This window comes from Manihot esculenta, chromosome 3 (assembly GCF_001659605.2).
Source record: "Manihot esculenta cultivar AM560-2 chromosome 3, M.esculenta_v8, whole genome shotgun sequence".
NCBI classification, from domain to species: domain Eukaryota; kingdom Viridiplantae; phylum Streptophyta; class Magnoliopsida; order Malpighiales; family Euphorbiaceae; genus Manihot; species Manihot esculenta.
The window spans coordinates 3,145,864-3,206,811 of NC_035163.2; the positions used below are offsets into that span (position 1 = coordinate 3,145,864).

General features: G+C 32.9%; 6 protein-coding genes across 14 annotated transcripts; 3 read left to right on the forward strand and 3 right to left on the reverse strand.

Moving 5' to 3' along the window:
- Positions 1-670: 670 nt before the first annotated feature.
- On the reverse strand, positions 671-1,364 carry LOC110610678. Its single transcript, XM_021750717.2, has one exon. It carries the CDS (start codon positions 1,253-1,255, stop codon positions 794-796), a length of 462 nt encoding a protein of 153 aa, XP_021606409.1. The 5' UTR covers positions 1,256-1,364; the 3' UTR covers positions 671-793.
- A 1,642-nt stretch (positions 1,365-3,006) lies between these two features.
- On the reverse strand, positions 3,007-14,167 carry LOC110611767 (diacylglycerol O-acyltransferase 1). 3 transcript variants are annotated; one of them, XM_021752229.2, is made up of 16 exons: positions 13,316-14,162; positions 12,803-12,883; positions 12,506-12,579; positions 12,301-12,376; positions 12,092-12,159; positions 11,347-11,470; positions 10,546-10,644; positions 9,933-10,034; positions 9,686-9,822; positions 9,059-9,140; positions 8,922-8,942; positions 5,449-5,511; positions 5,110-5,157; positions 3,889-3,951; positions 3,568-3,621; positions 3,007-3,358 (listed from the first exon to the last, which is right to left on the reverse strand). In XM_021752229.2, exons 1-16 carry the CDS (start codon positions 13,700-13,702, stop codon positions 3,248-3,250), a joined length of 1,590 nt encoding a protein of 529 aa, XP_021607921.1. In that variant the 5' UTR covers positions 13,703-14,162; the 3' UTR covers positions 3,007-3,247. The 3 variants fall into 3 exon arrangements, with proteins under 3 accessions (XP_021607921.1, XP_021607922.1, XP_021607923.1); XM_021752230.2 differs by lacking the exon at positions 8,922-8,942 and having other exon boundaries at positions 13,316-14,163; XM_021752231.2 differs by lacking the exons at positions 3,007-3,358; positions 3,568-3,621; positions 3,889-3,951; positions 5,110-5,157; positions 5,449-5,511 and adding an exon at positions 5,518-5,690 and having other exon boundaries at positions 13,316-14,167.
- Positions 14,168-16,674: 2,507 nt separating this feature from the next.
- LOC110611033 lies at positions 16,675-26,530 on the reverse strand. Its single transcript, XM_043954760.1, has 21 exons — positions 26,202-26,530; positions 26,042-26,073; positions 25,862-25,951; positions 25,695-25,771; positions 25,455-25,500; positions 24,777-24,837; positions 24,624-24,677; positions 24,391-24,471; positions 23,724-23,763; positions 23,228-23,337; positions 22,820-22,930; positions 22,541-22,657; positions 21,057-21,140; positions 20,948-21,003; positions 20,540-20,662; positions 18,988-19,049; positions 18,728-18,797; positions 18,488-18,594; positions 17,734-18,164; positions 16,775-17,523; positions 16,675-16,708 (listed from the first exon to the last, which is right to left on the reverse strand). Exons 1-20 carry the CDS (start codon positions 26,394-26,396, stop codon positions 16,888-16,890), a joined length of 2,583 nt encoding a protein of 860 aa, XP_043810695.1. The 5' UTR covers positions 26,397-26,530; the 3' UTR covers positions 16,675-16,708; positions 16,775-16,887.
- A 2,866-nt stretch (positions 26,531-29,396) lies between these two features.
- On the forward strand, positions 29,397-34,219 carry LOC110610533 (disease resistance protein RPS2). 3 transcript variants are annotated; one of them, XM_043954561.1, is made up of 3 exons: positions 29,397-29,669; positions 29,750-32,444; positions 32,656-34,219. In XM_043954561.1, the coding sequence occupies exons 1-2, from the start codon at positions 29,519-29,521 to the stop codon at positions 32,416-32,418; spliced, it is 2,820 nt and encodes a 939-aa protein (XP_043810496.1). In that variant the 5' UTR covers positions 29,397-29,518; the 3' UTR covers positions 32,419-32,444; positions 32,656-34,219. The 3 variants fall into 3 exon arrangements, with proteins under 3 accessions (XP_043810496.1, XP_043810494.1, XP_043810495.1); XM_043954559.1 differs by having other exon boundaries at positions 29,398-29,669; positions 32,660-34,217; XM_043954560.1 differs by having other exon boundaries at positions 29,398-29,669; positions 29,750-34,219.
- A 5,649-nt stretch (positions 34,220-39,868) lies between these two features.
- LOC110611788 (U-box domain-containing protein 34) lies at positions 39,869-44,693 on the forward strand. Of its 3 annotated transcripts, XM_021752268.2 has the most exons (10): positions 39,869-40,171; positions 40,413-40,534; positions 40,637-40,752; positions 41,202-41,323; positions 41,397-41,587; positions 41,665-41,766; positions 42,097-42,525; positions 43,356-43,602; positions 43,696-44,105; positions 44,215-44,693. In XM_021752268.2, exons 1-10 carry the CDS (start codon positions 40,015-40,017, stop codon positions 44,407-44,409), a joined length of 2,091 nt encoding a protein of 696 aa, XP_021607960.1. In that variant the 5' UTR covers positions 39,869-40,014; the 3' UTR covers positions 44,410-44,693. The 3 variants fall into 3 exon arrangements, with proteins under 3 accessions (XP_021607960.1, XP_021607959.1, XP_043810548.1); XM_021752267.2 differs by having other exon boundaries at positions 43,356-44,105; XM_043954613.1 differs by lacking the exons at positions 39,869-40,171; positions 40,413-40,534 and having other exon boundaries at positions 40,637-40,703; positions 41,202-41,587; positions 43,356-44,105.
- A 417-nt stretch (positions 44,694-45,110) lies between these two features.
- LOC110612111 (serine/threonine-protein kinase 38) lies at positions 45,111-60,095 on the forward strand. 3 transcript variants are annotated; one of them, XR_002487428.2, is made up of 13 exons: positions 45,115-45,921; positions 47,101-47,275; positions 48,772-48,855; positions 49,497-49,738; positions 49,890-50,130; positions 50,646-50,725; positions 51,388-51,472; positions 56,513-56,644; positions 56,729-56,842; positions 57,607-57,651; positions 58,560-58,638; positions 59,273-59,401; positions 59,486-59,581. XR_002487428.2 is itself a non-coding variant. In XM_021752786.2 (13 exons), the coding sequence occupies exons 1-13, from the start codon at positions 45,734-45,736 to the stop codon at positions 59,572-59,574; spliced, it is 1,608 nt and encodes a 535-aa protein (XP_021608478.1). In that variant the 5' UTR covers positions 45,119-45,733; the 3' UTR covers positions 59,575-60,095. The 3 variants fall into 3 exon arrangements, 2 of the variants coding, with proteins under 2 accessions (XP_043810549.1, XP_021608478.1); XM_021752786.2 differs by having other exon boundaries at positions 45,119-45,921; positions 59,348-59,401; positions 59,486-60,095; XM_043954614.1 differs by lacking the exon at positions 59,273-59,401 and having other exon boundaries at positions 45,111-45,921; positions 59,486-60,095.
- The last annotated feature ends 853 nt before the right edge of the window (positions 60,096-60,948 follow it).

Sequence of the window (60,948 nt, forward strand, 5' to 3'; positions counted from 1 at the left end):
TATGAATTGTTGGACGCTGTCCACATCAGTGGCAGGAATTTGATAGCTAATATATATTAACTTGCTCAAAACTACAAAATAATTTAAATTAAACATTTTGAGTCTGAGTGTAAAATGGGTTCAGAAGTTATGGGTAAGTTTGAGCCGGGTTATTACGGTTATCATTGTGGTAACTACTTTGATCATGTAGGCCGCAGCCTCTGCGTTGGTTTTGAAAAGATCCCCTCAATCTCTCTCTCTCTTTCTCTCTCTTTTTGGGTAAGCACCGTGTCTTCTCTAATTACATATACAATCCATGCATGCTTCCGCCTGAATCCCAGGAAACTATTATGAAGATGAACCGAGGATGTCAATTGCCTTTGTTAACAAGCTACAAGCCAATAGGTTTTTTGCGAGATGTTAACTGCATGATGAAGACACCAAGACAGGCAGGCATTTTAATTTAATTGATTTCAATCATAAGCATACTAGTGATTGAGAAACCTGAAGAAGGTTAACAAAATTATAGTTCTTAAGCTCAAATTCCAAACCACCAACCTCCATGATAGAAGTATAGTAATCCAGGATTCTAATAACATTCCTATCAGAATCTAATGGTCCCAGCACCCACTAACACAATCACAGTAAAATCAATAAGCATATTGGAGTCCCCAAACGAATGCACAGAGGATAACAAAGAATTATTCATTATCACGAAGAAATTTCAAAACTTTCATACAGTACACAACTTAGAAGTCACAAAAAAGAACATAAAAGATAAGATAACAACAGAATTAAGGTGAAGAGTCAGCAGTCACCACCATCCATGAACAACTTTAGTGTACCTGTCCTTGAGCCACCTGAAACTCTTTTTGAAAGAGCCTTTAACTTTCCCTTCTACACTGTAAACCTTATAGCTAGCGACTCGCTTCTTTCGTTGCAGCTCCGGATCATTGAAACTCCAGCTCTTAGAAACAGACCCATTTGCAGACTTGCCCTTTTTGAACCGAACATCGTTGTTGCCGACCTGGGTTTGGGCTTGCGATTGTGTTGGGTAGACGGAGGATGCATAGGAGGCGCTATAACATCTGAGATCTTGCATGTTACTGACACCGGACGATGAAATGGGACCCATATCTCCGGCACCATAATAGCTCTGTATTTGCATTCTTCCATCGCCGTATGACCTGGATCGGAGATCTTCCATCGCAGATTGAGGTCCCGGAGGTCGCTTTTTCTCGCTGTGGTGTTCCAATCTGTGTATAGTGGAGCTCATAGGTTGCTTTCAAAGGGCCGTTAATTATAAGGCGCAGACGACGGAAACAGCTGGCGTCGGTGGCGCTTCATAAGAAAAAAGTGTTTTGAGTTGCTCATAATAATTTACTAGAAGCTTTAAAACCAAGTTGAATATATAAATAAATATTTTTTATTATTTTATAGGCAAAAGAGTTGCTTAAAGCTTCATCTAATAATCTAATATTTGAATAACTCTCCCACGTTTTCCTTATTCCAAACAAAGTAAAAAAATTGAAAGGAAAAATAAAAAAAATTATATTGTTCCATCAATTATTCACTTTAAAATTATAATTTAATTTATATTAAAATAATATTTTTTAATATTATATCATCAATGAATAGTAATAACCTACTTATTCTATGAAATATACTTTACTTTTCCAAAAAAAAAAAGAAAAATATTCTAATTATAGCGAAAACTTGTAGACTTTTGCATGAAATAAGTTGTTGACAAGAAAGAAATTTAAAGAGATTAGAACACAATTGTACATGAATTGTATTTTTCTTCTTTGAAATGAAATTTTTTATAAATTAAAAAAAATAAATTCTTAAAAATATTGAGCATTAATAAAAAAAATAATTAAATTAATATTTTAAAAATTATTTATTCCAAGCATTACAGATTTGTTCTCTCCGGCAAACTAACTCCATAACCACTTGTTTTAATTTTGTTGCATACTGCAGTTCATAGTATGTTACATTACAGATTATATTAGTTACAATATTAAATAGAATACTTAATACTGTCCTATAATTTTTATTATTTTAAAATTATAATCATTTTTTATATTATAATAATAATATATAAATCAACTATTATAACTCTATTTAATTTTATTTTATTTTAAAAAAATTAATATAATAAAATTTAATATTTTTAAAATAGATATAGTTAAAAAATTATTTTTTTAATATATATGAAAAGAATTAAATGGATAACAGAATGAGTATTAATTTAAGTCTCTAGACTAACTAACCTCTCATTCTTAATTATTTATAACTTTTCATGTTATAGATCAATGATTAATATGTGATGATTAGAGGTCCCGCAGATCTTCATCATAAAGGACATTTATTTTATATCATGGGTTGTACTAAATATTTATAATTCTTAAAATGCTTCGTTTTGTCACATTAGAGTTTGTAATATTTCATACATGTGCACACATTCTTATTTAAATATATTATATGTTGAATATATAATTTACTCCTATATTTTATCACAAAAAAATTACTTTACCTTTCAAGTTTAGTTTTATACTATTTACACATTCTATTTTTAAATCATGAAATAGTTTAATTTTCGTAATTGGCACATTAGAATATGTATAGTCATATTAAAGAAATTAAATTATTCAATATTTAAAATTGAAAAGCGATGAAGATAGAAATGAAATTGAACAGATAAAATAAGAGAAAATTATGGATTGAGTTACATTCATTATATATAAGATACAAAAAAAAAGTGCGACAAGTTGCATAGATTCACGTGTGGCACTGCGGCTGGAATTGGATTATATTCATTATCAGAAATGGGACTTTGAGAAAACAGATCTACACATATTCCACACAATTTTAGTATATTACTGAAATTAAACTTAACCTAAAATATATAAGTTTAGCAACAATTTAATTTAAAAGATATAACCACAACTGACTTAGAAACTCATTTATAAACAATTTACTTCTTGTTATTAAAAAAACACATGTATTCCAGAAAAGAACGCATCATACACACATGGACACATACAATTTTCCACTAATAGTTACAACAGTGTCAGAAACTACAAAAGGGCAACGACTCCCTCAGTGATTATACTCTCAAAATTTGCTTACACATTAATGGTATCAACAGTTAACCTAATCTCGATGTATCGTGATGACATCAGTATGGTAAAATTTAATGCACAACATGTAAAAAGTAACCCATTTCCGGGGAATTCTATATCCAAGATTGACACTATTCCAAGTTTCATATTGATTCAGTGCTTCCTTTCCGATTCATCAGGTCATGGTAATACAGTAGTACACACATAGGTTGGCCAAGAATGCAGAACATAATCCAGAAGATCATATTTCCCACCTGTCATAAATGAAAAACTCACATGAAGTAATACCCATCTGGGACTTGACAGGTTTTAGATTTTGTAGTTCTGGAATGGCGACATCTTGAATCCAGCTTTGTGTAATTCATTATGTTACTTTAGGTCTTACATGTTCTTTGATTCAAATTTGTCAAAGATCAATAAGCTAAACTAAGCTGGGAAATAAAAAGTGAAAGAATAGACATACCATTGGACTCCTCAACTTGTCTTGGAGATAACTTGTTATCACAACCAAAGGAATCTGGTTAAAGCAGGGAAAAACAAATTTCAATCACATGTCCTGCATAATTTGATCTACTTTAGAGCAAATTTATTATTATTATTATTATTATTTTCCACATCCATCAGGAGGCCCATTGGAAGCCTGGGCTATATGGCAAGACACAGCCCATTCCAGTCCTGTAAGAAGTCTCCACCCCAGTTTAATCTTTGAGTTTTTGGGATATTTATATGCCAAATCCCAAGTTCAATAGTAACATAAACTTCTATTAGCACTCGACTTTGTTACCTGAAACATTATTCCGATAAAAGCCCAGAGCTTGAACATGTGACACGGAACAGCAATGCACAACTGTTAAATGATACCGCGCACCAGTGTGAACATATGTTTTAAATCAAGGAAGTTAAAAAGCATAATGCTATGATGCAGATACAAGCGGGTAACTAAAAAAGAAAATTTTATTAGTCAATTGAACAATAAGTTGTAAACTATACACTTGATGAAATTGTTTGACTTCGAAAACTCAGCATGACAGTTCAGGTATGGGTTGAACCCATTCATCTTAATCAAGTGTTAATGCAATGCAATTGGGAACATTTTACAAATGCCTTTTTCCCCAGTTGGCTTGTCTTCGAGCATATTAAGCATGAGATTGTTCAGAGATTCAGTACGAATCAGAACTTGAACGTCAACTGCAGTAGAAGTAGTGAAAAAAAAACAACTCTTCCCTCCCTCACAAGGCTAAAGAATCTAAAGTTAGAAAAACAAAGATGGTTTTCAATTGAAACTGATTGCAGAGATCCTCATGCTGTCCAATCAACATTCTCCCAACATGTGGCACATGTCACTATCAGATGCAAGAATTAACAAGATAGTACAGTTGATATCTAATAATATTTTTAACAAGTTTCTTTTTTATTTCAAGTATCTTTTTTCTTTTTATCTTCTGCTTTCTTCCCTTTCACTTATTAATAGGGCATTAAACCCTGCAAAACTGCCAGCTATTCTACAATTCTGGAGTTCATCATCAGGTTTCTCTCTCCTTTCTTTATAATGTTCATCAATCCACTCTATGGATAAGGGTATTGGTGGTTGATGACTTCAACCATTAATAACTCAGAGACACTAGTTAATGACTCTACTGCTGCTGGGGGAAGGTTGCTTACACTTTCATGCATAATTATAATCCTTATGCAACTTCGAATCATGTCTTGCTCAAAATCATGCTTCTTCTTATTAAAATGGACTCGATAAGTTCAAATATGACATCACTCCAGAACCTGACAACCTAGAAGTGGCAACACCTATAAATGTAACGTAATGTCTCATCTCACAGGAAGCAGGTGCATCAGAGAAAAAGTTTCATTCTTATGAAGCAACAGCGTAAACATAAAATTATGAAATAAAAACATGAGATGCCTATAGCCTTGATGCAAACATAGAGAATTTCTACAACATCAAAAATTGGAGAATAGAAAACTGCAAAATAGATATCACTCCCCCCAATACCTCATGAAATACAGCTGAAACAAAGAAGGCAATAATTAAGGCTATCCCCTGCATCATTGCAAAAAGATGGAACAATTGTCAGCAACAACCAATATGAAAGTACAAATGGCAATCAGCATAAGTTGAGATGAGAAAGAATTACCACAGAATTAATAGATATTCCAACTAAGATAACCAACTAAGTATCATGTCTTCTACAGCCTATGTTTCTATGTAGATTATAGAAAGGAAAAATATGAAACAATGACAAATGCAGAGACAATAATACACCATAAGGAAACATCTGTTTACATCAAATATACAGCATTTACAGTAAGCTAAGGTGAGAAGCTGAGTTACCTTTGGTACATTATGCCGTAAGCATGGAAAGTATACATGGCGAACCATCCACTTATGAACAGGCTGCAATAATTAGGATTCCATGAGTAATATGATTGACCAACTCTGCCGTTTGTGTATGTGTTTGTATCACTGTTCATGTGCAAGTATGGATACACAGATCACAGATTGTGCATGTGCATGCTCCTTTCTGAAACAGGAGCATAATTATTCGGATACATTGTGTTGTCAACCAAAAGGCGCTGCGTTTTTGTTGGAGGAAATTTAGTGTCATGAAGAAGAAAGAAGCAAAGTGTGATTTCTCATTCAATATCTGAATTAGAATATCAAGGTGTGGCACAATCTTTATGTGAAGTAATTTGAACACATCAAGTATTAGATGACATCGGCCTTAAAGTCTTGTCACCTGCTAAACTGTGGTGTGGTAATCAAATTACTCCTTATATTGCTTCAAATACAGTGTTTCATGAGCTATTGGCATCAATTGCCACTTCTCATGTTAAGAGACTTAATAGCAAATTATGTCAACAATACATATCAGGATTGACAAACAATTAGGTGATATCTTCACAAAAGATCTGAATGAAGCTCAAGTTAACTATGCATGTAACAAGTGGGCATAATTAACATCTATACTCACAACTTGAAGAGAAGGATTATATGAAGTTAACTATGTGACCGAGTGTATGATTATGTAAATATTAGGTTGCATAATAATTATAGGGATACATTCTTATTTAGGATTCAAAATCATAAGACACTTGTATATTAATATTGTACCTCTCTTTCAGAAATATAGACAAAATATTCTCCACAACAGTATATAAAAGCACACTTGTAGGTAGGGGTGAGCAGTATTCGGTTTAAACCGAAATAACCGACCGAACTGATTAATTTTGAAAATTCGGTTCGGTTTTATTTTTTATTCGGTTCGGTTCGGGTTTAATTTTTTAAAAAATCGGTGATTTCGGTTCGGTTCGGTTTTGGATTCAAAAATTTCGATTAAACCGAACCGAACCGAAATCAGCAATACTACGTCGTTTTCAATAGTTCCTTTATTTGCCCTAGATCTAAAATTCATCTCCTCTCGTTCTCGTCTGCCACATCCCACACAAAGTCACGCTGTCCCCCTTCTCCAGATTCTACACCGCCTGTGCCTCCATCCATCCACCACTTCCAGCGGCGCTTTCACCGTCCAACCTCCACTCTCTTCCCGATCGAAATCGCTCAGGTCAGTGAGGACTCACTCACTCATCTACTCCTTCTATTTCTTCTATCTATGGAATTCAAAAGGCGACCCGCCACGCCGGGCTGTCCCTCTTCTCCAGATTCCACGCCGCCTGTGCCTCCATCCATCCACAACTTCCAGCGGCGCTTTCACCGTCCAACCTCCACTCTCTTCCCGATCGAAATCGCTCAGGTCAGTGAGGACTCACTCACTCACCTACTCCTTCTATTTCTTCTATCTACGGAATTCAAAAGGCGACCCGCCGCGCCGGGCTATAAGATAAGATACAGCTGTTGTACTACTTGACTGGTAAGAAAAAGCTTACGTAAGAACTGGAAGACTCTTGTATGTACGGTAATCCTCTCTTCTGCTCCTTGACTCATTCCTCCGTCGCTCTCTAGTCTCTCTCTCCGCGCAATCGTCGGCCGTAGCCTGTTGCTGCTGTCATGTGCTGTTGTGTGACTTGAACCGATCGAATCGAATCAGATTCGATCGGTTCGAAATCGAGATAACTAAACTTAAAAATCCCATTTCAAAAAAAAAAAAAAAAAAAGGTTAAAAATCGGTTTAACCGATTGAACCGACCGAATTGAACCGAATCAGATCGGTTCGGTTCGGTTCGGTTATCCCTTTTGTTCGGTTCGGTTCGGTTTTTATAAAGTAATTCAATTCGGTTTTCGGTTATTTCGGTTCGGTTCGGTTCGGTTTTGAACCGAACCGACCGAATGCTCACCCCTACTTGTAGGTGATATGTCACGAACAATTAACAGAAAGAGATAGAGGACTTGTAGCTCAAGTTAACATTACAAAGTTGACACCAATGTTATGAAAAAATTCATCAATTATGAAACTGGCATTTATTCTCTAACTCTCAAAGAACAGCATTCAACCAAAAGAGCAAAGGATTCTTTTTTGCCTTTTTGGTTAGACAGTCAGGCCATGTAACTAGGACAATATATCAAGCATATAACTTATAGGATACAAAAGCTCAAAACTTTACTTTACATAAAACCCAAAACTTTATATTATAGCCACAACTTTCAATTTTGGATGACAAATCATCCTTTAAATTTCCTTTCAAATTTATTGCAATTGTAGTCAATTTTTAGAACTATTTATCCAATTGGATATAAAAGTTGATATTTAATCATGGTTATAGCAAAAAATTCCTATTTTGTACCCAACCTTTTAAATTTATTGCAATTGTAGTCAATCCTTCAAATATTTTTTTGTCAATTGTAAATTTTATTATAACCCAACTCTTATTATCCTAATATCTAATTAAACTCTAAAATTCTCATTTTGAATGAATCCTAAATCTAGATAGTTTTAAATTAGAGATTTAGAGTTTAAATTATGCATTAGGATAAAATTAGAAGTAACTAAATAACATTTGATATGACATGTGCATTAATTTAAAAATAATCAAAATTATTTTAACGTTTGGCTACAATTGCAACAAAATTAAAAGATTGAGGTATAAAAGTGAAAATTTTGGTCATAGATGTGATTAAACGTAAAATTTTAAACTTTTATATCCAATTGGACAAATAATTTTAAAGATCGGCTACAATTGCAACAAATTTGAAAGTGGAGATTTTATCATCTAAAATTGAAAGTTTTGACTGTAATTGTGATTAATCGTAAAGCTTTGTCTTGTATGTCCAACTGACCTTTTTTTTTTATTTAAAGTTCTTTGTCAAAGTTCTAGAGTTCCTTCTTTTGCCCACATCTACCTCAGAATTAAGTCTATACAGGTTGCAAGGCAACACAACCAGCCTATTCAAACTTATATACCATACACATAAGATCAAAATTTACTCTCCCTCCCTCTCTCGCTTTACACTAATCAATTTTACTGCTATCTAAACAACTTCATCAGTTGATCATCCTAGAGTTCCAAAACCAAGAATGAAATAATTCTCCAACAAATAGTCATTGTTGGAATGTGAAGGTTCTCACATGAGCTGGGAATAAAAAGAATGGAAGCTATATTAACGGGGCAAAAACCAAACTAAAATGGCTTGAGCCATTTGTGGGATGGAAGCCTAATTTAAAGCCCAGCTCTAGCAAAACTGGCCTGTTATGTGGATCCATTCCCCGGGCCCACATAATCAACACGTCTGAACATAAAATTAATAAATGAGCTATATATAGGGCTACATTCCTACAACAGCACCACAAAAAAAAAGCCAAAGATAGGAATACTAGAAAATGTACTATGATTTCAGGTTAAAATAAGTACCATGTTCCACATTCTCCAGTACTGATGAAAGCCACAGATCCGATCAGGTACATGACAAAATTTGCAATTTGAAATAAGCAAGGGATTGTTCAAAGATTTACAAAAAGGGCACATCAACCGAATTAAAGAACTTTTACCTCATCGACCGTTCTTGCATTCCACCAATCTTTATAGAACTCCCGATCACCAAAGCAAAGGAGCTCAGCAAGTATATTTAACCTGTATTGCACATGTAAGCATAATGCACCTCAGGGTGCTCAAACATTGTGTCTTGGGTGAAAATCAAAGCTTGTACTACAGATGAGTTTAGTACTATAGTTATCTCTCTTCTCAACTCTCAAGAAACCAAGAATTTTCTCCAGATACCACAAATATATAAACTAGAATAGTTTTAATGGGATTTTCTGGAATGAGAGACAATATTCAAAGTAGTCAGGCATAAAAAATTTACAGGAGTAGTTTTGGGATAGAGGGTGGGTGAAGTACATTATACAAATAATGTGTAAAAATTATTCTGTCTAGTCATCCATCAATCATCTAACCAGAATGTATAGAACTAAACATAAGCCGAAGATATGACACTGCTTGATCTAAGCAACTTCACTACAATAATAAACCAGCACATAAGAGGTAAACGCAAATAAAGCTACTAGTCTACTATGATCTTCACGACAGTAGCAGAAACAATCATTAAAAACATCTCCAATGAAAGAGAAAAATATACTTTGTAACATCTGGAAGAAAAAATAAACAACTGGACTCACCATAGGTGAAAAAAACAGTAGAACATGCAAAGCCACACGTATAAATTTGGAACTGAAAGCTTCAAAACCCTCTCTATGGCATTTAACAGATCCCCCTTTAAAGGATGTTGTGAGTTCTGGACAATAGGATTGATATACTGCAGATTATGCCCACAACCATGTTAAGAATGTGTTGCTGATTTCCAAAAACAACAAAAACATGGAAAGCTTTAAAAATCAAGTTATTCTAACATAAAGTTATTCTTACTTGTTCTATTATAAATCCCATGAATCCTGTAAATATTATCAACTTGACAAATTGACGAACTACACAACCCTTTCGAACACATGCTGTGCGAGGATAAATTGGCTACAATGACAACCAATAAGGAAGGATTTAGATAATCTCATAACACAATCAGGATAACCAAAGCACACCATATGTTAGGGAACACCCAAGACATACTATCATCAGGCTACTAACACCACCCATGTATGCAGTTTGAGAGCAAGCTATCATACAAAGTTTGAAATGAAGTATAATACACTGAAAAAACTATAAAATTTTAGAAAATCATCGACAAATAAAAATTACTGTTAAAATTATTATTTTATTAAATATAAAATTAGATATTTATTAAAATATATTATTAAATATAATAAAAATTAAATTTTCTTAACAATAATTTTAAATTGCATAAAATTAAATTTTCTTTATAATAATTACTATTGTATTAGTTGCTAAAATACATTCTCTAAGCCTGAAATATAGTTGTGATATGCTCTTCCTCGGTGACGGACCCCAGTAATACCAAGATGAATTAATGAGCATTCATATATTTATGCTTAAAAAAGCTGCTGGAAGATATATCATCAGCTACCTGGTAACATAATGTGGGAGCTACCATGAAGTAAACCAAACTCTTGAAGCTAACATCACGACAATAATCTGCACTCAAAGTACTGGACAGTGCATCTCCCTGGTGCAAGCAGAACCATATTGAATGAGAAATGGCCCCTTTGTTCACAGCAGATGGCAAACTGATCCGAACTAAAGAAATTTCTTTTCCTTAGTTGAGTGGGGCAAGGCAAGGGAAAATAATAAACTATCTTTAGTTATAAATAAAAAGATTTGACAAAAGCTACGATGATATGAAACAATAAGAGGAAAACCTGTTGTGTGAATATTGCATGCACTTTTTGGCCCATATTTCTTAATTCACCGCTTTACAACCGATTAAATTTGGGTCAAGCCTAACTCACCCCAAAAGCTAACTCAAGGGGAGGAGTGCCCATTGCCCATATAAAGCCACATTATCACTTTTCACAACCGACGTGGGATACAACACACCCTCTCACGCCGAGAATTTTACTAGTGCGTGACATATTTAGCCTAGAATTTTACTAGTGCGTGACATATTTATAGGAGACCCAACATTGGATGGGAAGGCTCTGATACCATATTAAATTTGGATCAGGCCTAATTCACCCCAAAAGCTAGCTCAAGGGAGGAGTGCCTATGGCTCATATAAGGGGCACATTACCCCTTTCCACAACCGATGTGGAATTCAACACAACCAATAATAGGCAATGTGATATATTTTACATGTGAAATATAGTAAAGACAACAGAAATACCTCCAAGCATATATCAATGGATTTTACAATGAATCACATTATTACCTTATCAATTGAGTTGGCAACAGCTCTCATATCATGGTTCGTATGTGCATAAGATACCAATTTCAACCACTCAATACAAGCAAAGAGCATCAATGTGACACCAGATAAAACAGCAGATTCACAACTGCACAAATTAGTAAAAGAATAACTGAGAACATCTTTGATAATTGCTAAGCCAAGAATAATATGCCTACGATCAGAACTATAAATAAATACCCAGAATTTTTCTAGCATCCTTATTGATGTTAGGAACACAAACAAAACACACACACACACACAAAAAATATATATATATAGACAGAGCAGAAAAGAGATGCAAACACAGGGAGGCTTAATCCAATATTGAAAAGGAAAATTAATAAGCTTACAAATTTGCACAATTTGCATTGTTGGTGGGTGGATGGGTAAACCATAAATATTACCAAGACTTTTTTTCTCAATATGTGTTTCCAACAATATCTGTTTTAAACATAAATTTCTCATATATAAAACAATGTTTTTTTAATAAAAGTAAAACTATTTTATTACTACAAGTAAAATGTTCCAGCGCATCTAATCCTCAGTGGCAACCACATTGTGCAGCACAAATAAAATTGTGCAATTTTTATTTTCATAAAAAAGAAGAAGTTTAACTCTCTGGAAATATACATGCTGATTGCTGGCAATATTTTGAAATTTTATAAATAGACAGCTATAAATGGCAAAATTTTGCAGCAGAAGAAAAAAGAAAGAGAAGCAGAAAGACCTGAGAATGACAGAGACAGGGCATATAACTGCTGCAGAGGTGATGAGCACATGAAAGAAAACAACAATCTGCAGCATTCAACTTAAAATTAATTTCTTTCCAGTTCCAAATTACAATGTCCAACATACAATGTGCATTACTTTTTTGGAAAATTTTGAATATGGCTCTATTATAAGCAACAAACAAATACTGACACAGGAAACACTTACAGATTCAGATATATATTTTCTATACGCCAGCTTCTCCACCAGATAGGCAGCAAGAGAAAAGACTGGAAGAGTAAGACTGCAATAGATGACATAATTATTAGTAGCTCCATGTCAATTATTAAATGAACAAAGACCAACTCAAACAGCTTATGCACAAACCTCCTTTATCAAATTGAATTAATAAAAAGCTTTAAAGATAGCTTACCAAGACATAAGGAGTGGCCAATCTCGCAATGACCTTGAACTAAACCAAAATCCAGTCTTAATTAACCAACCATACTGCAAAAATAACAAATAAATAGGCCGCTTTCACATCATAAATTGTATGACGGAATTCCCTTAGATAACCAAGAATAGCACCTTGGACCTCGAAAAGCAAACAAGACCAAAAAAATACTTTTTTTTTTTGGTTTTTTTTTGGGGGGGGGAGCAAAGTACAAATGCAATTATGATCATCCCACTGAAGTTACAGAACTACAAAATGCAGATAGAAAAGGCAAACCTTCATTAGATTCTCAATAATAAGCCTGCTGTTAACAGCAACAAGCACTACTACACAGAGGTTGAAGAGACCTGCATGACTCTGACAAAAAATGTAAAAACTCATTAACAAAGCATTCAGCATCTATCATAAAACCACAATCTAAACATGAAAACGCTACTAAAGGTCATCGTATATGCCACCCCCAGCAGCTGTTTATTCAAACTTCAATTCCCAATACTAGCTCAAAATCAATAGAATGGTCCTGAAACTACAGTTGCTTAATAAAATAAAAATATTTTCCTTACTGTAGCAACCTGCTTAAACCAATCAACCTCAAGAGCTAAAATGTAATCCAAACAAATAACTCTCATTAAAAATAGAAAAAGGAAATATAAGCACCTGAACTTTTGCCAATTGCCGTGCAATTTTGGAAGGGAACAAGCTCAAATAGCTAGCAATTTACAGGCGTCTATGCATATAATTAATAATAAGCAATTACTAATTGAAAGCATTCATTTACACAGTCCTTACTTGTTTAAATATATTATCAGAGCTAAGCGGACTCTCCCTAAGCACCCGATGAGCTGGCACCGACGGCCTATACGTAAATTTAACATCCGATGCTCCACGCTTCTCAACCTTATCCTTGTCTTGGCCGGAATCTTTTCCATTACTTTTCAAAGTTCCCGATTCCGCCACAGGTCCCGGATCCATCGTCATCTTGCCATCAACATCAGATTCCAGCTTATCAATCTTCGACGACAATTCAGCGACAGGTCCAGCAGAGTTGGTGGAGCTCCGCCTCCGTCGAAGCGAGAGATCAGTATCCGAGGAGGAGTCAGAGACGCCATCACCGGCGGTAGAGGTAGTGGTCTCCATGGAGGCAGTAAGATTCTCCGGCGTATCGAGAACCGTCATCGGAAATAAAAATAACAGAAATGGAGAATTCTAGAAGGAGGGAGAACCAAACGAAGACGAGCACATAAAAAGCATGTGAATAATAATAAAGAAAGAGGCGTATTCTTATAGCAAGAAGAGCTTGTTCATGCAAAGAGGTGCCGGTGGACGATAAGCGTGGCGGTGAAAGAGACGAAAGGAACAGAGAAGATGAGGAGTTTTGCTTGGATTTGGATTTTTAAAAACATAAAAAGAACGAAGTAAACCATCTAGAGGATTGGTGATGAAGGCGTCATATTGTTTGGCATTTTCCAGTTGAACAGTCGGAATATGGAACTAATGTGGCGGTGATGACGGTGGACGTTATGGAAAAGCAGCGTGGTGTCAGAGTTTGGGAGACGAACTCAAATAAAAATAATAAAAAATTATTATTCGATGCGTTAATGGTTTAGCGCTTTTCTGGTGGCGAACAGACCACTGAGATTTTGAGATATTTTTATTTTTATTTTTTGTGTATTGATTAGTTAATAAAAATTATGGAGTTTTTCATATAATTTGTTATTGCAATAATTGGAAATGGGATGAGAATATTCCAACTGGTTTTCAATTGCGGCTGTTATGGCACATTATAATGTAATTAAATTTTACCAAACATAAATTAGAGTGTGCCAACTCTCATTCTAAATTAGGTGCAACCAAAAAATAGAAAATTATATTTAGTTTCCGTAGTATTATTAAATTAACTAGTTAATTTTTATATGAAAAAATAGATTTTATATATTTATTTTTAAATGTAAATGTTTAATTTTTATATTAATTTTGTAAATTTTTAAATATTTAATTTTATTGAAATTAATTAATACATTAATTTAGTTGAATATGTTAACTATTTACACTCTTTAATTCTTTTGTTAAAATAAGATTAGTTAACTTAGTTTTTATATTATTAATTTTTATAATTTTTAATTATTTGTGATATTTAATTTTTTGTAATGTTAATATTCATATTATTTAATTACTTAAATAAAAAAAAAAACGCAAGTAAAAAAGCAAAGGGTTATTTCGTTGAAGAATGTCAAAACGCATTCTTCTAACGTTAATTTGCTTTGACTCTATTTGTTATTAGACCGTTGAAGACCATGTTTGGATAAAGGAAAAATTGAAGGGAAGAAAATTAAATCGAGAAAAAACATTTGTTTTTTTTATTTGAGAAGTGAGGGAAAATAATTAAAGAAGGGGAATAAAATCTATTTTGCCTTTTATTTCCCTCCAAAATAGAGAGAAAATAAAAGGAAACTAAAATTTCAAATGAAAATTATATTTATATCTTTTAATTTCTTAACTTTATTTTGAAATAAATGATAAAATAATAATTTAAAAAAAAAAGATTATTTATATTCTTCTTAAATTTTTTATAATATAATAATATGTAATATTTTATATAAGAAAAAATGAATATAACCCTATGCATTTAGAGTTAATAGTATTCGATTTAAATTAAAAAAATTAATTAAATTGAATTAATTTAAAAATTAAATTAAATTTTTTATTTATTTTAGTTCGAATTGATTTTTAATTTTAAAATTTTCGATTATTTCAACTTAATTCGATTCTATTAATAAATAATTAAAAAAATTAAATCGAAATAATTAGTAATAATAATATGTTATTTTTAATAATATAAAGAAATTAAATTTAAGATTAAAATATTTTAATTAAATTTTAAAATATAAAAATAAAGTATAAAAAATAAAAAATTTATTAAAAATTGAAATCGATTAAATCGAATTAAATCGAATGAAATTCGACCGATTCAATTTGATTCTGACAAAAATTAATTTAATTTAATTTTTATAAATATTAAAATTTTAATTTTTCATATATTCAATTTAGTTTAATTTTAATCATCCCTATATGCATTAACACGTTAATGAAAAACTAATATATATATATATATATATATATATATATATATATATAAAAGTTGTTCAAAGTATTAAATTAGTTCTCAATTTTTAATTTACCTTTTATTACTTTTATTTTTAAAATTACTTTCACTTCCTTCAAATAAAGTTTTTTTATTTTTTATTTTTAAAAATCTGCTTGCTTGCCTGTTGAAGTAGCCATGGGCCATGCTCGCCGTCATGAAACTGTGTTCTGCTTAGTTAGGAAGAAATCCTTGTAATTGAAAAACTTCAATATATATACAAAAATATATATACATGCCATGCTTAAGTTGCCATGTATTCCAATTCCAGTGCAACTGAAAAGGACAAAAATGCCTAGGGATTTCATACCCCTTTTTCCATCTTATAAAACAAGGAACCAGAAGAGAAGCAAGCCTTTCTGATGCAGACACGGCCTCAAAATTTTTTAAAAAATTATTATTTAGTATATATATATATATAAAATAAAATTTATTAATTGATTGATTTATTTTAAAAATTATATTAAAATATTATTAATATTCTAAAAATTTTACTAATTAATTTTTTTATTAATTTTAATTATTAAATATTTTATTATTTAATATTTAAATTTTAAAAAATTTATTAATTTAATCTCTTGTATTTTAAAAAATATACTAACTAATTTCTATAGATATTTTAAATTTTTTAAAATGTTAAACTTATTAAAACAAAGAGAATAATTCATGAATTTTATATATTATAAAGCCTAAATAATAAATTTATCTTAAATTTAAGCCGATAATAAATTGATAATTTATTTTGCTAAATATATAAATACACTCTTATATTTTATATTTTGATTTCATTAAATCTATAATTACACATTTATATTTTATATTTTTATTTATTAGACATTTTATCTTTAATCGACACTTAAAATTTTACAAAAATATATTTTTAAATACAATTTAAAAATATAAATTTGATTAAATTATATTTAAAAGTAATAATTTTTTAAAATTTATGTATTTATTAGGTAATGACTAAAATACATGTGAGCCAAAATGCATTAAACCCGAGACATAAGTAAGAAGCTAAAGCATAAAAACCATCATAACTACCAGAACACATGCAACAAAAATCCACATTGCTATATGTAGCATCGCTGAATTGAAACATTTAAGAATTAAATATCACGCAGTCAAATTTTTCTAAAAGAAGATACTACACCTGTAAAGCAAGACTAGAAAACACAACAAATTCCAGGAATTCATCATAATGAAAGACAAAATCTCACTAGAGGAGATCGGCAACATTTGATGGCAGCTCCTCAATCACCACATTATAGAACCTCTGGATGTCAAACAGCATCCTTTCATCATCTCTAGTCACAAAATTGATTGCAACACCTTTCCTTCCAAACCGTCCACCACGGCCAATTCGATGGAGATAATTCTCTGGTTGTGTAGGGAGATCATAATTTATAACAAGGGAGACTTGTTGGACATCAATGCCACGAGCCAAAAGATCAGTGGTGATTAGAACACGAGATGATCCAGATCGAAATTCACGCATGATAATGTCTCTTGTGTTCTGGTCCATGTCACCATGCGTGGCAGAAACTGTGTGGTCTCGACTCCGCATCTTGTCTGTCAGCCAATCAACCTTGCGTCTAGTGTTCACAAAAATAACGCTTTGGGTAATGGCTAAGGTTTCATAAAGATCACATAGTGTCTCAAGCTTCCATTCCTCCTTCTCCACATTGACATGAAACTGTTTTATACCCTCCAAGGTGAGCTCATCACGCTTCACAAGAATTCTAACAGGTTTGTTCATAAACTTTCTTGTGATCTCTAGTGCCTCAGGTGGCATTGTGGCTGAAAATACACCAACTTGAATTTTTGATGGCAGAAGCTGGAAAATATCATAGATCTGATGGAAAAACAGAAAATATATATATATAAATATATATTAAAGTGGTTTGTTAAAATGCACATAAAAGAAGACCTAGAAGTAAATATATTCCACGCTATAAATTTATGCAATTGGTAAATTTTTTTGGAATACCAGTGCATTGAAAAATTAAATAGATATATTATATGCACAAGACAGAGATGACAAGCTAAGGAACAAAAGAATGACCTGATCCTTGAAACCGCGTGAAAGCATTTCATCAGCCTCGTCCAACACAAACATCTTGATACAATCAGGACGAAGTGACTGTCTTTGCAGCATATCAAATACACGACCAGGAGTGCCAACAACTACATGCACTCCACTTGACAGGATGCGTTGAGACTCACGAACAACGGTTCCACCAACACAAGCATGCACCTTGACACCAAGATAATCTCCAAGTGCTCGCATAACCTTCTCAATCTGTTGTGCAAGCTCCCGAGTGGGTGCCAGGACCAAGGCTTGGCATTCCACCAAACCATAATCTAGTTGTTGGAGAATACCAGAACAGAAAGTTGCAGTTTTCCCTGTTCCAGATTGAGCCTGTTGAATCACATCAAGTCCATTGCAGAAGGGAACAATTCCTCTCTGCTGAATTGCAGATGGCTTTTCAAACCCTATATATGCATAGAGTTTCAAGCTTCATCAATCACCTTCATTCAGTAGACAGAAGGCAACCACAAGAAACATGCAGCAGATATAGGATCATCTTAATTATTTACCAAAATTAAACTACAGAGAATTTTCAAAACAAAGAAAATCAAGCTGGTTGTGGAATCATGTCCATGTCTCCTTTTTTCCCCCACCTTCTTTATGATTCTTAAAAATTTGCCAAAGGACATGAAAGAAGTGCTAACCATGTAACAAGCATGAATACAAAAATCATCTAATGCTGCATTACAACACTTAAGAGAAAATAGAAGGGCATAATTATATTTACCGTATGCATAAATGCCCCTTAGGAGATTCTCTTGCAAACCCATAGAATCAAAACTATCATAAACTTCATCATATGATGTGAAAAAATCCTCTCCTTCAGTTGTGAGTCTGTGTCCATGAGGTTATCAAAACAAACAAAGCAAAAAAGAATGAAATTCTATGTATTCTACACTGAGTAGTACACCAAAAATTTGATAGAACAAGAAGCAGCTGCAACTTGCAAGGAACTAGAAGAACTTACAATTCATTCATTTTGGCATCATAGTGCTTCGCATCAAATTGGGATCCTTCTGGTGCAAGTCCGGCCATGACTGCAATAACAGTGGCACTTTAGTCATACTTGGGGGGGGGGGGGGGGGGGGGAAGAAAAGAAAACCGTTATAGCTTTCAAAAAGAAGAAAAAAAAAAGGTAGAATTTTTGTGTGTACACATGCCCCAGTTTAGCAATTCAATTTAGATGAATTTCTCAATTCTATAAGAAGAAGGAAACGCAAAATTTACAGCATATACTCACACCCATTTCAACGACAACTACGCCACTACCCACAAACAGAACAATTTTGCTAATCAAATACCAGAATAATAGTGGAGCACAATTGAAAAAGCAAATATAGACATAGTAGAACAAAGACCCAGTCTTTCCCCTAGAGGCTTAACTTCGAAACAATTTTTTCCCAAGATAAATTCGACGAAAATCCAAGAACGCATTGCACCTAATGCTAAATTAAACTAAAATTAACTGAGAAGGCCACATCCATCATACTACCTGATAACAAAAATTCAAAACCTCGCATCAATTACCTCCCAAAGTAACAAAGAGGTTAGCTAAGGAAAGAGGAAAAGAAAATCTTAAAAATCATAATTACAAAGCATATAAACTACACGAATCATAAAAGAAACTAAAAAGATTCAATTCAAAAGCGAGCGGTGAATCGAACATAAACGGAGAAGAGAGAGAGGGAAAAGAAACCTGATGATCGGCGATGAGAGTGAGATTGAAGGAGAGCTTGAGGTAGCTAGCTTTGCTTGCTTGTTTGGGGAGAGCAGATTATGGTTTCCCAAACTCCTCGAATCTAAACCGTGGAGTTAAGGAATTTGAGAGGTTTAACGACTGCAACCAACTGAAAGTGTAATGAAGAGGAGTGTCTCCTCAGGGTTAGATTTATATATAAACGATTTGTTTTATTTTTACTTCTCCCAGAGTCGTGAGGATTTTCTATTTTGACGTTAAAATTAATAAAAATATTAATTAGTAGATTTTTAATTCTTTATAAATATTTTAATATAAATCGAGAAGTCGACAAAATCCACCACCGAGCAAATATTCAATCCACTACAACCACCTTATAACAATCTCCGCCTGGCATTGAGAGCGAATCGTGTCAGGTTTCTTAGCAGATACGAAAAGGCGGCTCAATTCTCCTATTATAAATTTATTATTTAGTTTATAAAAAATTTATTAATTAATTGCTAAATTTTGAAAACATTTAATCGTGCGATATGAAAATTTTATCAAAAATTTTTTAATTTAAAGGCATTAAATGCCTCTAAAAAGTTTTAAAATCTACTAACTAATTAATACCTTCAATTTTATCCATTACATATTTTTCTCCAAGAACTAATCAATACCTTTAATTTTATCCATTACATATTTTTTTATTTAATTTGTATAATATGATAAATTCATTAAATAATATTTTAATTATATAAAAACATTTATTAATTAATTTTTATATTAAAAACATTTAAACTCTACAATACTTAATAGTTGAAATAAAAAAAATTAATTAATAAATTTAGTAAAATCTCAAAAATATTTTAATATATTAAAATATAAAAATTTAAAAACTCATTAAATAATATTTTAATTTTATGAAAATATTTACTAATTAATTTTTTTTCATATTAAAAGCATTTAAACTCTATATTACTTAATAGCTGAAATAAAAAAAAATAAATTCAATAAAATCTCAAAAATATTTAATTAAAAATTAAATTTTTTTATATCACATAAACTAAATAATAATTCTTCTTTATTATTATTGTTTTGAACACTGGACGTGGAGGGCAATTTTTAACATCTGTTTTTTCAGGCCTTAACGACACCGCAAGGCCCACAAGAGGTTCAAAAAGCTCTTCATTCATCAGACCATTATGAAGACGATAAGAAATAGATCTGACAAATGCATTTTCCGGAAAAACTCAAAAAACACAGATTACATGGATGCAGCAGCAAATGCTGCAGTATATAGTTTGAAATTTTTCAAGCATATGTGAACATGTCCTTGCACGCTACAAAAATGTTTAGGCGTCATATCTAAATTCCAGGAGGAAAAATACATAGTAAGTTGGTATATTTTGTTTCTAAATCATTTTACAATTGTAGCAGTTCATGCTCTATTTAAATATTGCACTTCAAGATAATGGGTTCATCAACACCAAGGATTTTCAGCAGCATCACCCGCAATTAACTATGCCTCTTCTCTTTCCAACGTTACCTTTGTGCTCATAACTAACCTGTTATTCCAATCATTCATCAGAACTACTGAAGAACAATGAACTATCTACACACATTTGCAGCGAAAAGTGCAGTAGTGGCTTCCGAACTGTGAAATGACATCTACAAGACCTCCATATCCTCCAACAGCAATCACCTGAACAAAGCAATGGGGTCAGAAGACTGATAAACACAGTGCATAAAAATATAACTGTTAAGAGAAGGGGAGAAGGGGGCGTGTTAGTACATTTCTAACAGACAATGTTGTACTCCAGAACTGGCCAAATGTAAATGAAGTTTAAGAAGTTTCCTAATAGAGCACAAACATGACAATTCTATCCTAGACATTCACTACAAATTTTGACCATTAAGTGTCCTTTCAGTTCAATCCTCTACTAGTGGTACTTCAAGTAAACCTCTTATTAGTAGTAGAATCAACCACACAGTTTACCTTTTCTATACCATTTCTGTGAACAAAAACAATCTGTACTGGTGTTTCACAACAGTGCAAATAATAGTCATCTTTAATTACTCCCATTCCCATCCCATCCCTCGAAAGCTCACAGGTTCAACTCTAGGTTCAGTGAACTGAGCAAAACCATCTTGGATAACCTTTCCATAAACAAGCTAAAATAACCACCGGTACTGAAACTGAAACCCACATCACCCTCACCACAACCTGCCCCCAAGAAAAGGCCAAAGAGTCAAAAAGAAAACCCTTCATGTTTCAGCTAATAGTCAACTTGGTCCCCAATGTTAAACTTGGGCCAATTAGGTATCTGAAGTATTACTTTCTGCATAAATCCAAATGCCAACAGAGTTACAAATCGCATTTGGTGACATGGAATTATGGGACCCAGAAATATAGATAGCAGGTGAAAATAGTAAAAACGACATATTGTTCACATTCAATAACTTCTCCAACCTCCCATTCCCATCTCCTCTTCCCAGACAAACCAAACACAACCCCATGAATCTCTGTGGAGCTCAAAAAGTCAATCATTTTCCTAAACAAAAAGGAATTAAAATCCTAACTTTTGCTCATGCTTTCCACTGCAAAAATCTTGGCAGGTAATAGGTTCTGCGCAAGCTAGACGTTGATGGTCCTGCATTTCAATAGTAGAGGTAAGCGGTGGTGCAGAGAGGTTTAAAGGATCTGGGGTCTGCTGAGGAAGTGGCTAAGAATTGAGACCAGAGAGTCCATAAACATGGGATCAAAGAAGTAAAACCCTAGCTCGGTTATGTCATATGAGATAGAAAGTAAAAATTTTGGACCTATTGCAATATCACAACATTTGGCTAAAAGTGAAAATTCTGTCAGAGCACGAGAAACCACTCAAAACCATCTCCCCATCTTTCCCTCACTCAAAGTGTGGCACACATGCAAATAAAACAAAGAAATGGAAAGGAGATAGGAGTTTGGGGGCTCAATTAACCCAGCTTCAACATCAAGTGCCAAATAAACTATTGGCCTAAACTTAAAGGGCCTTTAGCCCCTTTGCTATCCAAAAAGGCAATAAATTAATAACAGTAAAAGCAGAGTAGACAGAAATATACTCCAGATGAGTGTATAGAGACGGAAAACGATGACTGAGGAGCACATGGTATTTGTGAAAGAATTGCCCCATTTATGTCGAAACGGTTGAGTAGAGGCTGAGCTCCAACAGTTAAAATCTAGCATGGTGATACAATGAAAATAATATTGAGAAAAATATTTTGATATAAATAAAGAAAATGTGAAAAAAGTAATTGAGTCCTGTGCCTTGTAGAGAAAATGTAAACCTCAATCACAGACCTGCTCAAACTACATATTGCCAGGGAAAAAAAACCACTTACTTGGTTGTCATCAAATATCACATCCTGTATGGACGCACGAAAAGATGCCCTTGTAACACATTCAGAAGCCGGAAGATTCCAAACTGATAAATTCTGACCATTGCTAAAAGCCTATGAATATAAAACTTGGTTCAATAAGGCCAAACCATAAGAAATGCAACCACCAAAAGGAACTGCACCAGACAATTAAAATCTGAAATGATCCATTAATATATTAATTATTGAAATTTATTGCTCATGTTATTAATGTAGCTCTGGTGGTTCTAGGTAGAGAAGCATGCTTAACATGAACATTTGTCAGCAGTAGCACCACTTAAATCATTGTCATCCACAACTATAAACCACAAAATGTTAAAATAGTCACAGAAAAGGAAAATCCGAACACTACTTGACTGCATGAACTCTTACCAACCAGCTCTCACTTGCATCAAGAGCAACACAGCTAACAAATGAGGATCCTTTGAACTTCTTATCTTTCTCTGAATCGATTACTCGGATGCACTTCCCACTTTTGCAATCTAAGGGAAGCCACAAATACATGCACCAAGCACAACCACTGAGCAATCAGTTACTATATCTATAAACAGCACAAAAGTTACCACTACACCATTTGCAGTTGCATAGAGACATAATTCATAACAGGAGTATAACGTCAATAGAATAGCTAGAAATCAGTTCAGATTATCCAGTAGATATATATTTTCTTATACAGCAGTTATGCAGTGGCTTAACATGATCTAAAATCATCTGCTTTATAGACAAGTTAAAGCCATTAATCATTAAATGCACAACAATTAGTTCTAGAAAGATTCTTCATCTTTCACAAATAAAGTTCCACAAAGCATTGATGAAAAATGGCAGGAAACTTTGTGTCTATGCTTAATAATCAAGATCTGGATTTTACCCCAAATTCGTACAGTTCCATCTTCCGAACCGGTTATGATCTGAAATCCAAGAAGCCAAAAAGAGTCGGATAGAGTTTAGAAATCATTCATTGTATATCTAGTATTTACTGTCATGAATCCTCAATGGATGAGTTAAAAAACAACCAGTAAAAACAAATCCACACATACTGCAAAAAAAGAACTAGCATATCAAATCAATTAACAAATAGAATAAAGAGAAAGTAACTAGCATCTCAAATCTTCTTTCAAAAGTCTACTGAAGTCTTCTTCACCAAGGAGGCTAAGAGAGTGACATTCCCCATGAAATCCAGAACTCAGGTTCTACTTTAACCATTTAGTTATGTGATAATGGTTCAAGTATCTTGTCAGAATGAACCCAGGATGTTGAATTTAAGAAATAAGCACTGGCTATGAAATTTATTTTAAAGAAACTTGTAGATGAACTGTTGCTTTTTATAATTACATTAAGCATTCCTTTTTTTTTTAAGTTGATGTCAAAAGCTCCTCCTTAAAAATTTTCTCTTCTTTCTTTTTCCTGTTTCCTACTTATTCTATAGCTAGTTCCAAAATCATATGATGGTCATCAACGAATCTAAGTGTTGAACATAAAGACAATTAGGAAGCAAATCGACAATCAACAAGGGAAAAAAGGTAAAAGGCTTTGACCTGATTGGTAGAATTACGGGCAACTATACAATGCAAGTAGTCCAAGTGTCCCTTAAAAACCGTTTTGATCTTAGATGTCTCCTGAAAAGCTCCATAAATAACCATGCTGACATAAGTGCTGCTTTATGAATAAATCAAGAACATGTGAAGCTGCTAGGAGTGAATAAAACTGACAAACATTTCAATGGCAGAACTTAATAAAGTCTGATTCATTCACCTTGAACAATACATACCACATCCCAACAATATGCACAAGAATCACCAACAGCAGAGAATATGCATCCTCCCTAATGTACAAGGAAAGTGAAAATGTTGACTTTTGACTAGGTAAATTGACTAGCAAAAGATGGATATGTTTGTGGAAGGAGAGAGAGAAAATCTCAAACCTGTGTATCCACAGCAATGGCATTGTTTTCAGGGATTGGGGAAAGAGCACCCCAAGGACCTCTGAAAAATAACAATAAGAAAAGAATCCAATATCAGCAGATAAATGAAAACTAAAGAAACCCCTTCACATCCGTCATAATAATAAGCAGTACATACCAAAACTATTTAAGCAACTTAACACCAATAGTTAAGCTGACAGCAAACAAGCATGATGTATTATATTGTTCATGAAATCAAACATGCATTATCTATAGCATTGTCCGAAACCATGTTATATGTAGTGTTCAACTAATAGAGATTGCATTGGGCATTTGGTTCACAATTTTATCATGTGACATGCCTGTGATAACACGGCCACTGAAGCAAAATTGATATAAGGTATAACCTAATTGGGGAAGAAGCTCATTGTAGGCCAGCCTCTTTTGATGATTTAATATGTCATCCTAAAAAGCAGAACCAAAAATATATGATGATTTAGCATGTCTTCTTAAAAACTAGAACTAAAATATATATATATATATAAAAAAAAATCAAAGCTAGCCAGGTAGCGATGACCTGATTTCGTTGTTTATAAAAAAGAAAATAATGAAGGAGACAAGGAGTGAATAACATTAGGGAGTGAATGACTTAAGAAAAAGGTCAACAACAGGCATATTTTATGCGTTGTGATCACTCACTTATGCTGAGGATTCATCAAGTCAAATACTGGTCGTATGTGAATCCCTGGGAGGAAAAAAATAATGAGTTGAGCAAAATATTTCAGAATTCAATGCAAAAAGTAAGTTATGTGAATTTAAACTGAAAAAACGAAAAAGCAACAGTATGATTGAAACCACTCGTAATGCTCCGAATCCAATTTAATTACAGATTGAGTCTCAAAACTTTATTTGCACTGCAGTTACACCTTTTGGTATTACCTTTCAAAGAAACAGGTGCCTCTAATTGTGTAAATTCCCTCCATCTCCACCCCAGAATTCGACCATCATCCCCACAGCTGAAAAACAAAATGGAAAAAAAAAATGTCAGACACGCATATTGGTCAACATCCTGCCAAACATGCAAATGAGGAAGTACTAAATAGAACCTCAATAATAAAGCATCATCAGCTTCACCATAGAATTTGACATCATATGCTGGTCCATCATGCCCTTGAAGGAAGGCAGTAGGTTCAACCCTAATGAAGTATCAGTAAGTGAATGAGCACAATTGATACCATTCAATCAGATACTTGAAACATACAAGAAATCTCTCAATCCCTACTTACTGTTGAGCCTTCGCATTGCTAAAACCCAATGGCTGTTAAAAGAATAAAACAAATCAACCAAAACTACCAAGGTGAATCCAATTACATACTTGTTCAACGAATTTGATAAAACGAAAAGAGATTTGGAAACAGAAAGAGAAAATGGTGGAAGAGAAGGTACAAGCTTGGAGATGCAAGAGGAAATAGAGTAAGAAGCGATTGATCCGTCACTAGAGGCGACTACGACGGCGTCAGGGCTAGGGTTTGGAGAGGGAGCCCATGCGGTTCTAAAGACGGTTAGGGTTTGGATCTCTCGCTCCTTCAATATGCTCTCTCTATATGCATTCTCATCCCAGTTCGTTGCGTCTCCACACATTGTATGTTTACAGTCTGCTGTGTTTTGGTTGGGGTTTCTCTCTGGTTCCGTCCTCAGCGCCAGCTGCGAAGGAGAACCGAGGAGGACAGCGGGAAATTGGAAATACGGAACACGCGAACATTAACGACGTCGTGTCAGAAAGCGTACAACCCTTGAGGATAATTACTCTCTAATTTGTGCGTGAGTTGCTGTATTTTTTAAAACATGTTAACTATTTGGAATAAAATATTTTACAAATAATTTAATTTAATTTAATTTTTTAATTAATTTTTATGTAAAATGAAAAAAATTATTTTTTTAACTTATAAAAATTTGTATTTTAAAAAAAATAAAACCATACTTTAATCGTTTTAAATAAAATCACAAAGTCTACGTACATTAAATATTTTATTTTTTTGTATAATTAATTGGTCAATGTTATGATTAAATTATTAGTTTCCTATATATTTATATATATATAATAAATTAAATAGATTTCAAGATGGATAACTGCCGAGTCTTATTCATTTTAAGCCAAATTAAGTTCGAGAAAATAGAGTCAGTCCAGAGTCCATAAAGTCCTTTACGTCCATCTGTTCAGTATTTCAGATTTTGATCCAGTCACTCGGGACAGACCGAATCACATGTGTCGCCTGTGAACCCGAGTTTAATAGGAAAAAATCTAACCTAATAATGTGATGTTAATAATAATAGCAAATTCAATCACTTTACAATTTTGTCCGCATGCGCGCCGGAGAAATTAAATAATCGACTGGCATGAAAAGGAGATATGATATTTTTGTATATATGAATTTATGTATGAGTGGCATATAATAGATAGCTGTTGGACATCACTAGCATACAAAAATAAAAAAATAAAAGAATAAAATGAGAGAAACAGTTTTATCTCCACCTAAATTTACACATACCATAAAATTCTATTATTTAAATTTCAGAACATTAATAATTATCCCCTTAATTATATAATAATTAATAAGCGATAATTATTATTATATAAACCGTAAAGTATGAAGATGTATTTATTACGTATAAACATATAATTCAGTTTTTATTTTTTCTTTTTAAGTACATTTTTAATTTTTCATATTATTAATATTATTTAAAAAATAATACTAAATTTACTATATAAAGATAATTTTAATATATTATAATCTTTAATATTATCAACAGCATATAATTTCTTTGATATTTTAAAATAATAAAAATAATCATATAACTTAGTTTTTTTTTTGAAAAAATAAAATTATATTAAAGCCATTAAACTAAAAAGATAAAATTGTATTAAAGCCATTAAACTGGCAAGGCAGAGGTTATAAACAAGGGTTGATTATCCAAATGGTAATTTTCCTTCAAATCACCCAATCGTTTAATATATTTTTAATTTGATTAATCAAATTTAATTTATTTTTTAAAACTTTTGAAACTTTAATTTATTTTTATGAAATTTCTTTTTATATTTCACATTAACATAAATAAAAAAATATATTTTTCTCTTTTTTATCATTCATTTTCTATTTTTATTCTCACATTTCCCTAGTTTATTTTACTTTTCTTTTTTTGTATTTACTAACACAGTTTATTGGTTATTTATTATTTTATTTTAATAATTTAATTAATATTTTTATATTTTATTTTGAATCACACTAAAAAAGTTTATTAATAATAAAAATAATAATTAGCTACAACTTTATTTTAAATATTAATAAATAATTTTTAGATATTAATTTAAATAATTTTATTGATAAAATTTTAACATTTAAGTAACTTGTATTCTTCATATTATTTATTAATTTATTTTAAATATATAATGTTTTTATATTTAAAATGACATAAATTTTATTAAAAATAAACTATTTATTAATTATCATTTTATTTTAAAGATTAATGAATAATTTTTTAAATAGTTTTTTACATAATTTTATACATATTTACAATAAAATTAATTTTAGATAGTTATTATTTTATTCTTGTGGTATAAGATTTTAATATTTAAAATTTAAAAATATTTTAAAATAATAAATTATAAAGAAAAAATATAATATAATCTATATATTATATATATTCCTTTAATTTTACTATAATATATACCTTTAGTTTTATTAAAAAAAATATAATAAGTGATATTATATTTTTTTGTTAATTAAAGTATAATGGGTATTGATTTAAGAAAAAAAAAGAAATTATTCTATTTTTAATATTTGTGCACTTTTACTATGGATAATGGTAATAATTTTAGATAACTCTAAATTCCTCTATTTTCTTATAAATTGCAAAATAAAATTATATATTCTTAGGAAAGTGAGAAGAAGATAAAAGATAAAATATATAACTTTTTTTAAATAGAGACACGCATAAAAGCCGTCACTGCCCCCATTTCTCCTTTAATGCCTTTACCTTACTCTTGCTTGGCTTGCATCTCCGATAACATTGCTGGTTCTTTTTACTCGGGTCAGTTGCCATGGGTCAAGCTGCTGTCGGGTCCTAGGGTTTCTTTGTTTATGGGCTCAGGTCCTCTATGTTGGGTTAGGTGGATTGTACCGCTGGAGTTTTCTTTCTTTAAACCTGTATTATATTTTACTCTGTCTAAGGTACTGATTGTAATAGCTCTAGTTATAAAAGATGTATCAATGTAATTTTAGTCAAAAAGAAAATATTTTTATGATTAAAAAAATAAATTATTCTAAAAAATATATTTTTTTTTTAAAAAGAAGGAAGTTATTTTACACACTTTCATTATTTTTATTAAAATTTTTATATATAAATTTATTAATAAATTTTATTTTTTAAATTAAAATTAAATAAAAAATAAATTATACCGTTGATTTTATATAAAATATTTTTTTAAAAAAATATTTTTTAAATATAAATTATTTTCCACCAATAAATTTATAAAAAGAGTGTTAGAGAGAAATTTTTTAGGCTCATTTCAAGGGAGGAGAAATACAAATTCTCTTTCTTTTTTACTCTTTTTTTATCCAAACAAGAGAGTTTAAAAAATTTTATTTTCTTTTTCTTTCCTTTTCGCTCCAATTCCCCCAATCCAAACAAAGCATAAAAGAAAGAAGTTATCATGTTAGTTAAACACTGTCCAAAAATAAGGTTAGTCAAATTGGAAAAATTCCATGTTGGCGGCTTCTATGTTATCTCCACGAAGGAGAGTTGTTCAACAGTCAATTTCCATTACCATTGCATTCCTTCTCTCATCTGGGTGTGTCCACGAACTCAAGAAGCTCATCTCTTCATTTCACCACTCAGACTTGAGCAGCAAAGGAAGTAAGCAGCAATTCAGTTTCTGCTTCTTCTTTCTGGATCCTCTTTACTTTAGTAAACGATTTCTTCCATGGAACTTGTAGGTCCTGTTACTGATATAGTCTGTAAATATTGCGAAACTGTCATTACAAGAGTAAGCAATGTGGTCAATGTGAATCAAATGGTTAGCTCGCTTGCTAGTGCACTGAGGGAATTGAAGGACAAAAGGGATGATATAAAGAGACGGGTTGTTCTTGCTGAGTTGAACGGGTTGACCAGCACGAGCCAAGTCCAAGGATGGCTAGAAAGAGTAGAAGTTGTTGAAACTAAAGCAAGCTTGATCATAGAAAGCCTTGGGCAGAGAAATGGATGTTGCTTAGCACATGTTTGTTCAAAATACAAGCTGAGCAAGAAAGTTTCAAAATTGCAGAGAGAAACTAATGAACTTATAGACAGAGGATCTTTCGATGCTGATGTAGCAGATAGGTTGTTTCCTGAAGCAGTTCAAGAGATACCCAGTAGGCCTGCTGTTGGACTACGTCCGATGTTAGAGAGGATTCTGCAATTTCTTTCCGAGGATGAAGTTGGAATAGTTGGAATTTATGGAATGGGAGGCGTTGGGAAGACAACGCTCTTGAAGATTATTAACAATGAATTTCTTACCAAATCACACCATTATGATGTAGTCATATGGGTTGTGGTCTCAAGGGATTTTGCTGCTAATAAGATTCAACAGGCTATTGGCACCAGGTTAGGCTTGTCTTGGGAAGAATGTGAAAGCCAAGAACAGCGAGCATTAAAAATACATGGAGTTATGATAAAGAAAACAGTTCTCCTGTTATTGGATGATGTTTGGGAAGGAATTGATCTTCAGAAGATTGGAATTCCTCTTCCACAAAAGGAAAACAAAAGCAAGGTGATATTTACAGCACGCTCACTGGATGTCTGCAGCGACATGGATGCTCACCGAAAGCTGAAAGTGGAATTCTTGGGAGAGGAAGACTCATGGAAACTATTCTGTGACAAGGTTGGAGGAAGAGAGATTTTGGAGCTGAAACCTATTCGATATTATGCTGAAACCATTGTCAGAAAATGTGGAGGACTACCACTTGCCTTAATCACAATTGGGAGAGCCATGGCTAATAAAGAGACTGAAGAAGAATGGAAGCATGCAATAGAGGTACTAAGCAGATCTCCATCAGAGCTTAGAGGTATGGAGTATGTATTTACTCTTTTAAAATTCAGCTATGACAATTTGGAGACTGAGACATTGAGGTCATGCTTCTTATACTGTTCTTTGTACCCTGAAGACTACTCTATTGATAAAGAGCAGCTTATAGAATATTGGATAGGGGAAGGATTTATAGACAGCTGTCATGAGAGTAATGTCCATAACAAGGGCCACGCTATAATTGGATCTCTGAAAGTTGCATGCCTATTAGAAACTGGTGAAGAAAAAACCCAAGTAATGATGCATGATGTTGTCAGAAGTTTTGCTTTGTGGGTAGCAACTGAATGTGGATGCAACAAGGGTTTATTTCTAGTTGAGGCCAGTATGGGGCTCACTGCAGCACCCATAGCCGAAAAGTGGAAGGAAGCTCAAAGAATTTCATTGATGGACAATGGAATCACTACTCTAGCAGAGTTACCTGAATGCCCCAATTTAATAAGCTTGCTGCTCCAATATAACAGTGGCTTGAGCAGAATTCCAAATGCATTTTTCCAATTTATGCCTAATTTAAAAGTTCTAGATTTGTCATTAACCAGTCTTAGAGAGATTCCTGCATCTATCAATAGATTGGTTGAGTTGCAACATCTTGATTTATCAGGAACAAAGTTAACAGAATTGCCTGAAGAGCTAGGACATCTAGTGAAGTTGAAGCATTTGGATCTACAACGCACAAGTTCACTTAGGAAAATCCCACAAAAGGCGGTATCAGGCCTTCTTCAACTAAGAATCCTAAACTTTTATTACAGTTATGGAGGTTGGGAAGATCTCAATTGTGGGGGTGTCAATGAAGTTGGCATTGCAGACTTGGAATGCTTGAAGCACTTGACCACGCTCGGCATAACTGTTAAAGAATTGATGACCCTGAAGAGGCTTGATAATTTCAGTAGCCTACTGAAATGCATACAGTATTTGTACATTAAAGAGTGTAAAGACTTGTTTTATTTGCAAATATCATCACATTCCAATTTTGGCCGAAGATTGAGAAGGCTGAGCATCAATAACTGTTATGACCTCAAGTACTTGCAAGTTGATAAAGAGGCTGGAGACAATTGGCTTCCTTCCTTGGAAGTTCTTGCTTTGCATGGCCTTCCCAGCTTAACAGTAGTGTGGAAGAATCCTGTGACTCCAGAATGTCTGCAAAATCTTCAATCCGTAAATATATGGCATTGCAATATGTTGAAAAATGTTTCATGGGTTATAAACCTTCCAAAGCTAGAAGCTATTTACCTTATGTACTGCAAAGAGATTGAAGAAATGGTCGGCAGTGATCAAATGGAAGATTCAAAGGCATTTCCAAGTCTAAAAGCACTTTCTATACGAGACCTTCCTAAGCTGAAAATTATAACTCAGTGGGCAGTGGCTTTTCCTTCCCTGAAAAGTATTGCTGTGATCGATTGCCCGAGGCTGAGGAAGCTACCGATGAAAACTCGCAAGACCTTGACATTACCAACAGTGTATGGGAGCAAGGAATGGTGGGATGGACTTGAATGGGATGACTGCACCACTGGATCTGCTCTCCTTCCAAATTTTGTGTCAATCTGATGCATGCATAAAGGCGATTTTTAAAGGTATGTCTTGCTCTTTTGATCAATTCATCACTTTCTTTTAAAGAAAAGATTACTTTAACTCCCCTGGTATTTGATATGCTGTTGATTGAGTACAACTTTGTTAATTTCTACTTATTATTCATCCACTGTGGCTATAATCCTAATGAAGAACAAAGCCACTCTGAAAGAAAATTAACAATAATTTAACTATACTGCAATTGCCTTCTGGAAGACAGGCTTCCAACTCCAACTCAAGCAGCTCAAAGGGGAAGAATTATACAACATCGCATGAGTGCATGTAATACAAGTCTAAAAATAAGAGAGAAAGGTTCTTTGTTCTTTCTCTGAAATTCAATGGCCAATTTACAAATATTTTAGTGCATAGACATGTAAAGAGCAGATGTTATGACTTCAAGTATACTAAGGAACACTTAGTCATTAACTAGAGATTTCACCAGGAAGCTCACATTTGAGGAGGTACAGAACTGCATTAACCTGTATGTGACTGAGGAATCTTAACTGTAAGTTGGATTCAACTCTTCATAATGGTTTCTGTAACAGAGGTGACTCCATGTTTTTGCTAGCTTTCTGGAATGTACTTGTGTGTATACCAGAAGCAAAAATGGTAAAAGTAAGAAGTTTACTGCACCCTTAATTCTTAAGAAAAGGCTGCTTACTGACATGTAGCACGGCAATGTCCAATGAGCTTATGTTCTTCCCAACCCCTTCTGAATACTCAAAAAACACACCAAAACGCTGGAAGCATCACCTAGAATGTCATGTTTGGTATTTGGATGGGAAATATTCTGGTTTGAATTGGGTTCTTAAGTTGGAACATTTACAGCTATATGACCACCATATTCACCAAGAAAAAAAAACTAAGGTAAATATATAATTAGACCTTTGACCTTTACACAACAAGTCGGTTGGTAATCTAACCTTTTCGTCTTTAATCTTTGACACAAGTATAATTATTTAGCCATTGTGCACGGATATGAGTTGCACATACTCTAATTTTTCAAGGGTTAAAAAGTTATATTGTATAAAATTTAAAGGTTCTTAAATCCTTACGAATGATAGCCTTATTTGATTTTCTAATGATGATTTAAAGGTAAATTTGACAAAAAAAAAGTTTGGTATTTTCAGCCTCCTGCTCTATAACTAAGAGGCAAATTTGGACTTATATTTCTCCAAAAACATATTTCACCTCTTTGAGGCATCAGATGCATGTCCATGAGCCATAACTAATTGCCCCATTGCCTGAACCAAGAGAGACACTAAGTGAGAAGTTGAATAATAATCAAATAACGACAAAACCAACAGAATCATACTCATAGAAGAATTCCCTTTTCACTTAATATGATATTGACGATGAAAGAGACTGTGACCAATCCAGGATTCATGCATGGCTCTGCTAAGTAGCAATTACATTAATTTAATCAGATGTGATTGCCTTAAATCAAAGCATCAAATCTTTGACAAAAAGAAAACAAAAAAACATAACTATCCGCTGAAAATGGAGAATGTGGAAAAGGGTTGATGTCAGTCTTTGCCAAAAAAATTGTGAGCAATTTCAATGGTTCTTGGTACAGTTAATTGTTTAATTAACATTAAAGCATATATCCTTTGTGCCACTTTGTGCTTTGCTAAAATCTTTGTGGGGATTTATTTATATATTGTTGATTTAAGATTTGTCAAGCTTAGAGTGGTTCATTAGCATAAGTAGAAGAGAATGTTTCTTTTCTGTTATTCTTCTTTGGTTATTTTACTTAATAAATACACCCATTATTGAAGAACTTAGATTCCACTCAAGAGGGTTACATGCGGCACGTGTAACTCTGTTCGGGAATAGTTTTGAAAATATTGTTTGAATAAGTTAAAATACTAATATTTAAAAATTGAGATGGCATATTATAAAAATTATTTTTTTATAATATTTAATTAATTATTATAATAACAGTTTTTTATTATTAAAATAACTAATATTATTAAACATGACGATATATTTTTATTATAAAATAAGTTTTAATCATCTCACTAAACATATCGATCTCATCAATTATCTTCTTGAAAGACAAACTTGTATATATTTGTAGAGAGAGAGATTGTCTTTGACTTGGGCTGCATATCTAATTACTCAATTAAAGCTTTTAAAGTTTAATTCTCATATATATATATATTTATATAATTAATATATTAAAATAATAAAATTTATTTATTATTTTTTAAATATATTTATATTATTCTATTAAAAATTAGATGACATATATTATTATATTATTATTTAAATTAATTAATTTTATTTTTTAATGCATATATTAAATGGAGATATTTTTTAAAAATTAATGAATTAATTATTGTTTTAAAAAGTAAAATAATTCATAATATAGGACAAATTAAAAAACTATATCATGGGGCGGAGGAACTTCTTCGCATTAAACTACGCCAAGTGGGGCAACTAAAAAGATGAAACGATGAATAAGCATCCCTACATTCTCGGCAAAAGAGTTGGTGGTGACCAGTATTGAGTTTAAATCGAAAAAATCGATCGAATCGAATTGATTTAAAAATTTAGTTTGGTTTTTTTATATATTTTGATTCGGTTCGGTTTTTAATTTTAAAAATTTTGATTATTTCAATTCGGTTTAGTTTTGATAAAAAAATCAAAAAAACGAACCAAATCGATTAATGATAATAATACAACCAACTATTATTAAGAATTTCATCTTTGTATTTTAATTAAATTTTAAAATATTAAAAATAAAGTGTAAAAAATAAAAAAATTATTAAAAATCAAAATCGATCAAATCGAATCTAATCGAACCAAATCAGACCGATTTGATTCGATTCGATTTCTTATCATAATCGGTTCGGTTCGATTTTCATAAACATTAAAATTTCAATTTTCGATTTATTCAATTCGATTCGATTTTAAACCGAATCGATTGAATGTTCACCCTTATATATCACGCTCCTCTTATCTAAAAAAATAAAAATATTAAAATTTATTTAATTTAATATTTTTTTTAAGAGAAATTCAAAATTAAAAGTGTAAAATATGATATTTCTTAAATTTATGCACATATACTTGTCATTAGATTAAATTTGTGAGTGTTATATAATTTAATTGTTATATTAGCGAATAACATAACCTCTCGTTAATATATTTAAATATTTGATAAATTATATTTAATTATTATAATTAATATATAAAATAATAAATAAAAATATATATTTTATCAATTAAAATAATAATCTGATTAATTTTTTTACTCTAAAAATATGAAAAATAGGTGAAATCTCGAATTTAATTCAATTCAGTATTTTAACCATCTCATCCCACTTCTTGGAATAGCCCTAAGGTTTATAATCCTTTTAATAACATTTGATATTGGTAGGGTAATTACGAAAGAAAAGTGAATACGATTATACCAAAAATATTCTCATGAGAGATGCTGTATTAAATTAATCATAGTCCTTCTCACATTCTATAAAAGCCGCTTGCCACCATCCCATATCTAACACCATCGAAATAAGCTTTGTTTCCTACAACGGCAAGTTCGAAACAAATACAAAACAAGGTATGTTTATAGAAGTAGATGGGCGTTGAGATTAATTTTTGTTTTGTTGCAGCAAAATATCAAATACATGGTGACCATCATCAAGGGTTTCTGCAGCTAGCTTGCATGTATTAATTAATTTCTCAGGTTTGTAAGCAAGGTGACAGAAGAGAGTGAGCACTTATGGTTTTCGTGCATGGATCTTCATGCTTGAAGCTATGTGTGCTCACTCTCTATCTGTCATCCACCTCTCTCTCTCAGGAAATCTACTCATCATTTTTACTTATTGATTTCATTTCTATTGTAATCTTTTCATGAATATAGCTTTGTGTTCAGCATATATACATAGAGAGAGAGAGAGAGAGAGAGATTGTGGCTCACCTTCTAATGATGCAGCTATAGCTTCAGCCAACGTTTTGGTTATTGGTGAGTTTCCTTAACTCGATCGGATGTTATTCCAGCGTCTTAGCCCCTGCAGCTAGCTATGGAAAGAGCTTACCGGCCGCCGATGCTGCGAATCTGTGTAGCGAGTGTAGTATATACACAACCCCTCAGTTTTCGGCCAGGTTCGGAAATTTCCAGCGAGGTCTCTGGTTGGTGTTTCTCGACATGTGTTGGCTATAGTAATAATATGGCTCATCCTCCCTCGAGGGAAAACTCATTTTTGTCGTTGTTCTTATTCTAGAATTTAAGGGTTTGATTCGACTCTTCGATTTTCTGCTTTTACTTGAAACTTCTCTTAAGAAGAAATCTCAGCCAGACCCTTTTTGTTTTTTTCTTTTTACCTGCGAAGAAAATTGCTGCAAACTGCAGCAAAGAAAATTACAAGAAGACCATTAGACTTTCCAGCAATATGAGGATAATATTTCTCAAAAATATTAACGGAACGAATGACATTTAATACACAAGACTGTATCGTCTTAATAGTTGTCACTATTGTAATAATGTCCCAAAAGTAACAATGAGACTTTCTTGGTTGATTTATTGAAATTTGATGGGTTTGAGACAGGATTTTTGGATCAGGTTTGATGGCACGAAGAATTTAATGAGTTAGAGTTTAGTGGTTGAAAAATTAATAAAATTAATTATTGATTCGGATAAGTTAAAGTTTTGGAAGGTATTTCGGTGTGAGATTTTTGAAGAGGTTAGGTGATGCGAGCCAGAATTAGTTTAGGGGTATATAAACTCTGATGGTTTTGATATTTTCTATTTTACATTCTGTCAAATTGAATAGAGATATTTATTGACAAGCGTATCAAACGACTTATTAATAGTTGAGCATCTACTAATAAATACGTAATCGATTAGCTCATGTCTTATCTTTTTATTCGCATCATATCAATCTATCCCATGACATGACATTTATGATCTCGATAAAAATTAGAATAAAAGAGCCAACTATTATGATGAAAGTCCGTATTTATTCTCTAGTAGATTTAGGTCATACTCGACATATCCAGTTTCTACTTGGATCGATTTTCTTAAATGGCTAAGAATCGGGGTGTTCTGTTTGCCGAGAGTTTTATATTTCATATATTATGATTAATATAGTTATAATTTTATTTTATTTTTGAAATATAAAAGAATATGTTCACGTACAACTCAAATGATAAATTTAAAACCTAAATTCATGAGTATATATCAACAATAAAATCAACCAAACTAATTAATCAACAAGTAAATTATTTAGCATATAAATAAGAGGACAAGAGGAATGTTAATTACAGTCGTTTTTGCAAGTAATTTTTTAATTTTAGTGGTTAAAAAATATAATAAATAGTGATTAACTTAGGATGGAGAAAAAAATATTAATTAACAGAGTAAATATTTTTCGACTAAATAGGTATAAAAAATATTTTGTGTGGTATTAGCCTGGTGAAAAGTGCATCCTAGCAGCCTTGAGGTTTAAGGTTCGACTCTCCCCACCCCTATTTCAAAAAAAAAAAATTATTATGTAAAATAAACGAATGGATTTAAAATCAATCTGTAACTTAAATTTTTAAAAAGAAATTATAGTGATGGATTTTGTTATTAATTTTAGCATAATTTTTGAGATGTAAGATTATTTTCTTATTAAAAATATATTTTTTTCAATAATTATTAGAAATATATTACAATAAATGAAACAATGGCATTTCAAAAGAAATAAAAAAAGAGATAATGAAATGAAATGAGAAAATATTACATTAATAAAAATGGAAAATATATGGTAAAAAACAGAATAAATAAAATGACAAAAAAAGATAAGAAATGATGAGAAAAATAGAAAAAATAATAAGAGAAAATGTAAAATGAGAGGAAATAAAATAATAATGAGTAAAGAGAAGAAAATGAAAATAATTGAAAAGGACAAAAGAAGAGAAAACGGTAGAAAATGAAATAAATAAAAGAACAACTACTGAGTACAAAATGAGAAAAGGGAAAAATAATAGAAAAGTCAATAAAATAAAATAATAATAAGGCAAGAAATTAAAACAAACAAAAATAAAAAAAAAGAAAAAAATGAGGAAAAAAAAGAATAAGAAAAAAATGAGGAAACAAATAAAATGATAGAAAATGAAAAAAGAGAAAAAATAAATATTGAGAGAAAATAAAATGATAAAATGAAAGATATATATATGTAATTAATTTACTGATGGATTGTATATTTGTTGCTAAGTTTTAACGTGTTTGTTTTTTAAAAAATTATCAATAAATTTAAAAATTTATTGATAATAATAATAAAAATTAAGTTCATTGTGTGTATATACATTATCTTTTTAATTATTTTTATATTTTTATATTATTTAACTGTTTTTATAAATTATACCATTCATATAATTTAAATATAATTCTCTATTGTAACTATTAAATAGTTTTTAATAATATTATAAATTAATTATAAAATATTTTAACAATATAATTTAAATAAATTTAATTAGTTAATTATAGCTTAATCTACCTAAATAGGTTATATGTGTGTTTATGTATTTATTATTTTAATAATAAATATATTAATTACTTTATAATTTTTAATAATATGAGTGAATTATATGTTAGTAATCTAATATATCTTTAGATTTTAATTATATATATATATATAATAACTATGTATAAAATAATATAATATTTGAAAATTTTATATAATATATTATAGTATTAATATTATTATTATTTAAATATTAATATTATTATTTTTATTGTTATTTTGATATAAATTAAATACATAAAAAATTATAATTTTATTTAAAAAATCAAAAATTAAAATTAAAATTAAATTGAAATTACTTGAAACTATACTGAGATTTGATTTTAAGCATAGCTTATAAAAATTACAGAATCAGATATTTAATTTCAATTATAATTTTTAATAAAATCATATTAGAATCTAAGGTCGCGTTTATTCTTTTTTCTATGGGCCTTGCATTTGTCAAATTACTTGTTTAAGTCTTAAAATGTCTGTGTAGTTGGTAACTTGAATTAATGTATTAATCTAAGTTCGCATGCGGAAGTTAACTCATAAATTTAGTTTTGTGATAAATATATTTGAATAAATTTAAAAAATTTTATATTTTATTTTTTTAATTTTTAATTTTATTTAAAAAGAAAATTCAATTTAATCTCTAATTTTATTTTTTTTTTATAAAAAAAATCAATTTAACTTATAACAGAATTTCATAAAAATGAAACCAAGTATAAGGCTTAAGCTCGCAATGAAAAATTATAAGCTTTAGATTTTTAAATCTAAGTTAATATAATTAAAGTTTTAGATAGAGCGAAAATATAAGGATATAATTTAAAATTAAGTCGAGTTAAATAAATTAAAAGTTATAATGTAAAATAAATAAAAGGCAAAAGAATATATATGTAAATTTATATGGGCTTGGACCAGGAATTCACAGTTCCATGGAAGGGTGAGATTTTTCAATCAAAAACAAGTCAAAGTCGACTCCGAGTACGGCATTATCTGTGCAAGTTCTGCGCCCTTTTTGTTACCTCCGTAGACAAGGCGTATAAACGTCTCTCCCGGTGGAGGTGGATCTGCACCTGATATGACTTCAGTGGCGGTGGCCGTAAACGGCGGCGAAGGAGTCGGTGGAAGAGGAAGCCGACGAGCCGTTAAGTGGGCGGTCGAGAATTTGTTGCCACAGACCCAGCGGTTCATCTTAGTCCACGTCATTCCCGCCATCACTTTTATACCCACTCCATGTAACTCTCTCTCTCTGTGTTGGTGATTTGATTTATATTCCTTTTCTTTTTCTAATGTGGATGAAAGTCAACCAAGTCAAATGGAAGAAATGATGATATATTTTAGAACCAAAAGGATTAGCAGAAATGTTCAAAAAATAATGAAAATGGAGAGAATTATCAGAGTGATTTTAATTAACTAGGTTCCTACTGCATTTTAATGAATTGGGCTTGAATTTATTTTTTATTTCCTCCTTTAAAGCTGGAGATCGTATTCCCATTGAAGAACTGGACGAGAATGTGGTGGCACTGTACGTGCTGGAAGTGAAAGTGAAGTTTGAAGAAATCTTTATACCCTTTAAAAAGCTATGCAAGGCACAGAAGGTTTTTGGGTTTTAACTCCTTTTGGATTTCAAGCTAGAGTTCTATTAAATTTTTGAATTTTGTGATAAAGTTTGTAATTTTAGACCAATTATGTTTTTGTAGGTGGAAACTGTGGTGCTAATGGATGACAATCCCGCCTCTGCGATTTTAAATTATGTATCACAATCGGGTATTAATAGTTTAGTGTTGGGTTCTTGGTCTCCGAATTGTATAATTAGGTATATTTTTATTCGTACTTGTTTATCTCTTGGTAGTTTGTTAAATTATACGGTTGCTGTCTTATTGTTCATCTGGCTAAATCTGCAGTCAAAATAAGATTATATGACTTGTCCTTGAGTTCTCTGCTTCGGTATTTGTGTAATTATGCATCTTATAAATCCCATGAATCTAGGCTCTTTTAGTGCTGCTTGAAATGGTAATTTTGATAGTTCGTTGTTGTAGCTATTCATTGTGATCGTGGGAGTTCAAATACTTGCCTGTAATTGTTGCATGTGTAGAGTAGATCATCTATGTTTGCCTGCAACTCATCCTCGCTGCTGCCGGACGCCACTCTTCTTGTGGCCCTCTTCTCTGCAATTGTCTTTGTGGTTGATGATAATTGTTTCTGACCAAGGATATCAATGATTTGTTTCTGACATCTGCTAAATTTTGTTACATTTTTCTTTAGGAAGCTAAAGGGACCAGGGGTACCAACTACTGTGCTGAATGGTTCTCCAGAAATGTGCAACGTTCATGTTGTATCTAAACGCAAAATCATCACAAAGTCAACGTATTCCTCTTTCATTAGCGGTATGTTGGACATGCAATTTTACAGTAAAAAAGGTACTATATCTCATTGCTTCTTTTTGTTTTTCTTCTGCAGAGGCCAGCTCTAGGAACAGGATGTCTCATGAAAGAGATCATAAGAAAAGTTCCAGCAGCATCAATAATTTAGTGTCTGAACCAGAAATTTATTCTCCCTATGTGGAATCCAAAGTTCAGAAATCCTTTGGAGAATCATCACTGTCTCACCGTAGTGTCAAAGGCTCTGAAGCTTCAATGAAAACTGAATCGGTAAAATTGTTATCTTCACTTGTATACCACTAAGGTGTTTGAGAAAGCCTTGACACTCTCCCCCCGCAATTTTGCAGTCATATGTGCAGGCTGAAATAGAACAATTGCGGCTAGAATTACAAAATACCATTTCCTTGTATAAACGAGCCTGTGAAGAGCTGGTCCATACACAGAGCCAGGTGTTCCTCAATCACTACATTGCATTCTAGTCTTGTGTGTATATATATATATATATATATATATATATATATATTTTCATGGTGATTCAGTAGTGAAAATGCAAGGGGGGGGGGAGTGAAAATTAATGCTTTGAATTATCTGTCAAATTTGACAATGTTTAAGATTCAGAACTATAATAAATAGCATCAAATAGGCACTCTACATCTTGCACTAATTCAACTAAATATGTAAAATGAGCCAGGGAATGTATCATGTCTGGAATGCCATGTGGAGGAAAATTTTTCTATATTCTCGTAAACTTCCTCTTATTGTGTTGTTCTAATTTGTAGGTTGAGTTACTTTCTTCTGATATTGTTGAGGAAGCTGGAAGAGTGAATGCTGCCCTAGAAAGGGAAGAAGCATTGAGGAAAATTGCTGCTGAAGAGAAAGCAAAGTATTTGCAAGCCAAGACAGAGCTAGAGGAGGCAAAAGAATTGCTCGCTAATGAAGCTTATGAAAGGCAGATGGCTGAGCTCAGAGCCAATAAAGAGTCCTCTGAGAAACAGAGAATTGTTGATGCGCTTTTCATGAGTGATAGGAGGTACAAAAAGTACACTCAGGACGAAATAGAATTGGCAACAAATTTCTTCTCTCAGAGTAATGTGATTGGTGAAGGAGGGTATGGGAAAGTATATAAATGCATTCTTGATCATACCCCAGTAGCAGTTAAGGCTCTCAGGTCTGATGCAGTTACCAAGAAAGAGGAATTCTTAAGAGAGGTAAGTTACAGCATTTAGCCATCTCAAATTGCCATTTGTTGCTAACGGGGAAAACTGCTTTTTTTAAAAAAAAATTGTTGTAGAAGGTTGAAAGAATTCAAAATATTTAGTGAATTCATAATTATAAGTTGATTGCAAAATTTCAGTGTTCACAAAGAAGTGTGCTAATGATTTCTGATAGGTAGTTAACTTCCTAATATTAACTCCAGTAGCTAAGAAGAGATTCTTTTTAGTGAGAGTATCTTCTTAACACTGCTACCAGGACTCCCAAGTCCCAACCTATTGTTCCTGAGACGGCCACCATCTTGATATTAAACTCGGACTAGATCCAACCAGTTAATAGAAGAAAATCTTAATAAAATGGGATACTTTCATATAAAATTTAAATATTATTTAAATATATGTAAATATGACTAATAAACTCTTGAAGTTCAAATTTAAATAATTTAAACTTAGTTAATTGGATTTATTTATATTAAGAGGTCATATTTAATTAAATTATGTATTTGATTAAATTTTAATGACCTACTAATTGTACCACTCACGCACTGGTTGGACCATTGATCCATCAATTTTGATTCTTCCACTGGATCAATCTTCAAATCGAGTTTAATAATACTGGTTACCATGACTCTGACCAATTCTTTAAATTTTTTTTAATTATCTTATCATAATATTCTGGTTGGATATTCTCAAGTCATTTTGTTACTTCCATTACCATGGTATTCAAATTGATGGCAAACTGCAAATTGTTTGTGGTGTTGAAATAGTTTTTAAGTACTCCCAAATTTATTGCTCCAATCATGATATTCTCTGTTGACTCGCTGCAGGTTGAAGTTCTAAGCCAATTACACCATCCACACTTGGTTTTGCTGCTTGGAGCTTGTCCTGAGAGTGGTTGTCTGGTCTATGAATACTTGGAAAATGGAAGTCTGGAGGAGCATATCTTTCACCGAAATGAAAAATCACCTCTACCTTGGTTTGTTCGGTTCCGGGTAGTTTTTGAAGTGGCTTGTGCACTTGCATTCTTACATAACTCAAAGCCAGAGCCTGTTGTCCATCGAGATCTAAAACCAGGTAATATATTGTTAGACAGGAATTACGTGAGCAAAATTGGAGATGTTGGGCTGGCTAAGCTCATTACAGATATTGTTCCTGACAACATCACAGAGTATAAAGACTCGATTATTGCGGGTACTCTATGCTACATGGATCCTGAGTACATGAGAACTGGGACCATCAGACCAAAATCAGATCTATATGCTTTTGGAATTATAATTCTCCAATTATTAACCGCTCATCAGCCAAATGGACTTGCGTCAATTGTTGAAAATGCCTTCAGAAAAGGATGCTTTGAGGACATTCTAGATACATCGGTTGCAGATTGGCCACTTGCTGAAACAGAGGAACTAGCTAAAATTGCCCTGCAGTGCTCGCAACTTAGATGCAGGGACAGACCGGATCTTGATACTGAAGTTCTGCCAGTTCTTAGAAGGCTTGCAGATTCCGCGGCTACTAGGGGAAAGGTGGAAAGAGCCAATACCCACGCGCCAAGCCACTACTTCTGTCCGATACTTCAGGTGAGAACTCATGCTTTGTAAGGTGAACATTCGGCTGCTAAATTCTGACTGCATATTCTGGTAGATATCTCATACACTGCTTGTTTCTACGCTCGGTTGCTTAATGCAGGAAATAATGGATGATCCATACATTGCTTCTGATGGTTTCACATATGAGTACAGAGCAATCAAGGCGTGGCTTCAGAGGCACAGTGTGTCACCAGTGACGAAGCTTAGGCTTCAGCATTCTATGTTAACCCCAAATCACACATTACGTTCAGCCATACAGGAGTGGGGGTCGAGTAAACATTGTCAAGAACCTTAAAGATAGTCGAGTTATGCGCCACCTCGAGCGCTTTCAACGATAGAAACAAGAAGACATTTTGCTTCAGTGATGATAAGCCGACGAAAATGTACAGCAGTATGAGGTTTAGAGTATTGAATTAATTATGGTAGGTTGAAGGAAAATCAATGGAGCTTCAAACAATTTATAAGATGTAATTTTACATCTAAACGTACAGAAGGTGGAAAATTAGAAAGATTACTTATCTAGGAGGTGGAAAATTACTAGAAGAAGAAGAATTACCAATCTTCTTGATTCTTTCTCGATTAGGGTGAACAGTTAATGGGTTTAGTTTTGGATATTAGTTATTCCTATCTGATTAGGCAATAGGTATAAAATTCATAAAATTAATTGATCTAAAATAGAAAATGAAATCATCAATTCTTCATCAAAGCTGCAAATAAGGTAGCCTTGAGAGTATTAGGTGCAAACGAAATTTATAAATAGTAAGCAAGCTAATATAATTGATAATCACAAAATTAGTTTTTTTTGTTACTGAGTATATCAAAATTAATAAATATATCACTTTATTTTTAAAATTTAACATTGTAAATTTTAAACTTTATTATCTTCTTAAAAAAAAAAGTTTTAAACTATATTATAAATTACTAATTAAGAAATGATAATTGTCTTGAATAAATAATAATTTTTTTCAATTAACTTTAGTTATAAAAAAATACGCCTATTTTTGAAATTTTGGCATGCATACATGAGCTGCAAAAAGCTGTCATGTATATGACATTTACATTAAAAATGAAATGACTATTTTATCTACGAGTTGTCTTTAGACTCAACAAGGGATCACCAGTCACATCAAGATACTGTTCAATAGCATCTACGTTCTAAACCGTACGATCATCAAACGCTGAGTTAACTTGATATCGTTACCGTTGATCTGATTTCATGACGTCAAGAATAATATACTGATTATGGATCCCATACCGTTGGATCATCCCTAAAAATTCCCACCGCTGGGTCCCACGAGGCACCCTGATTTTTGACACCGTTGGATTCTGTGATGAGAAAGAGCTGAAAGTTGCAGATATTCCGACAACAGTAACGGGCCAGCAAATCTTCCGTTTGTTGGGGCCTCGAAAAGTCCACGTGTCATCCCGACAAGCAGGTGTCGGGGAGAGAGAGAGGGAGAGACGATTTGTTTTTTACTCAGGTCTTGTTTGGCTGATTCGTCCCTCTAGGTGCCAAACATGTCATAACCTGAGTCAGCTTGCTTCGTTGTCACAATCACCAAAATTCACACAAAACCACAGCAAGAGGGAGGAGGGAGAGGGGGAGGGAGAAAGTGGCTATGGAGAATAATCACAATAAGGAGGAGGACAAGAAAAGCGAGGACGAAGACGAGGTGGAGCCGATGACCGGAGAGGAGGAAGGGGAGGTCGGGTCAAGCTTGACGCTGGAGAAGGTGGCTGCTGCTAAGCTTTTCATTGAGAACCATTACAAGGCTCAGATGAAGCACATCCAACAACGCAAAGAAAGGTTTCTCTATCTATATTTTCTTCAATTTCATTCATGATGAATATTTGAGGATCTCATTCTAGATTTTGGCTTGCATGCCTGTATTGTATTCGAAACCTTGAAGAGACCGTAGCTACAGCATTTATAATCGAATTTGTTAGGTTTTGGTAAATGTAGTATGCCTATGATAAAATGGGGAGCTTTTGGAACCCAGATTTTTTTAACTCTTGGTGCTGCGTCTGTGACAATTAGTGTATGTAGCTGCTTGTGAGTTGCATTATTTCCTTGTAAATGTGCCTGAATGGATTAGAAAAATGAGGTTTTAATGCAATTACTATGATTCTGTTTTCATTGGGTATGGTGATTCTCTAAAGGTATTACTTCTTTTTCCATATTTGATTTTGATATGAAAGTTATAAATGAAGAGCTGACCTTTTTATGTTTACTTGAAACTTTTCCTAGGTTAATTCTGAAAACTGTGACCTTTTAGGAATGTCAAACTTAGTATTTTAAAGAAACTACTCGCAAAAACGGGATGCTAATAATGTTAGAACTGTAATGAGGTACGCATCAACAAGTTGGAGAATTTTGGAATGGGGAATAAAGAAAAAAATTAATTGAACATTTTAGTTCTGTTTTATCCAGTGACTTTGTTCTATACATTTAAAATGCTTGGAAATTGGGTATAACAAGCCTTGGCATTTAGACATCTCACGACTGCATGAACACTGTGAAGCATGAGGAGGCTGCATTTTATTGATCCCTTTCTTTTTCCTCTCTGACAATAAGTAAACACGTTTTGTTTTTGATTCATTACTTTTTATGAGCATAATTCTCATGACATTTTTGAGGTGACTAGCCTTGACTTTACACATGTAGTTAAATTTGCCTTACCTTAAATTTGACATAATCTCCATACCATTAATCAACCTTTCAAGGATGGATGTATGACCCTTCATTTGATATCTATTCTAAATTCTAAAAGCCTTCCATGAACAAAATACATCTGCTTGAATGTGGTGGTTGTGAAGGTGGTGTTTTTCCCCCCTTACAGTTCATTTATTTTCCCTTGCAAGTTGTGACAACTTGTATCATCATTGATGAGAGTTGAGATAAGTCTCTTAAAACAGTTTATATTGCTGCAGAATGTAGTTTTTTTTCCCCTGCATTTTCCTTTCTGACTGATTTTGTTAATTGCAGGCGCTCAGTGCTAGAAAAACAGTTGGCATCTTCTGATGCATCTCAAGAAGAACAATTCAATCTTCTAAAGGATTTAGAGCGCAAGGAGACAGAATATATGCGACTGAAAAGGCATAAAATTTGTGTTGATGATTTTGACCTTTTGACCATCATAGGAAGAGGAGCTTTTGGAGAGGTTAGTTTTATGAATATAGGAGATTGTATATCAGTCATAGTTGCAAAACGATGTTCAACATCTTCATTTATGTGAATTTGAGAATCAAGTTGTATTGTGATATTGGATAAAAGTTCTCAATAATAGAACAAAATTTTCTTTTTATGTTATATAGTTTTATATTGTAAATTATAAACTCTTGAATTGTAGACAATAACTATCAATTTACATATGCTTAAACTCACATTTAAGTTTGACCAAACAATTAAATAATAAAAAATGATAGTGTATTAAATTAAAAGATTAGAATATAGTGCAAAATATCATAATTTGACAATTATACCTATAGAAGTAATTTTTTCTTTTTAAAAAAAAGAAGAAGAAATAGAGGGAAAAGAATGTGTTGTAGAAGAAAATAGCTAAGTAAGATTTTATATGCACTTTTCAAAGTAAAACTGAAGTGAAATATCAAAATTTGAAGGACTCTAGAAAAAAAAAGAAGCTAAATTGATCCAGTCACATAGAACTACCCAATTTACTATCGATCCTTCTGATTTGGTCATGATTTATGTACATTTACAATTCACCCTTCAAGTTCGAATAGCTAGGATGAAGAATCAAATTGAATCATATGAATTGAATTGTATGAATAATAAGATTCTAACAAAAGTATTTTTGCCCCATAGATTTGAATTGCTAGGATGAGAAATCAAATCAAATTGAGAATCTTAAGACTCTAACAATAGTGGTATTGTATATGTTTCAAGACTCAAATTGTGAATTTTTGTTCACATATTCAACAAGACATCAGATCTATATGTAAACTGATATATACTTGTAGTGGGGAGAAGTTCCAGCCTAGGTGGAGATAAAGCAAAGAATTTTCCCTCATTGAATGATGTGTGATTGCACAATTGGCTCCCAACATTGTGATCATCAAGTTCATGGTCTCACCAAGCTGTATCTGAGCAAGATTTCTGTACCGCACATCTTGCAAATGTGCACTATCAATTGTCAACCTAGAATCTTATCCTCCACATGGGTTTCTAACAAGCGTAGTATCATGCTTCAAATACTTATGCATCCCACTTAATGCAATATAATTTCCACCAATTGTTCATTTTTTCTAAAGACTTAGGCTTTTATAACAAACTAAAATTATGCTCACAAACTTGTTCCTTTCCTTCAATGATTTGTATTCTGCTCCCTGCCACCCCCCCTCCCCCCGCGCGCGCCCGCTACCAAAAGGGACCTTATTGGCTAAGTTCCTGTAATTATGTTTGAGCATGTGATATTTGCTAACTGTAGATTATATGCAAACGCTACCTTATTTTTCTAAAAACCCCACCCTTTCCATACATAATAATAATAATAATAATAGCAGTAATAATAATAATAATAATAATAATAATAATAAAAACACTGGTTCTTAGATTGAATTTTTGTACATTTTTGCCACATCTATTTTATATTTTTTCAAGGTGTCAAAGATTGGATTCTTGTGTATTATTTCACAGGTAAGGTTGTGTCGGGAGAAGAAGTCTGGTAACATCTATGCAATGAAAAAATTGAAGAAGTCAGAAATGCTTAGCAGGGGACAGGTAGATCTGACACTGTTGAAAATGTTTCCCGTTTTTGAGAGGTTTCCTTAAACTTCCATAATATAGTTTTTACTTTATTTTTCAGTCATCATTGAATTATGTTTCACATTGAACTGATTTTGCATTCAAGTGTCTTACTCCTGTTAGATTTTTGAAGGAATGCTAAAGAATAGATGCTTATTTTTCCTGATATGTCTTTGTATGATGTATTAACTACATTAGGCCTTTAGATATTGAATCTAGGTGTTGCACAAATGTGGGATGGGAACTAACAACTTGTTGGATATGCTGGACTGACAATATATAACAGATTCATGTTTTTGGACTATTTATGATTTGGGGAAGGAAACAAAAGCAGTTATGATGATCATTGTCATACTGGAACCTTGGCGGTATATTTAATTTATGTACAAGAGGTTTCTTTTTGTTAAATAAAATAAAATAACATCATTGGATTGCTGTCTGAGTCAAGTATGTTGAGATGGATCAGGGGATTAATTTGAGGTCTTTTACTTTTGTGGAGAAGATGAGATGATATGTTTGAGATGTTATGAGGATGTCTAACGAAGATACATCACTAACAAAGGAGTGAAGATAGTATGAATATATTTACACTTGCTAATTCTTCGTAAACTCTGTAGGTTGAGCATGTTAAGGCTGAAAGGAATTTGCTAGCTGAAGTTGCCAGTCACTGCATTGTCAAACTCTATTACTCCTTTCAAGATGCTGATTACTTATATCTGATCATGGAATATCTGCCTGGTGGTGACATTATGACTTTGTTAATCAGAGAAGAGACTTTGACAGAAACTGTGGCTAGATTTTATATTGCTCAAAGTGTTATGGCCATAGAATCTATTCATAAACACAACTACATTCACAGGTGGCTATTCTCTTGTCAACATATTGTTCAAAAAGAGAAAGAAAATAAAACATATGAGGAACTGAGTTATCTCAAACCTTGTTAATTTCTAGCTTGGTGTAGACTTTGAAGCTATTGTCACTTTGACAACCATTTTTTTTAATCCCCTCAGAGACATAAAACCTGATAACTTGTTGCTGGACAAAAAAGGGCATATGAAGCTTTCTGATTTTGGTCTTTGCAAGCCTCTCGATTGTTCGCATTTGTGTGTCATAAATGAAAATGAAGCACTTGATGATGGGAATTTGAAGAAATCAATGGATGCTGATGGACAATTGCCAGAAACTGGTGGAAGGCGCTGGAAAAGTCCACTAGAACAACTACAGCATTGGCAGATAAACAGAAGAAAATTAGTATGGAATCTTTTTCTTATGGCATTTTGTTATTTCTTCTAATTTTAGTTCCAGGATTGTATGATAAATATTCTGCAATTTTTAGTTTAACAAAGTACATATTTAAAATTAAATAACATATATGATATCCAAAACTCTGAAGCTTAAAGCATCTCGAAAATCCAAGAAAGAAGTAAAAACAGGAGGAGGAGGATGATGCACACTCCAAACTAAGCAACATGTGTGTGCACACTTGTCCACATGCATGCAAATTCTCTGGTATTACTCATGTGTATGCACTTTACCCGTCTTCACCTGTAGAATTCACATATTTAAGAAAAATAAATTATTCAATCAATGATCTCAATCATAAGAAGATACCATTTTATACTCTACTCCTTTTTTGGGATTCCTCAAATTTTTATGATTCTGATTTTTTTTTATTTATGCCCTTTCCCATTGATTTTTCCTTAGAATTTCTCTTTTAAAGTTCCACTTTTCAAGGTTCTTTCTTCTCCCTATTTTGATTATGACAGGCATATTCCACAGTTGGTACACCAGATTATATTGCTCCAGAAGTATTGCTGAAGAAAGGATATGGCATGGATTGTGATTGGTTAGTTAATTAGAATAAATTATACTCACCTCACTAAAATTAAGGGTGTATTCTGTTTTGTATTTTATTTTTTCATCTATATCAAAGCAATGGGGTATGTATTGATATGTCTCCATCTCTAGTGTTTTCAACAAAATCCTTCAGAGAAGGAGGAAGAAATGAAAAGCAAGTGACCTAATTTTATCATAGCCGTGGAGGTGCAATCAATAAATTCACACTGGGCTCCAACCTGCATGATATGACCAGCCATGTTGGTGACTAAGCCTTCAGTAAGATCAGATCTTGTGATTGCCGATTGCCACTAGCTATACCAGCGCCATCATGCCATACCCGTAAACCACTATATATGGTGCTATGCTACCTTAGGATTTTCTTCGTCCATTATGAGGTATCACCACCCCATCAATTGGAGCATACAAGGCCAGAACCCAGGAATTCTAAGCTACTGAGTACAGACATTACAGCACTGCAATTATTGTGAACCTATTAAAGCACTTATTGACCTCTCCACTATCAACATGCCAAATCCATACTTTGTGGTTTCATCACCATATCTTAGGATATTCAATTGGATTAAATGAATTGAATTATTTCATTTTTAGACTTTCTAAAAACACATCACCACATCATTTTTCAGTTTTGATCCATTTATCTGCTTGCAGGTGGTCACTAGGTGCAATAATGTATGAGATGCTTGTTGGTTATCCTCCATTTTACTCTGATGATCCAGTAACTACATGCAGAAAGGTTTAATTACATTTGATTTATTCATTTCTCAGTTGAATCTGAAGAACTTTGGGAAAATTTAGAAAATTCTTGTATTTCACTCTTAATATTTACAATTGGTTTATATGACTATTTATACACAAAGAATTATATCTAAACAGGAAGCAAATAATCAAATAATAATTACAGAGATAGTTAAGGATCCTAATCAAATCAAATCAAATCAAATCAAATCCCTAGAATCAGTTAGGATTAGCAAATAAGTCAACACTCCCCCTCAAGTTGGTGCAAAGATGTCGCACATGCCCAACTTGCAAATGAGATTATGGTAGATCTTGTTGTTGAACCCTTTAGTAAACACATCCGTAAGTTGCCCAGTAGAAGTCACATGAACTAGGCTCAAGACACCGTCTGTTAATTTTTCTTTAATGAAGTGCCGATCAATTTCAATGTGTTTCGTCCGGTCATGTTGGACTGGATTTTGTGCTATACTTATAGCAGCTTTATTGTCACAATATAAAGTTATATTGTCTTTCTCTCGAGCAACCTCAACTCCTCCAATAACTTCTGTAACCATAAGAGTTCACACACACCTTGGGCCATTGCTCTGTATTCTGCTTCAGCACTTGACCGAGCAACAACACTTTGTTTTTTGCTCCTCCAGGTGACAAGGTTCCCTGCCACAACTGTGCAGTAGCCAGAGGTGGATCTCTTGTCATTGAGAGATCCTGCCCAATCTGCATCTGTACAAGCTTCAACTCGGAGGTGACCATGTTTAGAGTAAAGAAGCCCTTTCCCTGGCACAGACTTTAGGTATCTTAAAATGCGAAGTACAGCTTGCATATGAGTCTCGCGAGGGTCATGCATGAATTGGCTGACTAAGCTAACAACATAGGCTATATTCGATCGGGTGTGTGAGAGATAAATCAACCTTCCTACCAATCTCTGGTATCTTCCAATATCCACGGACTCACCAATTCCTGCTTCCAGCTTGTGATTACTTTCAATGGGAGATTCTGTTGGTTTACACCCCATCATACCAGTTTCTTCCAACAGATCCAGAATGTACTTTCTTTGGGAGATGAAAATTCATTTTTCTGATCTAGCCACCTCGATACCTAGGAAATATTGCAGTTTTCCTAGATCTTTGATTTCAAATTCCTGAGCTAACAACCTCTTTAGTTGAGTCATTTCCTCTTTGTCATTGCCTGTCACCACTATATCATCAACATAAACAATAAGAAGGGTGATCTTACCCTTGTGATGTTTGATAAACAGAGTGTGATCAACATTGCTTTGTTGGTAACCAAAGGACATCATGGCTCTGCTAAACCTATCAAACCAAGCTCTAGGAGATTGTGTTTTAGCCCATACAAAGCCTTTTTTAACATGCACACCTTTCCTTGTGTCTTCTCATCAGCGAACCTAGGAGGAATTTCCATGAACACTCCTTCCTCTAAATCTCCATGGAGGAAAGCATTCTTCACATCAAACTGTTGCAAGTCCTGGTCCAAGTTGGCTGCGCAGGATAACAAAACTCTGATTGAGTTCATTTTTGCAACTGGGGCAAATGTCTCTTGGTAATCCACTCCATAGGTTTGGGTGAATCCTTTAGCAACCAATTTGGCCTTAAACCGTTCAATTGTGCCATCAGCTTTGTGTTTCACTGTGAACACCCATTTACAGCTAACGAGTTTCTTCCCAGGTGGGAGAGTGACAAGCTCCCAAGTCTCATTTTTAGCTAATGCTTTCATCTTTTCAATCATTGCTTTCTTCCATTTAGGATCTGCAAGAGCTTTCTTCCAATCCTGTGGAATAGACATAGAGGAAATAGACAAGGCAAAGGCTCTATAGGAAGGAGATAAAGATCCATAAGAAACAAAGTTAAAAATAGGGTGTTTAGTACAAGATCTGACCCCTTTTCTTTGTGTAATAGGTTTATCTAAGTCATTGAAACATTCAAGAGTTGTGGGTAACTCACCAGAAGAAAGAGTTGTGGGTAACTCACCAGAAGAAGATTCATGACCGGGTAACTCACCAGGAGAAGATTCTTGACTCTGAGTAGATTGCATAATGGCTTCTTCTGCCTTGTTTCTCCTCGAATACCTTCTCAAATCTGGCTTGTCCAAACGACCAGTTCTCTCTCCTTGATTGGACATCTCCCCCTGTCTACTAGAACTCAAACTTTCTAGTTGAACCATATCATTCAGAATCACAGAATTCGGGATCACCTCTTCTTGCTCATTATTCTCCCCCTGAAGAGGTGAGTGGGTGGTACTGAAGTAGGGTTCAGTTTCTCAGAAGGTAACATCCATACTAACTAAGTATTTCCTAGAGGGAGGATGATAACACTTGTATCCTTTCTGTGTTGGAGAATACCCAACAAACACACATTTAAGGGCCTTGGGATCTAATTTTCCTGCCATCCTAGTATGGACAAAGCAAACACACTCAAATACTTTTTGTGGAACAACGTATGAATTCTTCCCTTGTAGAACCGCCAAAGGACTCATAAAGTCAAGGGCCTTGAGAAACATTCTATTGATAAGATAAGCAGATGCAAAAATTGCATCTCCCCAATATGCTTTGGGTAGATTCATGGTGAACATAAGAGATCGAGCTACCTCCAATAGATGCCTATTTTTCCTCTCAGCAATGCCATTTTGAGCACTATTATAAGGACAATTAGTCTGGTGTACTATCCCATTACTCTCCAAATAAGCAGAAAAGCTACTATCTATGTATTCTCTTCCATTATCAGTTCTCAAAATTTTCACCTTAGTATCAAATTGAGTACAAACCATCTTATGAAAGGATTGAAAACAAGAAAAGACATCACTTTTAGCTTTAATCAAATAGACCCAAGTCATTCGAGTGCAACAATCAATAAAGGTGACAAACCATCGATTACCAGACAAGGAGACAATTTGAGTAGGCTCCCAAACATCAGAATGAATAGTCGCAAAAAGAATTTGACTTTTATTATGACTCAAATGATAGGATGTTCCTCACAAGTATCACAAAATAGAGAATCAAACTGAGTTTCAGCAAACAAATTAGGATAAAGTTTTTCTAAGGCAAAAAATGATGGATGCGCTAACCGTCTGTGCCACTGTATTATTTCCTGATTGACATCCTTATTTTCTCCAAAACTGGCTTGAGATATCGAAGAATTTGGATCACCCTCCAACATATATAAGCCATTATGCAGTTTACCATTGCTAATCCTCTTTCCTGTGTGAAGATCCTGAATAACACAATGATCAGGAAAGAATTCAATTTTACAATTAAGGGCATTGGTAATAGCACTGACAGATAAAAGGTTGACAGGAAAGTGGGGAACATGAAGGACAGATGATAATTTAATATTGAATGTGCAAATAACAGAACCTGTTCAGGATATGAGAGTAAAAGAGCCATCAGCAATTCTGACACTATCTTCGGATAGAGAAGGAAAATAATTGAGAAAGCCTTTAGAAGAGCCTATCATGTGTCTATTCGCACCATAATCGATAATCCATGGAACATTATTAAGAGAGGAAGCATTACCTGACTTTACAAAGTTAGATGTGGCACCGGAGGACGAGGAATCATAGTTAGGAATCGAGACCCTTTTACCTTCTGCCATGGCAAAGATTTGTGAACCGTGAAAGAATAGGAGGTACCCAAGGTTGTACGCACAAGAGAGCGCAATCGATTCACGGGAAGGCTGGAAAGATGGTCAGAATCGTTGCCGAAGTGATTGGAGCCGCGAAGCAGTGTCAGGCGATTGGTCACGCGCTGGGAAAGGGAGGCGCGTGAGCCTCACGTGCGGGCTTTTTTGGCGTCGGAGTTGGGCGATCGGCCGGCGACAGTCCTGGTGCCGGCGGTGAGAGGAGGAAAGGCTCCTAGATGGGTTAGTACCAAAAAAGGTAGATCTAGGGTTTTGAAACCCTAAAGAGGAAAAAATTAAATTTGAATCCTAAAATCAGGAAAAGGCTATGATACCGTGAAGAATTTTGAAAAAATTTAGAGAATTCTTATAATTCACTCTTGATCTTTACAATTGGTTTATATGACTATTTATACACAAAGAATTATATCTAAACAGGAAGCAAATAATCAAATAATAATTACAGAGATAACTAAGGATCCTAATCAAATCAAATCAAATCAAATCAAATCATATCCCTAGAATCAGGTAGGATTAGCAAATAAGTCAACAGAATCATCTGATGTTTGATTAGATTTAATGCTATGCATTTCTACAGAAAAATGCTATAGACTCTTCTTTTGTTCACTTTTTATCTTTTCTTTAAGTTGCATGTTAGTCTTAGTTTTACTTGAGCTTTGTTTCCTTTACATCTAACTTCACTACAAGAGTGAGAATGAATGAAAAATATGACGTCCTACAGCAGCCATATTCTCTTGGCACGTTATATAATTTTTTACTTTGAACCTTAGATAAAATGGTCTAGATTTTACTCAGTAATTTGACATATTCTCTTGGCACATTATATAATTTTTTACTTTGAACCTTAGATAAAATGGTCTAGATTTTACTCAGTAAGTTATTCAAACAATTTGAGGTCTCCTACATGAATATGGTCAGTCTCCCTCTCCATGAGAAACTTAGCCTCTTATCTTCCTCAAGTACTATATTTCTGCATAAGAGTCTCTGCTGGAGAAGCTTTTGAAGCAGACTGGTAAAGATGATAAAACATCTTTTATTTATCTTTGTCGATCATAATATTCGGAGTCCTGACTCATTATGGAACATCTTCGAACTTAATTTTTGTTTTTTCGTTTATACATGGTTGGTACCCCTGCTGTATCCAAATTTATGTGCATTACTTTTCTCATTCGGGTTAAAAAAGAGGATACGAAGAAACCCTAAATTTTTAGAGTAGCATATGATGGAGAACTAATATGCAGCAAAATGGTATTTATATTACTTATTTTTCTTGTTTGTGGTTAGATGCCCCTTTTCCTTCTTCTTCATCTTTTGTTTTTTGATTTCTGGTTTGTCTGTTTGCTTTTTTTCTTGTATTATCTCTAGCCTGACAATTGATGCATGCCCAGATTGTGCATTGGAAAAATCACTTGAAATTTCCAGAGGAGGCAAGACTGACACCTGAAGCAAAGGATCTGATCTGTGGGTTGCTTTGTGATGTTGAACATAGGCTTGGTACTCTTGGGGCAGACCAAATTAAAGTATTTTTTGCACTTCATCTATTGTATATAATTTTTCTCTATGCTGTTCTTCTTTCTCAAATTATTATCATTGAATGTTATCAGGCTCATCCCTGGCTCAAAGGTGTTGCATGGGACAAACTTTATGAGATGGATGCAGCATTTAAACCAGAAGTCAATGGTGAACTTGATACTCAAAACTTCATGAAATTTGATGAGGTAAGATGTCTCACAATAGGAGATTTTTCAGTCCAGTTTATATGCATCTTATATATATCTATTATTAAATATATATTATAATTTAATCCAATATAAACCCTAACCACTTAATCATATAATAAAAAAAATCTCTCACTTAGTGCAAATTTAAATATTAAAATTTGATTGATCTATATCCACCAAGACTTGAGATTTTGGGACTTGAAAATTTTGCATAATATCTAATCTGTTCCTTTGCTCCTACATATGAGACGTACATATTTCAGCATGTTTGAAGATGGGAGGTTCTCTTGATTTTCCTGATGAGATCTTATTGTAACAACAGTATTATATCTGATATGAGGTCTAGATGACTTATGGCAAGCTCTCCAAAGTCCACCATTTTGGATTTGGTCTTGTATACTAGGAACTGTGCTCCTTCATTTAAGGTGTTGACTGAGGTTGGGATCTTTCACTTATGTTGATAGAATGAAGCTTCATTTCACAAAATAACAGTTTTGTGATGAAATTTTGAGGCTTTAAATAAAGAGTAATACATGGCCTGCATGTTACTGGGCCTTTATTAGGTTCCCTATAATATATTTACATAATTAAGCATTTAAACGTGAATGGTCATTTTTTATATGCAGCTTCTGTGAACTTTTCTTATGATTCCTAAATGTGTGCCATTTTCCATTATAGAGTTCATACAAGACTATTTACAAGTAATTATGTTCAGTATGCTTTGTAAAATTGAATATGTAATAAATATTTGGATGGTGTAGGAGGAACCTCCATCAACAAGAAGAGGATCAGGACCTTCAAGGAAGGTATGTGGTTTTCTGCATTGATGACTTTTTTATCTTTTTGGCTGATTCTGGAACCTTGGCTGTTTAAACCCCTACTGCCCCTTCTCAATGTGGCTTGACTCAAGCTTACATATTTCACTTTTTCACTTTGTCCCACTCCTCATACTCCTACAATTGAGGGGGTTCTCATCCTAACCCCACTGCTCCTTGTCTGAATTCTAGCTTTCATATAAAGCTTCTCCAGCACGTTAATATAGAGTGAGGTTTAGACAGTATTTGATATTCAAATTGAGGAACTTATTTGGAATCGACACGCAGATTGAAACGTAAGCTGTAAACATTTGTTTTCATTATACCAATGTAATCAACCATTAAACCTTTAGTTTTTTGAACGTTATTTGCAATAAGAAGCAAAGGAATTATAAATTGATGCTAGAGTAGAAAGATCAATATTAGTCAAACATTTTGAGTGGAGAGGAAACATTATGCCATTACATGATGCAATATACAGCTTAACAATCTCTATATGAAGCTTCATTTCTTGAAATTTCTGCATTCCAATTATTGTTTTTTGCATTTAAAACTTTAGCATATGTGCATGAAGAGTTTCAGATTTCAGATCACTGCAGTTTCCAATGATAACAGGACTTCTATGAGAAATTTGGGAGGCTAGTATAGATTTGCGCAATAAGTTAATGCCAAGTAGTGCCCAGATTTCAGATTTCATCTGTATCTGTCTATATTACAATCCCGTAAACCCCCTGAAGTTCTGGCCTTTGTTATGCTATAATCAATCTGATCTGCTCCTACTTGCTCATTTGCAAATTATAAAGCTATCCTGACTTGAAAGTGTTCCAAGAAGTGCCCAGATTCTTATCAACCAATCATATGAAATTACCTTATTAATTGACCCTTAAATTTTTCCGCAGCTGATATCTCCAGATCTAAGTTTTGTTGGTTACACATACAAGAACTTCGATGCAATCAAAGGGTCATATCGTTCTTTTGGTATGAGAATTATGTTTAACTCAAACTCTTATTTTATAAATCTGTTCTTTGTTTGATTTGCATGTAGCAATGGTAGCACTAAAAGATCCTTAATGACACTGCAGTCCAGCTTCTGTTATATAGCAGTTATATTTCCCTATAGATTATTGGATATGATACTTGGCATGTATATTGTGGGAGAATATTTTTATTGGATATCATAAAAACATCTAATGTTTTAGCAAACAAAAATTTTAGTTGTGAAGAAGTGAAAGGCTACTGCAGAGACTTTGGGACGAGGTTTTGGTGTTTTGGTGTCACACTATCACTAGAGAAAAGAGAGAGCTTAGTTCTTTGGTGACTGGAACAGTAGGGATTAATAGAATTACAAACACGAAGGAAGTTTAAGTGATCTGATCATATTCCAAACCTGTCTTGAGAGGATTATATGAAGATATATTTACTGAGATGGCAGGAGGACTATGGTAGGAAGAGGCACAGGCACATACCATGCACATTCATCATCTTAACTAAGTGAACCAAATAAACATCATTCTCATTAATCATTATACTCAAATCGGCTTCAACTGTTGCAAGTGCATTACAAAGAGAAAATTTTATAGCAATATGTAACTTTTTGTCTGTAATTATCCAGGGTCAATGATCTGTGCCTGCATTTTGTTTGCTTTCACATGATGATCAAGTAAAACTTTTCCTACTTTTTATCCAGCTCTTGCAGAATTAAAGAGAAGTTCATCACGGTCATCGACCGACTCTTTTCACAGTAATGGACATGGTTTTTAAATGGTTCTGGCTTGCTCTGGATTATAACAATTCTTAATTTGCTGCATTATAATTTTCCTTCTAGGTGATTCTGCAGTGGACTATTCTAAAGACTTGCCTGATGACTCAGAAATTCAGAAGCTTGCTTCTAGAAGAAATTCAGTGTCACCATGAAGAATCACCAAATTCTCAGAGGATGAAATGTATGGCATAATCATAACAGATGGAGTCCTCCTCTTGCAAAGGTGGAGAGGGTCTACCTGCTTATTTTTTGGTCAGGTTTAGCCCTAATCTGCATCTTTATGAGGCTTGCTACATATTTTGTAGAATTTTATATGTGTTCAGTGCTATTGAGGAAACCTCTGGGAACTGGGCAGCATGCTGCTAGCCATTCTGTATCTATGTAAAAAAATTGCCAAATCCATAAGGTCCCTGACTGGGCAGGTTGGCAGAACAAATCCTCTTTTGGCAGTATAGGCCCTTTCTCTTTTCCCTTTATCCCCCCTCTTTGGATAGTATAGGAAGCTGGAAAATCCCCAGCAGCTGTGATCCAAATGCCACTGGTGAGCAACTGTTGCTGTGTTGGAACTCTGATCCATGAGTTTTGTGATTGAAACAGGAAGTCTAGTTTTGTTACTCTTTTTCTTAATTGTTTTTTTCTCTAGGAATAAAAGAACAAAAAATTTTAGGAATAAGCTTTTGTTGTTAAATTCAGCGGACCATTTTTGTTTTGTAAATAGATGTTTAGATTTATTTGTCAAATCTGTATGGTAAGTATTCATATATTCAACTGTGTTGGTCTAATTAATGAAGATGGAAGTAAGGATCACAGTAAAGTAACATCCTTTATGAGTTTTAAATCTTTATAATTTTTGTAAATATTTTAAAATGGTATTGATAATTAAATCTGTTCTTTAAAAATTTGTAAATATTTTAATAATTATAATAAATTTAATTATATACTATAATACTTTGTTAATTATTTTCAGTAATAAATCATTTATATTAATAAATTTAATTTTAAATCATGAAATATAAATTAAAGTTCCATAATATATTGAAAAATAAAAAAAGAACTTCCCACATCGTTTTTCAAGGAGTGAGTGGAGGCTTTGGCTTCCTTATTTATGGATTCCTCTCTCTTCCAATTTTCAAGTAACAATTTGAGTATTTGAGGATATCAATATTTATTCTTTATAACTAAAAGTTATTATCTTTAATTTAAATTAATAATTAATAATTTAAAAAATTATTTAGTAAACATAATGCAATTTATCTCTAAAAATGTTGTTAGAGTTAAATTTATTTAATTTTTAAAATAAATTTACAAAAAATTATTAATTTATATTATTAAAATTATTTAAATTATAAAAAATTGAATTAATAATAATAATAAATAATTATAAAAAGAAAAATAAAAAAATACAATTGCATAGCTAAAACAAATAAGGTTATTCATAAAAAAAAATCATGTAGCAATAATATTAAAAACTTTTCATGGGGAGCGTTTCATGGCATCACTATGGAAAAAATTTAATTATTTATCTA

Coding starts and splice junctions, on each gene's coding strand:
- LOC110610678 (XM_021750717.2), bottom strand. CDS start 1,255: ATGAGCTCCACTATACACAGATTGGAACACCACAGCGAGAAAAAGCGA.
- LOC110611767 (XM_021752229.2), bottom strand. CDS start 13,702: ATGACGGTTCTCGATACGCCGGAGAATCTTACTGCCTCCATGGAGACC. Junction 12,160..12,300: donor GAAAATATATATCTGAATCT/GTAAGTGTTTCC, acceptor TGAATGCTGCAG/ATTGTTGTTTTCTTTCATGT. Junction 10,645..11,346: donor TTGCCAACTCAATTGATAAG/GTAATAATGTGA, acceptor TGCTTGCACCAG/GGAGATGCACTGTCCAGTAC.
- LOC110611033 (XM_043954760.1), bottom strand. CDS start 26,396: ATGTGTGGAGACGCAACGAACTGGGATGAGAATGCATATAGAGAGAGC. Junction 25,952..26,041: donor AGCAATGCGAAGGCTCAACA/GTAAGTAGGGAT, acceptor ATACTTCATTAG/GGTTGAACCTACTGCCTTCC. Junction 24,838..25,454: donor TTGATGAATCCTCAGCATAA/GTGAGTGATCAC, acceptor GTTATTTTTCAG/AGGTCCTTGGGGTGCTCTTT.
- LOC110610533 (XM_043954561.1), top strand. CDS start 29,519: ATGTTGGCGGCTTCTATGTTATCTCCACGAAGGAGAGTTGTTCAACAG. Junction 29,670..29,749: donor AGACTTGAGCAGCAAAGGAA/GTAAGCAGCAAT, acceptor TGGAACTTGTAG/GTCCTGTTACTGATATAGTC.
- LOC110611788 (XM_021752267.2), top strand. CDS start 40,015: ATGACTTCAGTGGCGGTGGCCGTAAACGGCGGCGAAGGAGTCGGTGGA. Junction 40,753..41,201: donor TCTCCGAATTGTATAATTAG/GTATATTTTTAT, acceptor ATTTTTCTTTAG/GAAGCTAAAGGGACCAGGGG. Junction 44,106..44,214: donor ACTTCTGTCCGATACTTCAG/GTGAGAACTCAT, acceptor TGCTTAATGCAG/GAAATAATGGATGATCCATA.
- LOC110612111 (XM_021752786.2), top strand. CDS start 45,734: ATGGAGAATAATCACAATAAGGAGGAGGACAAGAAAAGCGAGGACGAA. Junction 49,739..49,889: donor AAACACAACTACATTCACAG/GTGGCTATTCTC, acceptor TAATCCCCTCAG/AGACATAAAACCTGATAACT. Junction 50,131..50,645: donor AGATAAACAGAAGAAAATTA/GTATGGAATCTT, acceptor TGATTATGACAG/GCATATTCCACAGTTGGTAC.